This window comes from Danio aesculapii, chromosome 9, assembly GCF_903798145.1.
Source record: "Danio aesculapii chromosome 9, fDanAes4.1, whole genome shotgun sequence".
In the NCBI taxonomy this organism is placed as follows: Eukaryota; Metazoa; Chordata; class Actinopteri; order Cypriniformes; family Danionidae; genus Danio; species Danio aesculapii.
In genome coordinates this window covers 42,348,442-42,420,530 of record NC_079443.1, presented here as the reverse complement: position 1 = coordinate 42,420,530, position 72,089 = coordinate 42,348,442, and the positions used below count along the sequence as shown (strand labels likewise).

At 35.4% G+C, this 72,089-nt stretch overlaps 4 protein-coding genes across 9 annotated transcripts in view; 1 reads left to right on the top strand and 3 right to left on the bottom strand.

The window, feature by feature from the left end:
* The window catches only part of glsb (glutaminase b), an 86,035-nt gene extending 72,267 nt beyond the window's left edge, over window positions 1-13,768 (top strand). For both annotated transcript variants that reach the window (XM_056465760.1, XM_056465759.1), the window contains exons 15-18: window positions 5,722-5,783; window positions 7,243-7,319; window positions 8,410-8,473; window positions 11,799-13,768. In XM_056465760.1, coding sequence (XP_056321735.1) covers window positions 5,722-5,783; window positions 7,243-7,319; window positions 8,410-8,473; window positions 11,799-11,955 — 360 coding nt within the window. In that variant the 3' untranslated portion in view covers window positions 11,956-13,768. The remainder of the gene's footprint in view (window positions 1-5,721; window positions 5,784-7,242; window positions 7,320-8,409; window positions 8,474-11,798) is intronic.
* A 682-nt stretch (window positions 13,769-14,450) lies between these two features.
* LOC130235485 (signal transducer and activator of transcription 1-like) lies at window positions 14,451-26,197 on the bottom strand. The gene is made up of 15 exons (XM_056466075.1): window positions 26,188-26,197; window positions 25,842-25,933; window positions 24,145-24,296; window positions 22,893-23,051; window positions 22,634-22,726; window positions 22,428-22,487; window positions 22,266-22,295; window positions 19,799-19,916; window positions 19,593-19,694; window positions 19,365-19,500; window positions 19,202-19,257; window positions 18,826-18,917; window positions 17,876-18,015; window positions 17,620-17,802; window positions 14,451-16,121 (listed from the first exon to the last, which is right to left on the bottom strand). Exons 1-15 carry the CDS (start codon window positions 26,195-26,197, stop codon window positions 16,057-16,059), a joined length of 1,488 nt encoding a protein of 495 aa, XP_056322050.1. The 3' UTR covers window positions 14,451-16,056.
* A 4,732-nt stretch (window positions 26,198-30,929) lies between these two features.
* On the bottom strand, window positions 30,930-54,838 carry stat1b (signal transducer and activator of transcription 1b). 3 transcript variants are annotated; one of them, XM_056465756.1, is made up of 23 exons: window positions 54,752-54,838; window positions 53,487-53,614; window positions 52,548-52,692; window positions 52,364-52,459; window positions 52,193-52,282; window positions 52,019-52,097; window positions 51,777-51,880; window positions 51,006-51,157; window positions 48,907-49,065; window positions 48,651-48,743; window positions 48,446-48,505; window positions 48,257-48,286; window positions 47,799-47,889; window positions 47,654-47,689; window positions 45,090-45,173; window positions 44,902-45,000; window positions 44,674-44,809; window positions 42,385-42,440; window positions 39,258-39,352; window positions 37,398-37,537; window positions 37,047-37,235; window positions 34,459-34,534; window positions 30,930-31,884 (listed from the first exon to the last, which is right to left on the bottom strand). In XM_056465756.1, the coding sequence occupies exons 2-23, from the start codon at window positions 53,612-53,614 to the stop codon at window positions 31,866-31,868; spliced, it is 2,157 nt and encodes a 718-aa protein (XP_056321731.1). In that variant the 5' UTR covers window positions 54,752-54,838; the 3' UTR covers window positions 30,930-31,865. The 3 variants fall into 3 exon arrangements, with proteins under 3 accessions (XP_056321731.1, XP_056321732.1, XP_056321733.1); XM_056465757.1 differs by having other exon boundaries at window positions 34,459-34,531; XM_056465758.1 differs by lacking the exon at window positions 34,459-34,534.
* Window positions 54,839-66,856: 12,018 nt separating this feature from the next.
* The window catches only part of stat4 (signal transducer and activator of transcription 4), a 42,802-nt gene continuing 37,569 nt past the window's right edge, over window positions 66,857-72,089 (bottom strand). For 2 of the 3 annotated variants that reach the window (XM_056465745.1, XM_056465746.1), the window contains exons 21-24: window positions 70,381-70,572; window positions 69,069-69,111; window positions 68,845-68,947; window positions 66,857-67,260 (exon numbers count right to left, since the gene is read on the bottom strand). In XM_056465745.1, coding sequence (XP_056321720.1) covers window positions 67,246-67,260; window positions 68,845-68,947; window positions 69,069-69,111; window positions 70,381-70,572 — 353 coding nt within the window. In that variant the 3' untranslated portion in view covers window positions 66,857-67,245. The remainder of the gene's footprint in view (window positions 67,261-68,844; window positions 68,948-69,068; window positions 69,112-70,380; window positions 70,573-72,089) is intronic. The other variant, XM_056465747.1, reaches the window with a different exon arrangement.

The window sequence follows — 72,089 nt, the reverse complement described above, 5'->3', positions numbered from 1 at the left end:
TTGTTGCCATTTTGTGGTTTGGGAAATGATGAAAGCGCATGTTTCTTCATCATTTCATTTGTTTGTCCTTTTATTTTTGTATTCAGGATACAAAAATATCCTGGAAAAATATTCAGGAGTGGCATTCCTTTACTTAAAGGGATATTCATTCATTTTCTTTTCGGCTTAGTCTTTTTATCGATCTGGGGTCGCCACAGCGGAATGAACCACCAACTTATCCAGCACATGCCCTTCCAGCTGCAAACATCCATACACACTCATTCACACGCATACACTACAGACAATTTAGCCTTCCTAATTTACCTATACTGCATGTTTTTGGGCTGTGAGGGAAACCGGAGCACCCGGAGGAAACCCACACGAACACGGGGAGAACATACAAACTCCACACAGAAATGCCAACTGACCCAGCCGGGGCTCGAACCAGCGACCTTCTTGCTGTGAGGCGATTGTGCTACCCACTGCTGCCCACTTAAAGGGATAGTTCACCCAAAAATTAAACTAGTGGTGCTAAACTTTTCTTTCTTCTGTTGAACACAATATATTATCATTTGGAGAAAGTGGTGTAAACTAGCAGCCATAGACATACATCATATGGAAGTCAGTAGCTGTTTTTTTCTAAACATTCTTCAAAATATCTTCTGTGTTCACCAGAAGAAAGAAACTCAAACAGGTTTGCAACAATTGGAGGATAAGTAAATGACAGAATTTCCAATTTTTGGTGAACTGTCGCTTTAAGAAAGGCTGCTTTATTGTTTGACTCACGGGCATGATAAACACTTCTGATCACAAAAGCTGTAATAGCAAATATTGCTATTTAAAAAAAAGAAAATCACCTATTCACAGAATAAGGGGATATATTCATGTTTTTAAATAATATTTTATGATATTCAAGGATTTTTTTTTGAATATATTTTTATATCAAAAAATATTATTTTAAAATGATTTTTAACATTTTACAATTTTATATTTTTATTATAAATATTTGGTTTTATAAAAAATATTTATAATTTTTCATTATTAATTTTTATATTTGAAATTAATGAAATAAATTTTTTAAATATGTTATGATATTCAATTATTTTCTAATTCATTATAAAATATATATTTAAATTATTTTTAAAAATTTTACATTTTTTTATATTTTATTGTAAATAAATATTTTGTTTTATGATAATATTTAATAATTAAAATATAAATTTAAATATTTTAAATTGATGAAATGTTATTTATTTAAAAATTTTCTGTAGCACTTTATTAAAAAGTCTGTTAGGTAACACCACTTTTGTATGAGCAAATACTTATTTATAGCTGCAAAAGTCAGTCCAAGGCACTCGAAGAATGTGGAAAAAATATAAAAAAGCCTTTATTGATATGCCTATTCCTTAAAACTGCTCCTACTGTATGCGTTTCGGCAAACACTTGCCTTCATCAGACTTTTGAATATTTTTTCCACATTTTTCGAGTGCCTTGGACTGACTTTTGCTGTTTATTTTGATGAATTACCCAAAGAGCACCGACGCATTATTCAAGCTATCCCTGAGCACTTTTTGTCCTATTTTGCATATTTATAGCATTTGCAGCATTTAATAATGTTAGTTAATAAACACACAGCAGTTTGTAGCTAAATAATATTTGTTAATGCATTATTCCTTCCAACATTTTTGGACTTTCTTCTCTCTGAGTCTATATTAATAAAAATGTAATTATTTATTATTACTATTATTTATTCATGGTTGTTCTTTGTTAGAAATTAAATCGAAATAAGTGTTGATGAAATAGATTCATTCTGAAAGCCTGAAAGAGAGAGAAATGAAATCACTGAACATAATTTTAATAACTGTACTATTAGTGTTTACTTTGACATAAAACTGTATTTCATTTCTTTTCTCTATCCAGCTTCTCTGTATGAACATATACTTGTATTGCTTGTTCATTCAATTTTCAACAGAGCCATGGTGATTATAACCTTCAAAATGACCTTCGAGCTGTTTTAAATCTTCCGGTTTGCCTCCAGAAATTAACAAGTGCATTTCTGGAGACTGATAATTATACATTAGCATACACAAATAGTGCTCTGTGATCCTATTTGGGATACTACATGTAATTAGACTGATAGAGATTATATAATGACATATAATCTATGACATTTTCTCCCACTGTGTGACAAATGCAGTGTTTGTGGGAGGAGAAAACACTCAATATTTTCTTTAATATATGTGTCCACCTTATTTTTAGGTCAACATAAGTCATTAGTTTCCATAAATATAAATTGCGGGAAAGTTGTTACAGGGAAATACAGAGAAGAAATTAAAGTTTAACATAAGGTACTGTAAAACTCTTTATATGGGTTTATAATTAGGTGCAGTAAAAGATTGTGGTAAGAAATAACTAGTTTGCAGCTAAAAATAACTGAAACATTGTTCAATTCAATTCAACTTTATTTGTATAGCGCTTATACAATGTAGATTGTGTCAAAGCAGCTTCACATAAAAGGTCATAGTAGTATAGTATATTTACAAAAGCTGTGTCTGCTCATAATTTTCACATAACTGTTTCTAAAGACATTAAATGCCTGGTAAAGTTATTTTTAGCTTTAAATCGTATTTATTGTTATATAAGAACAGACCCGTAGCCAGGGGAGGTATGGATGGTTCGAAAGACCCACCCCAACCCACACCGACAAAGTCCAGAATTTGACCCCTATATGAGCTCATTTGTCCCCTTTTTACCAGTATACCATCATAAATTGTGATAATAACTGGCTTTAAAGAAGGCTTTAGGACTAATTTAATTTTCAGTTATACAAATAGACAAATTCTGACTGAAAAAAATGAGCTGGCCGGTTTATTTGTCTATAGGCTACAGATTTTATTTTATTTGGACAGAACTGTGTGCAGTTATAGTGTGTCCGCAGTCATATTGGGGTGATATAAACACATCAAGTCTCTTTTTTATTTTTTGATGTTAAAATAGGATTCAAATCCCTCCCATTTTGAGGCCCACCACAACGTGAGGTAGGAATGCAGTTTTCCCACCCACTGAATTGATTGACAGCCACGTATTAACATGTCTCTGTAGTAACACGTATCATCATATCAGCAAAAGATAAAAAAAGATTAAAAGATCTGTTCAGCTCTCTGTGATCATCAGTCATTTAATGTGATCAAGAGTGAGTTTTACAAGTTTAAAACATTTTTAAAACAGTGCATGTTTTTAATGGATAAAAACAGCGATTTCACCATCTTTACCAAATCACCACAGCAGCATGTCAGTACAGTTACAAAAGACGCTTTGATCTCAGTGTGTAAACGTTAACTAAGGTTTATTTTGTACATTAAGATAATGGACACCCATACAGCAATGGATATTAACATGTATCCTGTCACATTTGCTGTGCAACAACAGTGCAAAGTTAAACGCGCGCTGTGTGTGTGTCTGTGAACTTTGTAACGACATTGTGTGTGACTCATCGTTGCAGAAAGGCTTGAATTAACTCCACAACAAATACATGAAATAATTATTATTGGGAAAGTTCTTACTCTAGTATTTCTCACAAACATTATGTGAGATCTGCTTTCTTCATGTCTGGAGAACTATAATTAAAGGCAGAGGCAACAAAAACAGCAACATAGTGTTCAGAGCAGAAATTTCCAATATTCTGAAAGGTATAATAAATACTCTGATGGGTGTTTTGAGCTGAAACTTTACAGACATGTTCTAGAGACACAAAAATCTTCTCTTAACTCTTGAAAATGGGTAAAATAGGTGCCCTTTAAACAAATTCCCGGTTGGGGAATTGATGGATGATAATAGATTTGTATTTTAAAAATAAGTTTGTTTTCTTCAAATTTCTTGATTCCAAATTTTTCATAACATTATTTACAGTGTTATTAATAACTTGCAGCTTAAATACACATTTGTAAATACATTTTTTGTGGTCAAATATTATGGTAAGCACAAAATTGTAGGAATTATTTTTCAAAGAATCAAAAAACGTGGTTATGAGCACCATCCGAGCTAATCCAGCGAAGATTAGTGCTTAAAGTCACTAAAATGCAGTATTTGAACCTCATCATTTATTAGAAAAAGAGGTGAATAACTACAAAAAGGTCCACTTTATTTAAGATAAAAGAGCCACCCATTTTAATAGACCGGCTACAGGCCTGAAGAAGTTAGATAAAAAGAAAACAATGAGCCACTAAAGGTTATTCATGCAAGTTTAGCATAAGGAATGACTGAAAAATCATTGAAATAGAAATGAATGAAAGACTTGATATTTTCATTGTTTAACGTTTGCATTTTCCTGACTGAAAAAGGCACAGCATCATTGTCATTTTTATAATTGACTTTTTTTGTCAATTGTTTTATGTGTTTTAAAATGTATGTATTAATATGTGTCATATTTTTATTTGACCAACTGAAAGTCAATTTTGACTGAAGATTTTTTTTATAAAAACTGTGTTCACAAAGAAGAGTTGCTCTGCTGACTGATTGAGGGCTCAGTTTGGAAGTCTGCTGTTGCCCTCTAGTGGAGTCTCACACATGAACTTGCTTTCACACAGTTTTTAAATTAAGCCTATTGCATGTTTGTTTTTTTGCATGGCTTGCTTGGTTTATTTATATAATCAGATGCTGATTCAAATGAAATTCATCCTGCTTTTAAAGACAATTAAACCTTTTATTTTGATTGAGTCTTAAAGGGTGTAAATGAGCTCTGGTAGTTGATATAATGTGTTATTATTACATATGATTTTATTAATAAAAACACAATATCAAGTTAACTTCCTAGGTTCAAAAGTAGCCTATTTAAAAAAATTAAATAAAATCATCTCAACGTTTCATGTTCTTCTCACATTTAAAAAAAATTATTGGTTTTGTATTGTAAGAATTTAACACTGTTTAACCCATCACAGAAAACCTATTAATTATTATTATTATAGTAAAACCCGCACACAAAAAAGTTTTAATAAATAGTCAAATATAGGGTTTAAAAGAACTCGGTTGAAGATTATGGTGAGGATATTGATGATTTTTATTAGAAATTTGTATTATTATTTTTATTTTATTATTAATTATTATTCAAATATGTTCAAATTGTTCAGAATTTTAAAAAATTCTAATACACAATCATTTTATATAACTTCTAACAAATAATTTCATATCGTCAGTAGAAATGCAGTATCCTAAATGGAATTATTTTACAATCTTTTACATTACTATTAAAAAAAAATTTAAATTAATGCTGATTATTTAAGTTTCTGTTCATCTAAATATCATGGACAAACATCTTTACAAATTTAACAAACATTTTAACATAATAATAATATAAAACAATAAAAAACTATTAAAATAGTAACGGGGAAGTAAGTTTGCATATTAAAATATTAACATCATTTTACATAATCAAAATAATATAAAACTTTAAAATACGAATAATAAAATAGTAAATGAGAAGTAAGTTTGCATATTAAAATATTAACATCATTTTACATAATCAAAATAATATAAAACTATAAAATACAAATAATAGAATAGTAAATGAGAAGTAAGTCTGCATATTAGATATATTTCTCGATTCAGTGTTTCCTCTTTACCTCATACGTTTCAGTGAAGGAGCTGACGGAGACTCTGGAGATGGTGGTTTCTGCCGACCTTCTGTCCAGTAATAATATTAATAACTTGTTTCTGTTCCACAAAGGCTCTTTTGTATGATTACAGGTGAAGTCTGTCATCAACCTGCTGTTTGCTGCTTACACTGGCGATGTTTCTGCTCTGAGGAGGTATGAACACTTTAGTTGAGCTAAATTCACACATTCTGACTTGCTCCTTATTAATATTTTCAGAAAAGTTTTGTTTGCAAATTCCAAATAGGGAAATCATATTATCAGCCAAAGACTATTAAAACATAACACTGCTCGCAGTCAACTGAAAAGAGTGCTAATGTTGTTTTGAAGTCAAACTTATGTGCTATTTCTGGCACAATATTCAAAGTAGCATGGTAAACAATATACATCGTGTCACAATTTGTCACTGAATGTGGAATTTTATATAGTAGCAGTGCGATATGGCTGTATACCGACACTGGTGGGAGCCGTGCGTTGGATCAAGGCTGCAGGCCGAGTGTCTCAGTGCTCCCCACCAGTGTTGATACACAGCCATATGGCACTGGAGTGTATAGAGTGTGATATTGCATTTATACAACAGTTCGACAGCACAATCGTGTATATAAAAAAGAAAATTAAACACGGAGAGTCTAAAAACCCTTTTGTAAGAGGAACTACTTTCTTCCGCCATTCATTCACATCTGCAGCTGACGTCAGAACAGTTGAAGCCATTACTAATTCACCAATGTCACTTTAGAGCTAGTATTTGAATGATTCTCTAGCGTAATGTCTAAAGTGATGACAAAAGAGATGATTTTGCTGACATTTTAAGATTATAAGGCTGAACAGCATGAAATGCCATCAGTCTACAGAGATTTCCCAGTATTTCTCTGAGATTTCCCAGTATTTCTCTGTAGTGATCAGGATATCACAATAATTAACCCCTGAAAAGCCACAGCAAAGCAAACTCTAGCCGTTTCTGCGGTATAAATACAGCACTACAAAATACAAAAGAGAGAGATCGACTCCGAAAGACACTTACTTGATTTATAATGATTTGTTCTGCTGTACTTTGAAACTTGCGCTAAGAAAATGCTGTTTTTCCTCCCCTAAGTACTTATTATGCGGTCTCTGTCGCCATCTTGTGGTGTAACGTTAACCATCACTTTCTTAGGTCTGCTCAGACAGGTTGATGGCAGCCGATGCACTGAATCCGATGCTCCGAAAATATAAATATTTTAAAATAGGCACTCTAAATAATAGGCACTAAAATAAAAATAATAGGCACTAAATAAACTGCATAGTTGCAATCTAAACTACATTCTCGACTAAATAAAACCTCATAGATACATGATGTTGTTCAATAGCAGTAATATTTGTCAAACTGTAGAGTGTCCTCCGCTTCTCGCTGTATGTGGGTGGAGTAATACACCAGGGTGAAAGGGTAAGAGGCTGGACGAGTGCTGTTATTTACAGAATATCGCACGGCTATCAGCCAATCAGATTCAAGAACCAAACAGAACTGTTGTAAAAATGTAATTATAAAACCAACTTTACCTCAATAACACATCGCCGTCGTCAGCTCTACTTCTTCCACTTCTACATCTTTCTAAACAGTGTGTGTTTGTGTGTGCAGGTTTGCTCTGTCCTCAGTGGATATGGAGCAGCGCGATTATGACTCCAGGACGGCGCTGCACGTCGCGGCCGCTGAGGGTACAAACACTCACTTACACGCTCACTTCCACACTTATTAGGGACCGAAAATCTGTTAATGTCTGTGCTTTTTGGTAGTTTGATAGTCGAAAGGAGGTTTGCGTCAACATTTTGACACCTAGCAGCGCCACTTAGTGGTCAGAGGCAGTACAAATCCTGTATGTTAGCAATTAGCAGCAGGGTTATTAGCTATTTATGTATAGCCCTTGTGTACTGTTCAGATTTACTGCTCTTTTGTTATGTTGTGGCTGTTTTTGCCTCATTGGCTTTTTTTTTTTTTGTGATTGCACAGCCATGACACCATATAATCGTGCATTCTTGATTGTTGGGGGGTAAAATTCTTACTGTTTGATCATCAGTTGGCACCATTAACCCTTTAGATAGGCCTGTGCAAAAAAAGGTTTTGGCTTTTATATGCAGTTCTATGGAGTAAAACAGCAGATTAAAGTGTGTGCATAAATCATTTACTATGTTTACTATGTTCTGACAGCTGAGCTGCTTATTTAGATTTTTTCAGACATATCAAGATAAGGTGCAATGGTCTCTCTCACACTCACACACTATTCTCCATATAGAAGGCAGAAACTAAGCTTTTTTGCACCACAACTGATGATCAACAGTGAAAATACAAATTTTACAAGTACAAATTTTGCCTCTTCCCAACAGGGAAACAATCAAGAATGCATGATGTCGTGGCTCTGCAATCAAAATATGTCATTATAATGGAACATAATGAAAGGGTAGTCAATTTGAGAGTGTATTGTTGAGTTTTTGAAAAAATTCATAGATTTTTCCCAAAATATGTGTCAAAATAATTTTTGTCATTAAAAATCAATCCATTTGCTGAAACACAGAGAAAGTTGTGGCCAAGTTAAGACTCTAAATCCCCCAGAGTGGATAAAAACTTCCCCAAAAGCACACAAGGGTTAAACATTAATGCATAAATATATTTTTGCTACTCAAAATAAATTGAACATTAATTGAAATGAAAGTTTTAGTTTGTCCAAAGACTAATTTCTAAATATTTTAAACACTTGTAAAATGTCAAAAACACAACAAAATGCCTCTAATTGATTTGATTTGATTTCAGGACATATCGAGGTTGTGCGTTTTCTGCTCGAGGCCTGCAAGGTCAATCCTGCACCCAAAGACAGGTGAACAAACACACATTTTTCAATTTTAGATGCTGAATTCACTATTTTTATTTACAAAGTTATCAATCAGGTAAAACGATCCCCTATTTTAGCATATTTGTTTATGCATATGCAATAAATGCATATTTTATGTGTTTGTTTATTTGTAAATCTATATTTAAAAATATCTTTTAATTATAATATGCATAATAAAATTGTTCATATGTTCAATGTACATGTGTGATGACAATAAATTGAATCTAATCTAATCTAATCTAATATGTTGTATACTTCTCACAACATAACATTTAACATGGCAAATAGATGTAAAAAGGGTAAAATAATCATGTAATTATTTTAAAACCGTACACTTTTATCAAACTAGTCATATATTTCCATTTGTGTTACTAATAATCGTGACTTACATAATTGAAAGTTATAATAGTAAAATGTATTGATATAGGGCTTATTTTGAGTAATACATCTATTTTATACTTCTCATAACATAAATCTCTGAAACTATAAAAGGTAATATATTTTTAATGATTGTATTGTACTATTGTAAGGTAATATATCATTTGTAATTATTTCTATTATATAGAGCAGTACTGTTACAGTAGTAAAATACATTTCTATTTGGTAAAAAAAGATGTAAGTGTAAAATAATCAAATAATTATTTTAAATATTCATTTTGCAGTACAGTTGTGTCAAAAGAGTCATTTATTTCAAGTTGTTTTACTCCTTAATAATTGTGACTTATAAAATGTTATGTATTTTTATATTTAAAATGATACTTTATAATAGTAAAGGCTAATTCATTCATTCATTTTCCTCTGGCTTTGGGGTAATTTACGTAGAATTTTATTTGGGCAGAGTGAGAGCGTGAGAGAGCTGAAAAGCTCGAAATTATATTCAACTTCAAAAATCTAGGAGCACCAACCAAAAATGAATGAGCAAATTGTATAACAATGGATTTATTGTATTTGAAAACAACATTAATGAGGACTAACAAAAATCAGATACAACTAACTAATGCTGAGATGACTTATACTGATATTTGCGCAATAATTCCAAAATGAATGTCTAATAATTAAAAAATATTAATGATCCATTTTGTTTTTATACACGTCAATTTAATAAACAAATAATATATAAACGTACGATCATAATAAATTATTCAATTCAATGCTGAAAGCTGCAGAGCAGTCATCATAACTAAATAGAAAAATAATATGTATGTCAAGAATGGGCAAAGGAAAGGAAGAAAAGTCTCCTTTCTACCACTCGGTTTCTGTTTGTGTCATTTTAAATGCAGGGTCTCGTCATACGCTGATTTATATTTTTCTGTGTTTGTGGAAAAAAAGCAGGCGAGTCAGCCGACCTAATATATGAGCAGGCAGAGATTCTCACGATGACCGCCCGCGCAATACCGTTCTTACTCATCATGAGTCGCAGTTTCAGTTTAAACTTAAAGGCAAGCTTCTTTGGCGATTATAGATATATATACACTAGATATCGCATACGGACCCTGAGCATGCGTCAATAGCGCCGCCATATTTGTACAGTGCTCCCAGGACAAGTGTCATTCAACAGCACTAGTCAAGACAGTGTTACTACGTGAAGATGCTGGTATTTAGCGCTGTGTACAGGTATAGTAACGAGCAAACAAAAAAACAAAGCACAAAGGCAGATCATTTCATAGGTAAGACCTTGTTTTTTTACGTTTTTTTATGTTATGAACTTTTGTGCTAAACAGGTAACATTATTGATGATAATACAGTCACTTACTGCATTCACCACAAGGCAAAGTAGCACCAGCTCGCATTAAACACTCGGCTTATGCTAGTTTTGTTGAATAAAATCAGCAAAAAAAGGTAAAGGAATATGACAACGAGATGCTGCGGTGCCTGAAACTTGTATTATTGTCAGCTAGTGAAGGAGTCGTTCATAACGGAGATTCATTCACAAACGAATCGCTCCCTTCGTCAGTATGAGAAGTGAAAGCAGGAGAGGAGGTGTGTTTCACTGTTAAAGATCAGATTTAACAGGGAGGGTGTATAGTACATTTCCATACACACAAACACAAGCTTTTTGTCAGGAATGCCTGAGTGATCACTCATCCATCAATGTAGAAAAGTGATGTAAAATTATAAGTTTCATCATTTAAATAAAAAAATTGCACACTGACTTCCGGGAAAACTCCCGATCATAGATATATATGTGTATATGTGTATTTCTCTGGCTCTGGATGGCCACAGTCCTCCACCGCAGCTTGGTCCTGCATTTGTTTCAAAGGAGTGCTACCCTGTACTAAAATGGCGGCTCTACTGACACATTCCTTCCAATAGACAACAACAGGGTAGGCGACATCTAATGTATATATCTATGTTTGGCGATGATGAAACACACCCGGTTGATCTCGGCTGGCGGATCAACATTCATCACATGATCGCTCTCATCAGCGCCATTATTTGTAACTTTGGGTGGGTTTGCAAACCTGTGTACTTTTCATTGGGTCTTCCTCAAACTTCAGCCGTTTGCATTTCTTGCGGTCACAAAAGCTCCGTTATCTGACAGCGTAAAGCCTTGAGTGATTGACAGCTAATAGGAACCAATATAGTGGCAAGGAAGAGCGATTCAGCACGCCTATAGAAAAAAATCTAAACAGGTCGCACTACAACCATAATATGCAGTCACACATATGCTCCCAAATATATTATGAGGTCGCATAGATTAAGCCAAAATGTTCGCAAGTTCGACCCTGCATGCCGTTGTGTAAAGATATTACATACGGCTATTTAACTTATGTACGGGGAAAGGCGTTGGGAGGGTGGGTAGCCCCCTGATATAATGGTAGGGGAAACACTGCACCTATAGCACGTCTTTGGCCTGTGGGGGAAACCGGAGAACCTGGAGGAAACCTATGCAAACACGGGGAGAACATGCAAACAGTTAAAAACTGCCAGCTGACCCAGCCGAGACACTGAGCTACCGTGTTGCCCTTAGTAAAGGCTAATAATACAGTGATTATTTTTGAGTAATACATATATTTTAAACTTCTCATACCATAAATCTGTAAAACTATCAAAAGAATTGTAACCATTTCTTTTGTAACGTACTATTGTAAGGTAAAATAAATATATTGTTTTTAATTATTTTTATTTTTTTAGTGTAGCACTATTACAGTAGTAAAATACATTTCCATTAAATGTTATATTTACTATGTATTATAATAATTAAATATTCACATTTTTATTAGCTTCTTTAATCAGTAATCAAATGGCTGGAAGAATCAAGGGAAAATTATGAAAATCATGTAAATAAAACAGTATTTTTGTCCTCCAGGTGGGGCAACACACCAATGGATGAGGCGAAACATTTCGGTCATCAGGAGGTGCAGGCGCTCCTGCAGGAGTTCAGCAGTAAGTACAACCCTCCCCTTAATCCCGTGGCAGATAAAGAGACCACTGAGAAAAACCTGGACGGGATGCTGGAGACGTAACCATTTCCACCAGCAGAGGGCGCTCTTCTGTTCCCCAGTAGACCTTTACAACATCAGCGTACTTTTTTTTTCTTCATTTGACGTTGTTTCCGGTAGTTTTATATGCTTTTGTGAGCTTTTTCCTCATCTGCAAAGAAAGTGTGCGAGTAAAGGTGTTGTTTATGCTGTAAATGTATTTCAAACACTTGATTTAGGTGTGGGAGTGAATGACGTGTTCATAATACCTGTGTTTTCCTAAGGGCGGACGGTAAACTCATTTATGGAGTGTAGAATGACACCAGACAAGCTCCATGAAATACTTTTCATTTGAGTAAAACCCAGGATAAAAGGGTGACCATCAGCACTTGTTTATTATTATATTTCAATGTTTTGAATAGTGAAGAACATGATGCGATGCTTTCCCCAACAATGACAACATACAAAGACTCACAAACATGTATATATACAGCTATGGGGGGAAATTATGTCACCACTTGAAAATTGGTCCCTTTGTTTAGATTTATTTGGTATAGGTTTGAGTAATGTGTTAATATAGGCTTTATTCTATATCCTGATAACATTTCTTCTATCTATCTATCTATCTATCTGTCTGTCTGTCTATCTATCTATCTATCTATCTATCTATCTATCTATCTATCTATCTATCTATCTATCTATCTATCTATCTATCTATTTGTCCGTCCGTCCGTCCGTCTTATCTGTCTGATAATAACCGAATTGTTTTCATTAGTTGTGATTTCACCAAATATGAATTTCTTAACTCTTCTAAAGGAGAAAATGGTATTGTGTTGTCTGAAATTTAATGTAAACATATCTGAAAAAGCCATCTTTATTGTTGCTATTTAGAACATTAGTCAAAACTGCTCCAAATCAGTGGTCCCCAACCCCCGGGCCTTGCTACCGGGCCGCACAAGACATCATTAATTGTTTCTGTTATATTATCGGAGTCTGAATGAGCTTTTATTTTGAAAAATGACCGTATTCTCGGTCATTTGAGCACCGGAATGTAACCCACAATCTAGCAAAATGAGTAAGAAACAGGCGTTTTTGGAATGTTTCTTTGCGAAGGGGAAAAGGCCCAGTGAAGGACCCACAAACTGCCAAGGAATGGATCCACAACCCATTTGCCATCAATTCAGGTGAATCTAACATGTCTGTGCAAGAAAAAGAATAACTGCTGGAGATTGCTCACATTTCGCGTCTTTGTGCTTGTATGCACATATTGGGAGTGACGCACCCAAACACCCAGGGCTTTATAATTTTCCCATGAATAAAACTTGCATCAGAGTTGCAGCAATGTTTTGTAAGCTCTGAGAAAACAGTTGATGGTTGCCTAGCACTCTACGTACACGAACGCTAATCCACCCCCGTCCTCTTCCCTGGGCCGTGGTAAAATTATCAAGCGTTGACTTGTCCGCGGTGATAAAAAGGTTGGGAACCACTGCTCTAAATGACAACAATTTTATTTTACATACGGAAGAAATATCATTAGTAGTTTAAAGAAAATTAAACTAATTTACATGCGTAAAAATACACTATAAAATGCATAACTATAAATTATAAATGCAGAGAAACAGAATTTGTAAAGTGTTTTTTCCTCTTCATAGCTGTATATATCAGTTCACTGAAAGCTTAAGTTGCAATATGTGACCCAGGACCACAAAACCCAGTCTTAAGTTGCACATTTGTGGAAATAGCTAAATATACATTGTATGGGTCAAAATTATCAGGGTTTTTTTTTTTTTCATATTTTTTGTCATTCATTTTAGGATTATTAAGTAAAGACCATGTTCCATGAAGATATTTTGTAAATTACTTACTGAAAAAAAATAATTATATATATATATATATATATATATATATATATATATATATATATATATATATATATATATATACACATACATATATATATATATATATATATATATATATATATATATATATATATATATATATATATATATATATATATATATATATACACATACATATATATATATATATATATATATATATATATATATATATATATATATATATATATATATATATATACATACATATATATATATATATATATATATATACATATAGTTAAAATTATTAATTAGAATTATTAGCCCCCCTGAACTATTACCCCCCCTGTTTATTTATTTCCCCAATTTCTGTTTAACGGAGAAAAGACTTTCCTAAATATATTAGTTTTAATAACTCATTTCTAATAACTGATTTATTATATCTTCGTCATGATGACAGTAAAGACACTTCTATACAGCTTAAAGTGACATTTAAAGGCTTAATTAGGTTAACTAGGCAGCTTAGGGTTATTAGGCAAGTTATTGTATAACGATGGTTTGTTCTGTTGACTATTGAAAAAATATATAGCTTAAAGGGGCTAATAATTTTGACATTAAAATGTTTTTTAGAAAATTAAAAACTGCTTTTATTCTAGCCAAAATAAAACAAATAAGACTTTCTCCTGAAGAAAAAATATTATCAGACACACTGAAAATTTCCATAATTTGGGAAATATTCAATTAATTTTCAAAAATTCAAAGAGGGGCTAATAATTCTGACTTCAACTGTATATATAAAAAAAAGATTAGTAAAATGCATTGCTAAACATTTCATTTAGACAGCTTTAAAGGAGATTTTCTCATTATCAAACATTTTACAACCCTCACATTTTCAAATATCGAATTTGTCGAATTTCAATCAAATATTGTCCTATACTAACTAGCTTATACAGCTTATGTAATCATGCATAATTCTTATCTCACACTTATGATTGGTTTTGTTGTCCAGGGTCACATATTATCATTGCTATTTTCCGAAATACAATCAATAAATGTGTTTATTTTTGTAATACTGAGCAGCATCAGTGACATTATATCTTGTTTACATGCAAAATCATGAAGTATTCGATTTCTACATATATGATGATTTTATATGATTTTTATCCTAAACCTTTGACTAAGAGAAAAGAGACCACTGCATTTCCAATAACAAATAATCTGTCATGTGTTGCCATGAGCATTGTTAGAAGGCTGAATGGCAACAACCGAACAATCAGAATCAAGTATTCTACAGAACTGTGTTAAATACAGCAGGAAGAATGCAAGAACATGTCCTGTGTAAAAGTGGTATTTACTGATTTTAATAATACAACTAAACATCAGTTTGCATGCACTTTTTTTTTACATATCGCTTTTTATTTTCTTATGCCAACCTTATTTGAACATTATAACCACTGCCAAAGACATTGTGTTATTTCTGTTAGTGGTACAGCCTATTAGATTTCTATGTGTTTATCAGTGTATGCACTTTTCTTTCATGCAGTATTTACATGCAGGGCTCCCAAAATGACCATTTGAGAAAGTACACACATATTGCTTTAGGAGAAGAACAAGTGATCCAAACTAAAACATTAGAGTTTACTCAGATGATAGGAACCTGTACAACGTTATTAAAATAATATTCTGAACGATATTTAAATCGTTTGCACCAGCTTAATCACTATCAGATAAAAACTCCTTTATTAATCAAACAACTGTAGTCTTTAGTTATATTTGATAAGTGTTAAATGAATATATTGTAGTTTCTAAAGTCAATTGTAATTGTGGTAGCAGTGATAAAAAGATGTCAAACCTGTTCACTTGGACCAAACCCTTGAATAAAAGTAAATGTAAAGTATTTTAAAGACATTTTAGCAGTATTTGCCTCTATACAAACCAACTGAAGCAGATATTTTTCTGATTCTATGAGTCTGTATGTGGTTGACTGAAGTCAGTGTGTATACATGTGCAATTAAAGCAATGCTATATAAAAGATTTAGCCTTTATGTGCAATAATGAATAAAAAAAACTGTGTTAGTAAATAAAAGGTGTAGTTTTCTTCATCCCATTTACTGTTTTCTATGTATATACAGTATTTACATTTTAAAAAAGCACAACAAACTCAATTATTCATATATATTTCTAAAGAAGGGCAAGATGTTAGGTAGAGTTATGCACCACAAGGTAGAAACCATAACCTCATGCTCTGCTATTTCAAAGCTTAAATCCTTTAGGTCAGAAGAGTCAAGTAGAGCACATATGTTCAACCTGTGGGCTTCACTGAGATCAGGCTATACTGACTTGGATATTTATTCATTCCTTCCAGATCTAAGAAGAAAAAAACAGACTTGTATTCCAAATGTCCTAATGGGTTGTAAATACTAGAGATGCAGAGATACTTAATTACACAGACAGGCAGACAGAGAAATAGACATAGATCACATAGGTCACAATAAATGAATTTTTTTTCCTGTGACTTCAAATTATAACAAAACATTTTTGACGAATAGGTCAAATTTAGTAGTTTGAAGAATTTTGCAAATGAAAACAAAGATTTAAAAATACTGTTGAATACGGTTTGGGACCTATAAATCAAAAATGTATATTCAGAATCCATGTCATATTGAATATCATGTCAATATGGACCAAAATCTCTGAGGAATATGACAGACAGACAGACAGACAGACAGACCGGGTGGATGGATGGATGGATGGATGGACGGATGGATAGACAGACAGACAGACAGACAAATAGATAGACAGACAGACAAACAAATAGATAGTCAGACAGACAAACAAATAGATAGACAGACAGACAGACAAATAGATAGACAGACAGACAGACAAACAAATAGATAGACAGACAGACAGATGCACAAATAGACGGACCGGATGGATGGATAGAAAGACAGACAGACAGACAGACAAATAGATAGACAGACAGACAGATAAACAAATAGATAGACAGACAGATACACAAATAGATAGACAGACAGACGGACTGGATGGATGGATGGATAGATAGACAGACAGACAGACAGACAGACAGACAAATAGATAGACAGACAGACAGAAAAACAAATAGATAGACAGACAGATACACAAATAGATAGACAGACAGACAGATGCACAAATAGACGGACCGGATGGATGGATAGAAAGACAGACAGACAGACAGACAAATAGATAGACAGACAGACAGATAAACAAATAGATAGACAGACAGATACACAAATAGATAGACAGACAGACGGACTGGATGGATGGATGGATAGATAGACAGACAGACAGACAGACAGACAGACAGACAGACAGACAAATAGATAGACAGACAGACAGAAAAACAAATAGATAGACAGACAGATACACAAATAGATAGACAGACGGACCGGATGGATGGATGGATGGATAGACAGACAGACAGACAGACAAATAGATAGACAGACAGACAAATAGACAGACAGACAGATAAACAAATAGATAGACAGACAGATACACAAATAGATAGACAGACAGACAGATGGACCGGATAGATAGATAGACAGATAGACAGACAGACAGACAGACAGACAGACAGACAGACAGACAGACAGACAGACAGATAGATAGATAGATAGATAGATAGATAGATAGATAGATAGATAGACAGACAGACAGACAGACAGACAGACAGATACACAAATAGATAGACAGATCAACAGACAGACAAGAGAGTTTTTTCACTCTATTTTTTCATCATTTTTCTCATGTCCTCTACTTGTTTTCTGGTCAGTAAAAGCTCATTACAAAATTCTCAAGTGCATTAATTTGAATGTAAAATCACTACCTTCAGATTCGCTGGTATAGTAGCGGCCAAAGGCGAGATCTCTTGGGATGTCTGGGTAAAGGTAGATAAGGGGATTCACAGGATCTTTCTCTCCAGTGGTGAAGTCACGGATGATTTTGGGCAAGCAGATTGGGTATATTTTTGTTTTGTTGTAGGGCTCTGTCGAATGTACCACACGTTCACCTGCGCAGACAGGATAGTCACGTAAGACAAATTGCAGGTCACTTCAAGGTTTTTGTCATAAAGTGAAACGCACCATCCTGCCGCGACTCCACCCATGTGATGATGATTCCTCCATCTCGACAGCTTTCACTGAAGCGCAGAAGGAAAGTGCCTGGAGCTTTGTCTATCAGCAGAGCCTCTGCTCTTTCCTGACTCAGAAACCCCATGATATATCTGCACAGAATGAAAGCTGACAATATTTACCTGATAGAAATATAGTTGGTGTGACTGATGCCTTACACCACAGGTATCAAAGCCAGTTCCTGGAGGGCCGCAGCTCTGCACAGTTTAGTTCCAACCTTGCTTCAACACACTTACCTGTAGGTTTCAAACAAGCCTGAAGGACTCAATTAGATGGATCAGGTGTGTTTAATTAGAGTTGGAACTAAACTGTGCAGAGCTCCAGAGTTTGACACATGTGCCTTACACTATATCTCAACATGTCTTCTAATTTTGTGTGAAGAAATTGAAGCTCTCAAATCTTGAAGTCAATGTTCATTCGCCACTTCAGGATGCGTTGAGCCAGTTTTGACAGTAATGGGGTCAGCCGTAGCCTAATGCAGAAAGTTGGACTTGTGATCAGAAGTTCCCAGCACTGGGAGGGATTGTAGGTGGTCAATAACCGGCACTCTCACCACCCTTAATACTATAGCTGAGGTGAATCCTTTGAGTAAGGCACTGATTTTTTTAATATATTTTTTTCTTTTATTTGCACAAGTATGCAAATATTGGAGTAAACTGAGAAGAATAAGCCATAATCTTCAGGAAGAGGCAAAAAGCTTAAGCCTCTACCTAAATTATAATAATAATCATTTTTAAAAATGATAACAAAATAATTGTATTACAGCAAATGCTAACCCCCCGCTCTTCCCAGACAAATTCCAAGTATAGGTCACCATACTTGGCCATGTCACGACTTTCACTTTTCACTAATGATGTCAAATGGCATTATCAAAAACAATGTTTGCTATTTGAATTTCTCACCCATCATTCCAGATGTTGAGCACAAGGTTTTTAACAAGTTCCAGATGTTCATACATCCAATTCCAGAGTGAACCATCTTGCTCAACAGCTGCCTAGATAAAAAAAGCACACACAACATTTATACCTTGCAGTGCATTGTGATATAATAGAAAACTCTTTCTTTACATAGCCATTTATATAGTTAATGCACCATGACATGCAAACATTACAAACAATTGAAAAGTATTTCCTTCATGTCTGCATTGTCGTGTTATTATAAATTTTGTTTTAGCAGTAAATCATGAGGTGACAGCAGGAGAACAAACAAAAAAAGTGTGGTTGGTCAAAGAAAGCAAAAGCCATTTCCTCTTTGTTTCAGTTGTTTTCATAAACTCACCTTACAAAATGTACTGTGCTGGACAAGTTCCTCAGGGTCACCTTGGGCTTTGTGACCTGAAAACAGACAAACAACAGCTAAACAAGAAAAATAGGCTCCTATCCATGTAACATGTAAGCATTTATACATAATAAGTGGTGAATAAAACAAAGAATCATCTCACCTAGAAGTTTGTCAGCCAGTGTTCTCAGCTGATCTGAGGTCAGCGCTCGTTTGGTGACAGAAGAAAACTGCCAGCTTATGACTTTTGAAAGCTGATGCCATTTCACTGGTGGCGGATTCAAGAAGAACGTCAGATTCTGAGACAGAGAGCGAGATCAAGAGCATGAGTCAGAATAAAGACGTTAGCGGAGGAGGAAAATGTGGATGATGGTACAGTAAATGACCATACGTGTGGTTCACTGCTGAGCATGTTGTACCATAAGACTGAGCCCCAGGCATAGGAAATACTCCGGGAAAAAGGGGTCATAATTGACACCGGAAGACTTGTGATCTGTTTGAACATATGATGTGATGTTGCATTTACATGGGTTTCATATTGTACCTGTAATCTTATATATCAAAGCTTTGGTTGTTGTAAAAACCAAATCACTTTACTGATAAGTCAATGCATAGGTCAGGCAGAACCAGCTGTGTGTGAAAGCAGATCAAGTGCAGCTCATCACAGAGAGGGAAAGGCGGCTGGGGAAAAAAGAAAGGCACTTTAAAAGCAATAGTTCATCTAGCTCATTGGAAATATGTGCCCAGTGCTAATTTTTTGAGAGCGGACAAATATGTACCCTGTATTGTCTTCTTGAAGTTTTTACTTTCACAAATCCCCTAGAGGGCGCTGTGTACATGTTTTGACTATTTCAAATATGTTACTGGGGCAGGCTTTCTTATGTGCCATTTCACATAAATCCACCTGGACATTTCTGGAAATGTCAACGTGTCCGCGAGAGAAGACAGTCTGCTTGTAGTGCAAAGTATATCAGCTTGATATTGACTGACCCAAACACCCCCTTCCCTAAACCCAACCGATGAGTAGTATCTGTCTATGGACTGCAAGACAGGGGCATAACTTGTAGTAGAGAGGCGTGACTTGACATTGTCAAAGCTATGTTGCCAGCAAGATGGCGCTGTACCCATCAGTTAATAACATCTACACCTACTCCACACCTAAACCCAATCATCACAGTTATTAACATCTACACCTACCCTAACCCTAAACCCAACCATCATAGTTATTAACGTCTACACCTACCACAACCCTAAACCCAACCATCATAGTTATTAACGTCTACACCTACCACAACCCAAACCCAACTATCACAATTATTAACATCTACACCTATCACAACCCTAAACCCAACCATCATAGTTATTAACGTCTACACCTACCACAACCCTAAACCCAACCATCACAGTTCTTAACGTCTACACCTACCACAACCCTAAACTCAACCATCACAGTTATTAACATCTACATCTACCACAACCCAAAGCCAACCATCACAGTTATTAACATCTACACCTATCACAACCCTAAACTCAACCATCATAGTTATTAACGTCTACACCTACCACAACCGTAAACTCAACCATCAGTTAATAACGTCTACACCTACCACAACCCAAACCCAACCATCAGTTAATAACGTCTACAACTACCACAACCCAAACCCAACCATCACAGTTATTAACGTCTACACCTACCACAACCCTAAACCCAACCATCACAGTTCTTAACGTCTACACCTACCACAACCCTAAACTCAACCATCACAGTTATTAACATCTACATCTACCACAACCCAAAGCCAACCATCACAGTTATTAACATCTACACTTATCACAACCCTAAACTCAACCATCATAGTTATTAACGTCTACACCTACCACAACCGTAAACTCAACCATCAGTTATTAACGTCTACACCTACCACAACCCAAACCCAACCATCAGTTAATAACGTCTACAACTACCACAACCCAAACCCAACCATCACAGTTATTAACGTCTACACCTACCACAACTCTTAACCCAACCATCACAGTTATTAACATCTACACCTATCACAACCCTAAACTCAACCATCACGGTTATTAATGTCTACACCTATCACAACCCTAAACTCAACCATCATAGTTATTAACATCTACACCTATCACAACCCTAAACTCAACAATCACAGTTATTAACGTCTACACCTACCACAACCCTAAACTCAACAATCACAGTTATTATGTACAGCTGCAAGTTGTGGAGGCTTTCATACTTGATGCGCTCACCATAGTACTGTTATTTGGAACCACAGGGGGTGACGCTGAGTAGGCTAACTGTCATGACAAAACGATTGAAGAAGTCAGTGAATGGATTTGCTAAATGAATCAATATAATAATATATCAAATGAATAGCTTGTGAATACATTTGGAGAAAACATTTGCTGAAAATGTTCTCTGGTAAGTATTTCTGCCATCTTGCCAACAAGATCACACTGGAAAAGCCGTCCATACGAAGGTAAGCTGTAAGGTAAGGTACACCCTGTAGCATTAGTTTTTCATATGAAATGCAGATATATGTACCAGCGTGCACATAATTTGCGGTTCTCAAAAGTGTGGCTCTGGGCACATTTTCCCAATGAGTTGAAGAATTTACTTCAGGTGAATTCTACATTGTTTCTCCTACCGGATATTGTCTGTTGACAGGTCTCTTCTCCCGTAAGGTCTGTGTTAATTAAATGTCAGTACTTAACTGTAACGTTTATTACAAAATGATCATAACCTTACTGTCTTCTTTGAGTGTTTATCGTCATACCAAATGGGAAAAATAAGCTGCTAGGCATCCACTAGATTCATCCAAGGTCATACATTTACGATCAATCGATATTATGAAGAATTGTCTAAATCTAAAACATAAGAAAATCGTTATTGGTTATAAAAGGAAATTACTAAATGCAAAACACAACCAAGCACTGAATTAGTTGATCACCAAAAAAATGTTGTTGCATTTTTGTCATATATTTTATTATATATGAATACAGTAATATATAAACTGTGTTTTTGGTGTAGCTAACCACATACCCTTTCACTGTATCCAGCTCAGAAAAACCTCTGAAAGACAAAAATGTAAATACACAAAAATGGGTTGGAAATACTCAACACACAATGGCTTGAAGGAAGGATAGATGGATGTATGGATGGATGGATGGATGGATAGACAGATCGACAGATATAAATAATTACTTGTCAACAGAAACGTTTGCTTTGGGTTGACAGTTCAGTTCTGGGAGTTTGACTAGCAATCTGGAAAGTAATAAACAGAAAAATAATAGCATATAATAGTCATATTAGACTGGTAATTGACTTTGAATTAGCATCACTGAAATGTAAAGCTTTTTTCAGTACCATAAATTAAAAGCCTTTATAATGGTAACATGAAAGAAACCCACCTGATCTTGACGGTGAACTGAACTAATGTTTTTATTAGCAAGGGTCTCTGAGGATACCATGGCATACAGGGCTGCCTCTCCACCACAAGAGAGCTGAAAGACACAAGATGACAACGGCTAATGGCTAATTAACTGCTAATTAACACTCAAAACTTACACACACCATAATATATAATCACATTCCTCTTGGTTTTCCTCTTTTACTACAGCTTGTGTGCTACACATAAAGTCATCTTCAGGGTGAGCTGTGGTGTCTCACTTTAATATGAGGTTTTTGAAGAGTGAAATGGCCTGTTCATCCAGCCGGCCCCAGCCTAGATTTAGGGGGTCGTTGCAGTAGGTGAATTTCTGGACCAGTTCCTGAACTTTCTTCAGCTGCTGACGGATCTGCTGGAGACACTCTGCCACCACTGTAAACCTGGAGAACAAGTCACGCTTCAGAGAATGAAGGTAGAGTGGAGACTCTGTAGTGAAATTATATATTTATATAATGTTTGTATTATTCCCCATAATCTGTATCACTTGCTATATCTGGTATTCTCACTGCCAGAGTGGGAAAATGAGTGATTTTTTTTTCACATAAGGTAAACTTAAATGTAGGGTATACGATTTCAGAGAGGCTAGTAGTTGCTAAAGCTAATGTTCCAGCCTGGTCTGGATAATATATGATAATATATGACATTCTGACTGTAATTTTAAGTGGACAAAGGTTGTTTGGCCCTACACCTTCCACAGACAATATAAATACATTTAGATCACTTAAAGGGATAGTTCACACAAAATAAATATTCTGTCATCATATCCTCACCCTTCTCTTGATTCAAACCTTTATGAGTTTCTTTCTTCTGTTCAACACAAAAGAGAACATTTTAAAGAAAGCTGGAAACCTGTAACCATTGACTTCCATAGCATCTGTTTTTCCTACTAGGCAGTCAGTGATTAGAGGATTTCAGCTGTCTTCAGCATATCTTCTTTTGTGTTCAACAGAAGAAAGAAACACAATGTTTTGAAACCACTTGAGGGAGAGTAAATTTAATTTTTGGGTGAACTATTACTTAGTGAATGTGCTTGAGATGAGGAAGATATACTGAAAGAAAGATATACTGATGAATGCTGGAAAAAGCAGCCAATGAATTTCATAGTATTTTTATTCCTACTATGGATGTCAGTGGCAGCTTTTCCCCAACATTCTTCAGAATTTATATATTTTTGTGTTCAATGAAATAAATAAATTACTAACCACTTATCCCTTAATGACTATAATGCTTTGATTAGATTAGATTAGATTCAACTTTATTGTCATTACACATGTACATGTACAAGGCAACGAAATGCAGTTTCGGTCTAACCAGCAGTGCAATAGCAGCAAGTGCAGGATACAGGTATAGTGCAGGATACAGGTATAATGTTGATGTTAATGTTAATGGTATGATGTTGAGCAGTTCCTGTGCAGGACGGGCACTAAAAATGATTTTGTGTGTGTGTAATCTATGTAAGCAATACCCACTCACCAGTTCTGAAGCTGATCCAGACAAGTGTTATGTGGACCACCAATACAAGCCATCTGCTGTCTCTTCTTCCACTCGGGTAACTCCTCTGTTATCAGTGTGAACTGGATCTGCTCTGCTAATGTCAGTGCATTAGCAATATCTTTCATTACCACCTACACACACACAAAGAGGTTTTTCACATTTGAAATAGTCTACCTTAATTTTACCCAGGTAAACTGAAGGCTGCATCATCTTGATTCATGTTTTACATTGTGTTAACAATTATTCCTGGTGTTTTAAAATGTACTTTCCTAATCCCTTTTTATAGTAGATGTGGAATTTCTGTTTAAAACAAAAGCATATGTGATTTTAAAACAATACTGTGTATTCTTTCTTGATTATTACATCAGAGGCAATTATAATTAAAATTGTAACTAGATTATATTTATGAAAAAAGTATAAATTCATTCATTCATCTTCTTTTCGGCTTAGTCCCTTTATTAATCCGGGGTTGCCACAGCGGAATGAACCGCCAACTTATCCAGCACATGTTTTAGCAGCGGATACCTTTCCAGCTGCAACCCATCTCTGGGAAACATCCATACACACTCATACGCTACGGACAATTTAGCCTACCCAATTCACCTGTACCGCATGTCTTTGGACTGTGGGGGATACCGGAGCACCAGGAGGAAACTCACGCGAACGCAGGGAGAACATGCAAACTCCACACAGAAACTCCAACTGACCCAGCCAAGGCTCGAACTAGCGACCTTCTTGTTGTGAGGCGGCAGCACTACCTACTGCACCACCGTGTCGCGTATATATAAGGGATACATCTTATTTTTTCAACATTGAAGTAAGCTGACATCTGGTTTAAGCTGGACAAAGATGCCTTTAATAGTTGGCTTTGGTTTGGCTGGACAAGCTGGTTTAGTTGCCTGACTATAATGGTTGTTTTACTCACATCACTCTCAAGAAAATCGTTAGAAAAGCTCACAGTAACAGTCTAGTGATTTCTTGCTAATTTGCTAGATAATAGATTTGCTGACAAACTATTTGTGATCACCTTTCAAAATTAGGATGTTGTGTTATCTGGATAACAAATAAAATATTGTTTTAATTTATGAAAAAAGATCAAATACCACTCATCATAGGTTTGTGAAAACTTTAATATAAGTTAGTATACGGCTAATTTTTGTGTTTTGTGTATTAGCCTTTATGGATGACACTATAATGTCAAAGAAATTAAATACACTGAGACGGCAATCTAATGTCTTACATATATAGCATTAATATTTTTATCTTAAAAATATAGTTAGTTAGTTAGTTAGTTAGTTAGTTAGTTAGTTGCTTTAATGGGCGCGTGTCCTGTTTATAGAGTCGGATAGCATTGCGCATGCCCATATTACATTCCCACCTGACCACGTTTTTCTGAATGAATTTGTCGGGACTTGAAGGTAAGAGTTTAAGGGTCTTTACTTCATTCACATTTCCAGTCAAGCGCTGAAACGCTTCCGTTTCGTGACCAGAGCACGAGGCACAACCGGTTGCTGTACAATTATACATTCTTTTCAACACAGAAGTAAGCTAGTTTGTTAAGATGCTATCCTAAAGCTGCGATAGGCTTAAATCTTAACCACGTTTCTACAAATATTATTCACGAAAACAACATTTTAGATAATAAAGACACCATGTGTACGTGTATTCAGTCTTACCTCTCTTTTTATATTTAGTCCTCCTGTAAACATTTGTTCAGCTTCCTCAAGTTTCATCTCTTTTGGTCTCTGACATTTTGTTTCAGACTCCGCTAAAAATATAAAGAATTAGACAGAAATAATCTTTATATGACATTTTCTTAATATGATCAAAATAAAAGTTGTACAGTCTCCAAAGTTGTAATAATAATAAAGAAATAATAAATTGTTACGTTTTATATATATATATATATATATATATATATATATATATATATATATATATATATATATATATATATATATATATATATATATATAGTAGCTACTGCTGTTTTTTACATTAAGTCGTTTAGTGTATTTTTACAGTCCTTCATATTTACTTAAGGTAATTTACAGATTGTGCTCTTGTGAACTTGGGTAAACTGTACATGATTGCATCATGCATTGGCATTCGTTGTTTTCTTTTAGAGCAGAAGTACTAAATCTTCTAATTTTACCTTGACTCTCCAACGTCTTTCTTTTATTGTCATAATCATATTGCATATCTTCTAAAACCTGAATGTCGTGTTCTGTTGACTGAAGAAAAGAAAGGGCAGCTGCTGTGATCATATATTTAAACATGGTTCATTTGAAATGAAAAGTCTGTTGCTTGCTTCATGTTTTAAACGATGAATGAAGCTGTCAGTAAATTGGCATTGCAGTTTTAACAACATGCTTTACCTGTACACTTTTCTTCAGCTTGGTGACTTTGTGATCCAACACTTTTTGTTGTTCCATTATGCTAGGATGAGTCAGTTTTACTGTAAACACAAGATCAGACATTGAACGATTACTGTAAATTATAAAAATGACTTGATCATATATAAAGTCGATATACAGAAGAGAAGTATTTCTTAATTTATTGTGCAACATGCTGTACAATATAATTAATAAACACTTAAAGAGACGTTGGTTACCTGTAGGTTTCTTAGTTTTGCTTTGTAATGCTGTACCAGGAAGTTTTAGTGTTTAAGTATGTTGTTTCAGTGTCATGGTATTTTTTTTAAAAAATGCTACCACACTGCTTCTGTAAGCTAAAAGGGACTTCAGAAATAATTAAAATAAAAAATGTTTGCAGACCTGTCCCCAAATACAAATGATAAAATAAACTTAGGGTAATTTCAAGATACTGAATGTAGTTTTGATTAATTACTCTGTTTAAATTAAAATGAGTTTTGTACTACACAACAGTTCTGTCTGGTTCTTTCATCTGATTGGCTGATAGACGTGCGATATTCTGCCAGTAACAGCACTCTTACCGCCTCTTCACCCTTCTCCGTTGTGTATTACTCTGCCCACAGCAACAAGCAGAGGACACTCTACAGTTTGACAAATATTGCTGCTGTTGGGCAACATCATGTACTTTTCAGGCTTTTTTTGGTCAAGAATGTAGTTGTTTAGATTGCAACTATGCAGTTTATTTATAAGGAAAGTGCCTATTTTAAAATATTTATAATTTCTGAGAGACAGCACGTCAGCGGGCATATATCCTTTTCCCGTGTATTTACAGTTCCGGTTTACCTTTGAATGAATGGGAGACTTCTCTGGAAAATTTACAAATACAAATATTAACATTGCACTATCTGATTTAAGACTATTATTGGTATTGGGCATGTGTCCAAATGTTTCCGTTTCAATACTGAGCTGCTTTCTGAGTTTAAATGATTATTTAAGTTATTAAGAATAGGAATAAACTATTGTTTATCAATAAAAGCAACCTTTTCTCTTATTGATTGTTTATTTTCTCAATAATTGATTTGTTTTAACTTTAATGCTGCTCTAAATATACATTTATATTATCTATTTTATGTAAATGTTCCAGCATGAGTACAATGCCATAACCTAATAATACTGAATTAAAATGCAGTCTTCAAGATGTTATTTTTGCAATTGTAAATTTTTATAATGATTTTGTTTGATTATTAAGAGTCACATACAACATTGTTATTCTATTTCATTTAATTTGAATATTAAATAGACATATGTTTTATGTTCATGAATAAAATACCTACATAGAAAAAAATGTCAGAGAACTGAGCAGTAGAATGTGAATGATATGAATGTGTTTGTGAATTAGCTGTATACAACCACAGTAAAACACCCAGTTTTATTTATTTTTATTCTTCAGGACACAAAAAAAATACAAATAATTGTGACATAAAAAATGTTCAGCACCCGTGTAAACATCTGAAATCTTTATTTGACAAATGCTGACAAGTACATACCAACTTAGTCTGCAGTAAAGACACAAAGCAATAGACTCTGTTTAAAGTCCCATTTTCTTGGTTCAAGCAAAAATCTGGATGATCTGTCAGTTTTTTTAGAAGTCAGATGTCTCACCTTGAATGCAGACAACAGAAAACAGTATTAGTCACAGTCTAAGCGTTTCTGTAGTAAATATACAGCTGACTGGGTAAGTTCTCTATGGGGATTTCTAGGGATGTGACATTGTGAGCCGAGGCTTCGAAGCATGTATAAAAAAACGATACATCTCGCAGTGTATCGGAGCTTGATTCGTTTTGCCATTATCACATGATCAGTGACATCCGAAGCTTCATTTTCGCCTATACCCACGTGACTGCTTCGAATTTTGATTCAAAGGTTTAAACACCCCCATGGGTTAGTAAAGTGTATAGCTAGAGATTAGGCGTCGATTACATACATTTCTACTGTTTCAAAACACTGCACCAGTCCCACACACCAGTAATTAAACTAAAATACAGCAGTAATTTATAGTAAAAAAGTTTTGAACCATACTAAAGTGAATTACCTTTAAAGAAAATCACTGCATATCGTAGTATAGTGGTTAACGCAGACCTGCTGGCGAATGCAGCTTGAATGCCTCACTCGCATAGCCTCCTCCTTAGAGCATTCGCCTCCCATGCAGGAATCGCTGGTTCGATCCCCGCTTGGAACGAGTGGGTGGGTGAAGGACTAGTTGGAATACGATAAATGTTAATACTTTTGAATACCTTGGATTTTACTACAGTCATCGGTGGTGTAATGTAAAATACCTTATGTGTAAAACTACAGTAATTGAGTAATTTGTTTATATTACTGTTGTATTACTACATGAATGAGTTGGTCAGTTGTCAACATTTGACATTATTGCAACACAGTGCTTTCCCACACTTTAACCAGATGAGGTCCTCATCAAGCTCATATTTAGAAAGCTTCGAGTAATGAACCTTTTTCCAATACAATTGAGTCGAGCGCTTCACTGGTTCAGAAAGCTTCATTTCACCATCACTAGGGATTTCTGTGTAAGCAGAAGTAACAATAAACTGTGTGGAGTGAAACCGGAAACCGCCATCATACTAGTCTATTAGCCTGTCATAGGGTATATGCCGAGCTAGTGTTGTTCCTACTGATAAGCTTCCGGTGACCGGTTATTGTGACTTTTTTTTCCATTTTATACGATTCCTTTTACAGCATTGCTGTTGTAATGTAATTAAAATACATTCAGTTAAATAGACTTTGGCATTCTTTCAGTGGCTCAAGCGTAAAACGAGACAAAAAGCCGTTTACTCGCACACGCCTGTCAGAATCGGCAGGCAAGCGCAGAGGCTCCATTGAATATACTGAGGTAAAATAAATGCTCATATAATAAAGATGTGGCGATAAAAATGTAATTTCATGCAGTGCTTCTTGTACAATCTGAGACCCACTTTATATCAGATATCACTCAGCCAGTGGAGATCGCTGATTTTTAAAGGAAACAGACCTTAAACGCGCAAACAGTTCACCGGAAGCTTAACCCAGATTACTGGCAAATTAAAAGTCCCATTAGCATGCTTCGGCATGCGGATCAAAAACTGTTGACGTTGTCCATCCACAAGATGGCGACAGAGACCGCATAATAAGCCCTTAGAAGAGGAAAAATACAGCGTAGTTTTGAACTACATCTGATCAAATCATTATTAAACTGGTAGGTGACTTTCTAAGGCGATCTCTCTCTTTTGTATGTTGTAGTGCTGTATTTATACCATAGTAATTGTGTGAGATGGGACTCATCTTAAAGTCTTAAAACCGGAGATGGCCATCTGTTTCTAACGAGTCTCCTGTTTTTGCTACAGCAGACTAGTTCAGTAAAAATAAAGAAATAAGAAGAGTTTTCCTTCACAAACACAACAGTAATCTAGTAGTGATTGTGTTGCTTTGGATTTTTCAGGGTTATTTATTGTGATCTCCCAATTGCAACAGAGAAATACTGTAGACTAGACTGATGGCCTTATAAGCCTTATAATCTTCAAATGTGAGCAAAATCACCTGTTTTGTCATCACTTTAGGCATTACACTAGAAAATCATTCAAATACTAGCTTTAAAGTGGCGTTGGTGAAGTAGCAACAGTTCCTGCTGTTCTGACATCAGCTGCAGATGTGAATGAATGGTGGAAGAAAGTAGTTACATTAACAAAAGGGTTTTTAGACTCTCCGTGTTTGATTTTCTTTTTTATATACACGATTATGCGTCGAACTGTTGTATAAATACAATACCACACTCGTAGCAGTGCGTTGTGGCTGTATATCGTCACTGTGGCCTCATGCCAACGCACGCCTCCCACCAGTGCCGATATACATCCATATCGCACTGCTACTCGTGTGATATTACTCTTTTTTTTTTTTGCATTACTTAAACTAATTTTCACGTTTACAACATAGCTTTTAAAGGGTTGAGTTATATATATTTTTTAAATAATCATCCAATATATGTCATTGAAATTTCACCATAGCCTTTTCTAGTTTACTAATCCAATGTTTCCTATAAGCCACTTTTGATACCAAATGATCAATTAGAAGTCAAGTTATATGATATGTTGTTCCTGAAAATTGGATAGGCGACAAGACTTTTGTCAGGAAGTGTACATCGAGTTGCTAAGCCTGTCTGGTTTTTATTTCATTGACCCCTAGATATGAAATGCTTACTGTATTTGTTCAGGTTAATCTTGCTTTGAAAGATGGACTTCTAATGTACTCCCACAACATATAAATTCAGACAACGAGTGTGGCAGTGTACCTTTAATTTTTGTTAACATATGCAAAAAAACGGAAGTGGCAAAAAAAGTGTAAGTATAAAATGGCAGAAATCTTTATTAGTACATCACATTATGTAACACTGTCTTATGTTAAATGATATATTTTTTAACATGGTTTGGGAGGAGCATTATGATATAATCAGCCAATCTGGCACAGGTGAAACTTGTTTATGTAATCTTCCAAACTTGATACTCTGATACATATCCAGCCAACTTCGCTCTATGGTTTCGCTCTATATCATGAGCTTGGGGTTTTCCCTCTGGACAGCACATCAAATACACTTACTGTTTGCTCAATCTGATTATATTTGAGAGCAAAAATAGCAATAGAAACAAAATGATGCTAGCTTGAATAGCAAAAGTGTCCAGTTTCTTTGACTGCAGAAGGTAGGATGTTGTTCGTTTCTGTTAGACTGAAGCATGTTGGTTTGTACATGTGCAATTAAGGCAATGGTATATAAAGATTTTGTGATGTGCAAAAATAAAGTGCTTCACTCCATGGAGAAAAATGTCCTTTTCACAAACAAATGTCTTCACAAAAAAGGATTTTCAGAGTATTTGAAAATATCCATGCCGGCAATATGTGGCTGACAGGTCCACAAACTCACCAAATGTTGTTATTAAAATTCCTAGCAACAACATGAGAGTTACATTCACATTTAAATGTGTGTGTGTATGTGTGTGTATATAACAACAACAGGATACACACTATTTTAGCTATAAAAGACAGAAGGAAATGTCTCCTTTTTCATATCAGTTTTAAATAAATGCAGCAGATCACTAATTTAGTACAGAGAAGACCAGTGCAAAGATATTTATGTTGTCTATTATTGTTTTCTGGTAAATTCTGTACTCCTATGAATGGTATTACAGTATTTTCCTCTTCCAAAGAAAATATAAGTTTGGGCTTCTGTAGATGGGTCAGTGGAGTAGTAGACTTTGTCACAGTGATGTCCTCTTAAAACCTTTAGAATCTTGCAACAGGTCTGAAAATGAGAATAATTAAAAGGGTTTTCAGAAACAGTAATAAGTTTACACAAAAGGAAAAATGTTAAAGGTGCCATAGAATGAAAATGTTATTAAATAGATATTAGGCATGGGACGATAACCGTATTCAAGGTATACCGCGATTTGGGAAAGTCAAGGTTTTAAAACCGCAAAAAAATTATGTAATACCGTTCCTAAGGTATGTGTACGATTTTTTATTTACGTTTTTTTAGGACAACAGTTTCGCCAGCAGAAAAGAAATCCAAAGATGCCATTTTAAATTGTGAAGAAATCTGTGTTTTTGAAACTAATGAAGACAGCAGAAGTCTTCATTTGAATTATTTAGTTTGACATGTTTACTGCTACAAAACATTTTAATTGTTTCTCAAAATAAAATATATTGTGTTCAAAGGGGAATAAAGTTGTTGGTTTTTACCCAGACATTTAAAAAGAATATATTTTAAAGCAGTAATTGCATTTCTGTGAAACCGTGATATTTTTATCCAAGGTTATCATACTGTCAGAATCTTATACTGGCCCATGCCTAATAGATATAATAATAATAGTAATAATGAATGAAGAGTTCAGTGTAAAGAAGTGACATACAAGGAGCCGCCATTGTTTTCTCATTCTCATGGAAGACCCATGAGTGTAAAATCCCAGTAAAACAATCAAGCCAATTGTAATAAAACACCGTCTGTGACATTCCACGTGGAATTAATATATTACAACAATTACGTGTTTTTTCTGATTCCTGAAGGTTAACACAGTTTATAATATTTCCTATGTATGTGGGACTCTTATTTTGGAAACTAAACAGGCTTTAATAAACAATAGGATGCAAGGAGGCAACCATGAATGGCTTTGCAAAATGCAGAATTATAACACTGATTATAAGTTTATTTAGTGCCCTGAAGAGGCATAAGGTCTGTTAAACAGTATATTTTGTTAGTTTAACGTATATATTGTGAAATTTGCTGTGTATGTTTGTAATGATGCAACAACTGTCACAATCACAAGCGATCTAATTCTGGCAAATAGCTGGTAAACACGCAGATCGATTATAGAACTACAAATCCGCCGGTATATGGACTACAAGTTCAGTCATGCACCGCTCACTCACACCTGTTCCGGATTTGGCTGATTAAGCACACACACACACACACACACACACACACACACACACACACACACACACACACACACACACACACACACACACACACACACACACACACACACACACACACACAGCCGGAGGATTGCCAAGGACTGATTACATTAGTTATGGGAGGATAATCGTTTTCAATGTATACCGCAGTTTTGAAACCGCCAATTTTTTCTGTTATAGCGTTTGGTATATGTAAGAATATTTTAATGTTTTTTTTTTTTTTTTTGGACAACAGTATCTCCAGTAGAAACGATGCCATTTTAAATTGTACAAAAAATCTGTGATATTGAAACTAATGAAGACCACAGAAGTCAAAGATTCATTTGAATTAGCCTGACATGTTTACTGCTCCAAAATATTTAAAATGTTTCCCAAATTAAAATATATTGTGTTCAAATGGGAAAAAGTTTTAGTTTTTTACCCAGACATTTAAAAAGAATAAGTTTTAGAGCAGTTATCACAATACCAAAAAACCATGATATTTTTAACCAAGCTTATCATACCGTCAGAATCATATACCGGCCCATGCCTAAATTACATGGACTTTAAAAACAGCACACACACACACACACACACACACACACACACACACACACACGCATCAGGGCTGAGTCTTGTTTAACTGTACTGTGACATTACGACATGTTTCCCTTCCCTTGCCCTCCCTTCCATGTTTGAACCCTGCTTTGTTTTGATTGTTTTTTCCTGTCTGTCTTAACCAGAATTTGGATCCGCACTTGTTTGTTAGCATCCCCTTCACATTACAAAATGCATGTAAATTACTGAAGATAAGCGTTTAATGTACATTTATGCATGATGCCATATTACTCAGCTCTTACTGTGATTTTTGTAGAGTGAAAGGACAACAATAAACTTCAAAAACGTATCTGTTTATGCAGGTTTTATTAATTCCTTGTTTTCATATATATTAAAAAAACACAAATTACAACTCTGAATATATCTCTGTCAGTCCATTTTTTCTGGTATAATTATAATCTAACCTACTTTGTATCAACAACAACAACAACTCAAAAGCAGTTGTAAACCGATCCTAACATGAACCTCTTCTCCACTTCAGATGAAGTGATTATCAGTTCACTATTTGTTTTGCCAACTGAAATATGATTATTTTTCATATGTGTATTTCAGAGTACATCACGCTGTGTGAGCATCAGAGGCATAAGCTGAGAGCAGGATGAGAATGGAGATCATTAATAATCACAACCTTTCCAAATAAGGTAAAAACTGAGCTTTTATTCTGCGGCCAATTTCTTGGGACATAAATAAATGGGCTTTTCTGGATAACATATGAACTTAAGCCACAAACATTTTATGTAGATAACAGAGAAACATAATGCATCAATGCATTCTATGGCACCTTTAATGAAAAAGGATTGCTTACACAGACACCGACATCAAACGTCTGTCTTTGTATGGATTTGCGTGTGAGTTGTTGGGTTTATCTGTCTCCATCTCTTCTGAATCCGAGGGAGAAGAGAATATTATTGGTTTTAACAACACAAATATACAATAGCCCAAATAATTTTGGAGCAGTTCCACTAACATTTTCATAAAGCACATTTTAAAACAGCCACAAGACTGACCAATTTGTTGTACATAAGACAGAGTAAAATATAGAGACAATTATAAAAACATAGAGGTAAAATGTAGAGAAAAAATATAATACATGTAAAAATGAAGCAATCGACAAAACTATTATAATATACTAATATTAAAAAGCCAAACTGAACAGGTACGTAAAGAGTGATTTAAAAACTGATAGTGATGGTACCATTCTTATTATGGGAGGATAATCGTTTTCAATGTATACCGCAGTTTTGAAACCGCCAATTTTTTCTGTTATAGCGTTTGGTATATGTAAGAATATTTTAATGTTTTTTTTTTTTTTTTGGACAACAGTATCTCCAGTAGAAACGATGCCATTTTAAATTGTACAAAAAATCTGTGATATTGAAACTAATGAAGACCACAGAAGTCAAAGATTCATTTGAATTAGCCTGACATGTTTACTGCTCCAAAATATTTAAAATGTTTCCCAAATTAAAATATATTGTGTTCAAATGGGAAAAAGTTTTAGTTTTTTACCCAGACATTTAAAAAGAATAAGTTTTAGAGCAGTTATCACAATACCAAAAAACCATGATATTTTTAACCAAGCTTATCATACCGTCAGAATCTGACCAATTTGTTGTACATAAGACAGAGTAAAATATAGAGACAATTATAAAAACATAGAGGTAAAATGTAGAGAAAAAATATAATACATGTAAAAATGAAGCAATCGACAAAACTATTATAATATACTAATATTAAAAAGCCAAACTGAACAGGTACGTAAAGAGTGATTTAAAAACTGATAGTGATGGTACCATTCTAATCTCAAGGGGCAACGTGTTCCACAACCGCAGACCCGCCACAAAGAAAGCTCTGTCCCCTCAATGTTTCAGTCTGTACTAAGATGAGATTTTGTTCACTCGATCTTAAAGATCTTACGGGAGCATTAAAATGGAACAGCTCTGAAAGATAATTTGGGGCTAGATTATGTAGGGGTTTATACACCAGTGAAACCACTTTAAAACCGATTCTAAATTGGATGGGCAGCCAATGGAGGCCCCTCAGAATGGGGGTAATGCGGTCATGTTTCCTGCTATTACGAATGAATCTAGCAGTGGCATTTTGGACTAATTGTAGACGAGAGATTTGCGGTTTAAAGATGCCACAGTAAGGTGCGTTGCAGAAGCCTAACTGTGAAGTGATAAAAGTGTGGACAGCCATCTCTAATGTAGTGGAATTGAAAACGTGTTTGACTTTAGACAGCAAGCGGAGCTGATAAAAGCTGGAACCAATAACAGAACTGATTATTGATTACATTTTATAACAAATTATCCAAATAAGTTGTGTTTGTTTAGTTTTTTCAAACCTAATTGTTTTTTCATTCATTTTGCATGGGAGAAAAGGGCCAACATTTTCTTTTGTCGAAAGAAATTTCTTAGTTCACTTTAGCATTTGTTCTTTAATGTTGATGCTATAGGGTTGCACAAAACTGGGAAAATGGGCTATATGTTAATTTAGTTGTTATATATTGCTCTAATGATAATGGTTCCCTAGAGCAATGCTGAGAAGTGAAATATTAAAATAGCAAGGCCCCATCTGCTTGGTCAAATTTGGATAAACAACCTAAGCATCACACCCATGCCATCTAGCAAAATTGCTATTGGTATGACATTCAACCATGCTATTAATGACATTTATACATTTTGAAGTGTGACTTTAAGTGTGATTTATTTATTTATAATCAGAGTAAGGTCTTCAATGGCTAAATCAATGGCTAAATCATAAATTGATTGATCTTGAGAAGATCTTTTGACCTTTACGTCAATTTAAGCGCAGAATTAAACACATTCAGACAGTGCAAACATTTTGAAGCAAGCAGGAGAAAATATAAAACAAACTCTTATGCCAAATAATTATAAATACACGTTTTCATCTTTGAAACACTGAATTTCAAAAGTGCTACAGTCAAAATGCTGTATCTTGAAAGCATGGTTTAACATGATAGCTGACATTAATTTAATACATAAAGATAAGCAAATGATTGTATTGTAAAGTCACTATAACTAAATAAACAAAATTTTACTTCTTTTAATATGTTTTCTTTTATTGATATGTGTTTTTACCTGTTTTCTGGTTTTCTCTTATAGTAAAGCACTTTGTTACTTAATGTCTTTGAAAGGTGCTATATAAATAAACCTTTACTTATGTACTTACTTATTTAAACTACTTTTCATGATTAAAATATTGTAAAAACGTTTTATGTGAATTTCCAGGTTATTGGTTTGCATGTAAACTATGACAACACACGACAGGTTATTTCAGTAAACAGATTTTTTTAAATTAGCATAGTTATTAGCATGTTGCTATGCATACAAATGTGCTCGGTGAATGAACCATCTAGTAAAGAGTATCTACCTTCAGATTCGCTGGTATAGTAGCGACCAAAAGCTTCATCTTTTGGGATGTCTGGGTAAAGGTAGATGAGGGGATACACTGGAACCTTCATTGGAGCAGCAAGGATGTAGTCACGGATGATGTTCGGCATGGAGATAGTTGCCAGATCCGCTTTAGTGTAGGGCTTCACCGAATGCATCTTAGGTTCACCTGTATTTTTTGCACAGTTAATGTTTTTGAAATGTGCTATATAAATAAACTTTTACTTACGTACTTACTTAAGTACTCATTTATTCACTTAACACTCATTCAAGACTGCCAGACAGTTAGATATAATGCTGAAAATATAGTTACATTTAATCCAGCACATACCATCCTCTGATTTCTCCACCCATGTGATGGTGATTCCTCCGTCCCGACAGCTTTCACTGAAGCGCAGAAGGAAAGTGCCTGGAGCTTTGTCTCTCAGCATAGCCTTCTCTTGCTTTTTACTCAGAAACCCTATAATATACCTGTGTGGATGAGAAATGAAAAAAAAAAATCAATAAATAAAGGGGTTTGGTATCAGATAAATCTGTCTAATTTCTGAGTGGACCTGGCAGTATAATACTATAATGCTTTAGATGTGCAAAAGAGAAAAAATTGCAAATTGATTTGATTGAAAAAAAATGTATAAAGTAGGTATAAAGCAGAATGAAAAGTAGTTTTCTTTTGGAATAATGCAAATTTACTAGAAAAAATGTGTCTAGAGAATAGCCAGACATACACTTGAAACTGTTTTAAAGTTGAAGGAAATTTATGAGCTTAAACTAAAGCAGTTTTACATTTAACACATTTTTAAAAGCTCAAACTCTAAAGGTTTTAAAGGGTTTTCTGAGAGATTGCTATGAGATTGTTAGGGTGTTCTGTGTGGCTACAATGGCAGTATACCAGGCATTTACTGAGTTGTATCTAAATTGTTGATGTGTGGTTGTAAATGTGTTTCGGCTATTTGCTAGGCATTTGATAAGGTATTCTGTGTAGTTGCTAGGGTGTTTATATGTGGTTACTAGGGTGTTCTGTGTGGTTGCTAAGCTTTGCTAGGAAATTTGCATCAGGCATCCTAGTGTCTAAAAGCAAGTTTAACATTAAAAGAATAGAGACAACTTATCATAATCTGGAGGCCCCACCCACTGGATTGGGAAACAGTTAATTGACTTTTGTATTGTGGGAAGTGGCTGCTTTAAAATTTCTGATGAATAACAAAACAATGTCTAAAAAAATGTGATAATTATTATGAAAAATGTGATATTATGATGTTGCAAACCAGTAGCTTGTAAGTTAAGAGCTACCAGTTTCTAACATTCCTCTAAATATGTTCTTTTTATCCCAAGAGAAGAAAACTCAAATGCAGGGGTCTCAAATTTAAATTGGCGGGGGGCCATATCAGGGACTGGCAGTTCATAGGTGGGCCGCTTTAACTTTCAAGCACAAGAAAAGAGTGGAAACCTATGGAAACCTGCATATCTTGATGTGCATATGAAAAAAAATCTATTAAATGAGGCCATTTGAATCGAATATTAGCAAAATGATCATATTTACACCACCATCATAACGTGTAAGCCATGAAGAAGTGTTTGTACAACACAATACAGGTGGTATAAAACTAATTATAATCAAATGACCCCTCAATATTTACAAAAATAGAGCTTTAGTATAAAATCGAGCACTTCCGGACATATATTTCAACATTTAAATCAGCCCCTGTAATAATCTGCATGTGCGTTACTTTTGACCGCAGGCTGAGAGAAACCCAAAGTAGCCTGAACATATAGTACATTAAATGTCCAATAGGTGGGGGGGGTCAAAACCACAAGTGGCTATATGCAACCGCACAACAATGATAGTGATTCAAAAATATATGTTTTGGGGGCTCGAATCTCATTATATTTTTGACATCAGTTGCGGGCCCCCGAGGAGGGGGGCGCAAATGGCCCACGGGCCGGCAGTTTGAGACCCCTGCTCAAATAGAACAAATGGAAAACGAGTAAATAGTGACAAAAAAAAAAAACATTTTGGGGTGAATTTACCCCAACAGTCTAATAATCTAAGTGAATGTGTAAATGGGAACATAATATTACAGTTTTTAAAAGAATCTAATATGGAACAGATTCGAATAAGTAGCAGACAGATTGTTCCAGTTCCCTGTTAGTGCAGTATTTATTTCTGCATTCGTAACGATGACGCTCTTACCCATCATTCCAGATGTTGAGCAGGTGTCTTTTAATAAGGTCCAGAATTCCATCTATCCACAACCAAAACGGTATACCTCTCTCATTAGGAGACATCTAGGCAAAAACACACTTTGATTAGCTAAAACCAGTTGTTATGACATTGCCCTGTCAAAGCCTATGTTTAGTGGATCTCAGATTAATAAAAGTAATAGTAAGGGCCAGATTAACAAACAAAGCAAACTAATATAAGAGTAAAATCCTGTAAAAGCCAATATGAGTGGAAAGTTTAGTCATCTGATGGCAATGCATGTATTGGATATTACAAAGAAGACAATGATTCATTTGCTTTATCACCAACACAGTAGTTGTGTCTCAGATGACACGCTGTAAAGTAGTCAACATTTGAAGTGAATCAAATACACAGTTTAACAACACCCATTTTTGGCTTAAGACAATTTTACATTAAGTCATTTAGCAGACACTTTTGTCCAAAGCGACTTACGATTGAATTTTGAAAAACTTTTTATTATTAAATTAATCATTAATTTCCAAATAGTACCTGACATGAGTACAGATGCATTCATGGTCGGGAAGTGGTGTAATCAACCTTAGTGTTGATAGTTCCTCCACTTCCGCTACTTGACAGTTGAGTGCATGTAGTGTTCAACATTTCCCTTTTTTTAATTAATTGAGTAAGTGCGGGGAACCATGGTGGCTTAGTGATTAGCACTTGCGCCTCACAGCAAAAAGGTCACTGGATCGAGTCCCAGCTGGGTCAGTTAGCATGTCTGTGTGGAGTTTGCATATTCTCTCAGTGTTCGCATGGGTTTTCTCTGGGTACTCCGATTTCCCCCACAGTCCAAAGACATGTGCTATAGGTGAATTGAATAAACTAAATTGGCCGTGGTGTATGTGTGTGCATGTGTGAGTGTATGTTTCCCAGTACTGGGTTGCAGCTGGAAGGGCATCCGTTGTGTAAAACATATGCTGGATAAGTTGGTGGTTCATTCCACTGTGGCAACCCCTAATGAATAAAGTGACTAAGCAGAAAGGAAAATGAATGAATGAATAAATAGTGTAGAATAGTGCTTAAGTGTGCAGTTTGGGACGCACCCAGTGTATAAACTAGTGCAAATGATGTTGCAAACAAGCCAGTGATGATAATGTGCATCTAATATACTATCAACAAATTAACAAAATGCTATTTAGGCATTACATAATGGAACAAGTGTGTGTAAGCTGACTAAAGCAAAAAGTAAAAATAATAAGTCATAATATTTGTGCAGATTATGGGCAGAGATGTGCAATATAAGTCAAACTAGAGTGTTTACATGACATATAGAACCAAAGAGTATAGAGATAAGATTTTTCCAGATTTTTATTTGTCAGTGCAAGGGAAAGGGTTTTAAATGTTAGTAAAACTGTAAAATATTTAGGGCATGTCATTACTAAGAATATGTGTGATGATAATGATATGTAGAGGGAATGTTGAAAGTTATATGCTCAAGCAAATATGCTGGTGAGATTTATTTGTGTACGGAGCAGGTTAAGGTAAACCTCTTTAGAACTTATTGCAGGCTTTTATACACAGCTCCTGGTTGGTGTAATTTTAAAAAAGAGAGTCTCCATGAGTTGCAGGTTACATGCAATGATTGTATGAGGATTCTTCTTAAAAAACATAGATGGTGTAGTGCTTTATTCTGGAAGGTAGGAGTTCGATCAATTTCTTGCTTTGATGAGAAACGTGATCTGTAAGTTCATCTGTCGATTGAATAATTCTCAGAATAGCATTTTACAGTTTTTCTCAGTGGCTTTGGTGCATTTCTCACAACACTATTTACATTTGCACAACAGTTGATGCATTTCTCAAAACCATTATTACAAACTGCAAAACCTAGATGATAACCTGCAAAAGCGTGTCACTTGCTCAAAATGGATAGCTCATTCCTCAAAAGCAAGTATTGACGTCAATGAAAGTGTCATAAAGATGAAAAGTCCAGACACCATTGTTTATGAACAAGATAGTCAAATGTCTTTGTCATGTTTTCATTATGACAGTTTACTCTGTACATTTATTCCAATACAAAAAAGTCAGATATTGGTGACACGTCCTGAAAATCCTCAAGACAGCACTGTATACTATTTGCACAGCCACTTGAAAACTACAGTAAAGTTAGACATCACTGCATTTAGTGAGGTATCTGAGAACAAGACACTGGATATGTATGTTTCACATTTTGACTGCATTTGCTCTTCACAATTCTAATATATTCACAGCATTGTGCAAAAGAATAAATACACCCTTATTGACAAACATAAACTCCCTTTGGGGAGAGCTGTGCACAACTGTGAACAATATTGCAGTACATATTGGAACTAAACCTACAACATACATACTGTAGGCCTGTAAATCATTCATGAAGTTGTTTAATTTAGAAGACATTTTCAGGAAAAAAAAAAAAAAGATTTAAAGATTTTTATTAAATTTTCTTGACAGATTTTGACATCTCGTTCAACATTTGTGTGTGTAATGACTCAAGTAATGAAATGAGGACTATTAGTTTTATATGGAATGACTATTCAGCATTCACAAGTTTAGTTAACTGACATGACATAAGCAAATGATAATGTTATAAACAGCAGAGAGTTGTCTGAAAGCAATTGAGGCATGTCCAAAAGCATTCGCAATTTGCTGGAGGGAATGAGAAACTGCTACTCTGATGTGCACAAATGACTAATGGTTTTGAGAAATGCATTAACTGTTGTGCAAATGTAAATAGTGTTGTGAGAAATGCACCAAAGCCACTGAGAAAAACTGTAATGATGTTGATAAACCCTAGATTTACTGAGGTGCATTATCAGTCACCTTTGATGAAATATTGGCATAACTGTCTTTTTTATGTATATTGTGTGGTTTGTATTGTTTTGTCTGTCTTTTGTACTATTGGACCTAGTGTCTAGAATAAAGAGAGTATATTTATTCGCTGCATGCCTTCGGATGTTCTTTAGGCTCCTCTGCAGTCTCGCTAAGTTTTGTTTTAGCAGTAAATCATGTGATGACAGTGACAGCAGAGGCACAAACAAAAGTGTGGTTGGTCAAAGAAAGCGAAAGCAACATTCTCGTCTTTGCTTCAATATAATCCCACCTTACAAAATGCACTCCACTGGATGAGTCCCTCAGGGTCACCTTGGGCTTTGTGACCTGAAAACAGATAAAGTACAGTAGATAAAAGCTGCTATGCATGAAGATATGGAGCTGCGCACCGGTGGAGTTACACTGATCTGAATGAACTGAACTGAACTAAACTTAAAGAGGTAGTCCAGAGTGTTTTTTTTTCTTTCAATTTTTTTTTTATCTTTATGTTGTCATTTATTTTATGTCCTTCAAAAAAAGTAATTTACATTTTTTTTTCGTTACAACAAGTAGAACAAGTTTTGTTACATTATTACAAATGCATACAAATGCTTCACAGCAAAGACAAAAATAAAAGAAGATTATAAAACAAATTTAGAAAGACATAGTCATTAAGTATTCTCACAAAAAATCCAGAAGGAGGACCAAATGCACCAGAACACCTCAGATCCTTGATGTAGATCATAAGTCAATTTTTCCAGTGGTAGGAGTCTGATTGCCTGACTCAGCCACATATTGACTGAAGGTATCTGTGCACTTGACCGTAATAATAATATAAATTTTTTGGACAAGTATATACAAAAATTCAATACACATTCCTTGTCATGATCGAGACAAAGTTCCGATGTACAATTCATAAGGTATACTTTTGGAGACAAAGTAAAAGTCTTTCCAATTATTTTTTGAATCTTTTTGTGAATCTCTATCCAGTACATTTTGATTTTGTCACAGTCCTGAAATACATGCATCACTGTGCCAATGTCTAACTTACATTTGCAACATAGCTGGGAACAATTGGGAAATATTCTATGGAGGTGAACTGGTTTAGATAAATCCTGTGAATACATTTATAATTTTGCTCATGAACTGAAATTGAAGTACTTTTGGGATAGATGTTTGAGCAGGCAGATAGCCACTCCTCATCACTAAAAATAGACCTCAAATCCTTTTCACATATTACCCTTAAATAATTAAAGTTTGAAGGACCAGTATTAGAGAGCAATGTATATAATTGAGAGATCTTTTTTTAAGCTTACATGAAGAAAGAAAAAAGCTGTTTTTCTATTTCATTAAAACCTTACCTTCTTTTAACTGTAACTCTAAAAAGTGTTGAATTTGCAGGAATTTATAAAAATCTTTACTGGGAAGACTAAATTCCTGTTTTAACTTCTCAAATGATTTTATTTGGCCATCATCGAAAAAGTGACCCAATTCCGACACTCCTCTTGATCTCCATGTCAAAAGGCTTACCTGTATTGTAGTGGGAAAATCAGGATTAAGCGTAATAGGTGACTTTGAACACAACTTATTTAGGATGGATAAATATTTCTAAACATCCTGCTACACCAAAAGCATTTTTGTTGTCCAGATTGTATTTTAAGGTGTGGTTGTGTTTATAAGATGCAAAGCAATGTGTGCTCATGCTTCATTTGTAAAAAAAAAAAATCACAATATTTTCAAATTTATCTTACTTTAATTATATACTGCTACTCGGCTAACATGAAAACGACTGTCATATTTCCTAGTTCCTCCAAAGGCCTGCCCTAAAGAGGCACTGATTGGTCAGCTAACACAATGTGCTGTGATCCGTGGATCGGATCTACATCAGTCAGTTTTCAGCTGAATTCAGCACTGAACTGGAGAGATCCTTTAAGCTGTTCTTTGTCAAATGCTAGAGCTACATCTTTTTATATATATATATATAATTCTCTGGAACCTAATTAAAATTAAATTGTAAGCACTTCTCTCTTTGTGCCGTGTCCTTTAGACGCTCAAATACAAAAACAGAACACTCTTTGTGAAAATAGCAGTGTTTGGATAACATTTTAGCTTTCTCTGCTATAACATTGCAGTGCATCTGGCCACGCACCTTTGCTGCGCGAGCTGTATGCGCATAACCTGAAGGTTTTATGACCTCATTAACCAGGATGTGTTTTTTGTAGTCCCCAAGTTCATTCGCTGTAGGCTTTGCTAAGCTAACTTTGTGAAAGCCAATGTCTCCCTTTGCATTGAACTTTGAGCGTATTACATTCAGAGATGTTTTTTATGTTCACACCTCTACATTACACATTAACTAAAGTTTATGATATTGTAGTGGACCACCCCTTTAAACTAAACTGAAACGAATCAATTTTAATTTAAATAGAACTACACCAGCAGTCAGCACCACTCTCATCACTGCCTTACTTTATTCTTTAATCTTCATGGACATTAAGCTGCATTGACACAATCTACATGGTAAAAAAGCGCTACAGAATTAAAGATGACTTGAATTGAGTGATTATTCATTGAATCATCTCACCTAGAAGTTTGTCAGCCAGTGTTCTCAGCTGATCTGAGGTCAGCGCTCGTTTGGTGACTGAAGAAAACTGCCAGCTTATGACTTTTGAAAGCTGATGCCATTTCACTGGTGGTGGATTCAAGAAGAACGTCAGATTCTGAGACAGAGCGAGATCAAGAGGGTGAGTCAGAATAAAGACGTTAGCGGAGGAGGAAAATGTTGATGATGGTACCGTAAATGGGTCCGTACGTGTGGTTCACTGCTGAGCATGTTGTACCACAAGATTGAGCCCCAGGCACTGGGTAACTGGTTGACATGTGAGATCACCACAATAGGAAGTGATATGATCTGTTTAAATTAAAGCAAACCGGTTTGGTTAGAATTACTGGACTTATCAAGTGTTTGTACTAGAGTAGCAAGTTTTCACAGCACTTTACCGATAAATCAACACTCAGCTCTGGCTGAATAAGTTGAGTTTCAAAGCTAAGTAGGTGCATCTCCTCTGTAACGATGAGAGGCGTCTGAAATAAATATATATAAAAAACATTTGTTAATGCTTTTATTACTTTATTTGACATTATTGCACACAGTTAAAAATTGTTACATTTTTGTTATTCACAAGTGTTTGCCATTTATTTACGGTCGTGAATTGCATTATGGGATGCTGATCTCTGCTCTGTTAACTTTTGATGTTGAAAATCCAACTCTACAGTTTAATAAAGCAACTTTTATTAACATTTTAGTAGTTTGAAATAATATAATGTATAAGAAATAATATAAGTCTGACAAATAAGTCTGTAAAATAGCGGAAAAATTAGTTTTTGCAGTAATATACAACACCAACCCAGACATTATATCACTTTAAATTATTGAAGTGTTAATAAAAGTAACCTTTTTTTTTACTTTTCAAGGTTAAAAGTTGCTGGAAGAAAGATCAAGGTCCCATAATGCAATTTAAACGCATAAATAACAAAAAAAAATAAAAACATGAATCACAATATGCTAGGGCTGCACCATATATATTTTCATTAAATGTCGCCTACGCTATTGTTGTCTATTGGAAGGAATGCATCAATAGAGCCACCATCTTTGTACAGGGAGGGTAGCGCTCCTTTGAATGTGGGAATGTGGGACCAAGATGCAGTGGAGGACTGTCCATCCAGAGCCAGAGATATGTACACATATATGCACATCTATAATCTATAACCCAGTGGTCAGTATGCTAATATTTTTTTAAATTACGAAACTTATAATTTTACATCACTTTTCTACATCAATGGATAAGTGACTGCACGGTTATTGCCGACAAAGAGCATGTGTTTGTGTGCATGGAAATGTATTATCTTCCCTCCCTGTTAAATTTGGTTTAATCCATGTCCTGAAATTCTAATGGAGGGAGCGATTCGTTTGTGAATGAATATCCGTCATGAACGACTCATTTACTTATCCGACAATAATACCAGTTTCTGATTTTATTCAACAAAACTAGCTAGGCCTAGTATTTAGTTTGAGTTGGTGCTACTTTGCCTTATGGTCAGTGCACTGTATTATCATCAATACTAGTTTTAGCACAACGTTTTGTAACATACAAAAACGTAAAAAACGAAATCTTACCAATGAAATGTTCTGCCTTTGTGCTTTGTTTTCTTTGTTTGCTCGTTACTACACCTGTACACAGTGCTAAAGTCTAGCATCTTCACATTGGCTTTAATCTTGACTAGTGCGGTTGAATGACATTTGTCCTGGGAGCACTGTACAAATGTGGTGGCACTATTGATTCATGCTCTGGGTCCGTATGCGATATCTAGTGTATATATCTATCTATGTTGTGTTTGGATTATTAAAGTTGATCAGCATCACAATTCAGAATACATGAGATTTGTGTAGTCACAAAACAGAGTGAAATGTTATCCTTTGCATTTTTTTTAAATGCATTTCAAGGGTTTACGCTTAGCTGATGATTGATCATAAAGTTTGTTTGGCATGCTGTTCCGGGAGAGAGCCCTGAGCTCATAAGATCCTCGAGCGCGGGGCTCCCTCCCGTTTGCAAGGCAAGAGGGGAGTTTGAGCCCAGGTAGATCTCAAGAACTCCCCTGCTGTGGTAACTAATGAACAGATAGTGACTGATCTTAAGATATAACTACTTACTAGGAGCATGTCTATGGTGCCGAATTGGATTAGTCAATTAACTTGCATGCTTTTTGGACGATGGGAAGAAACCGGGAAGCCGTGGGAAACCCACCTGAGCACAGGGAGAACGTGTAAACCCTGCACAGAAACATTGGCTGGCTTGGTAAGGACTAGAACCAGTTACGTTCTTGCTGTGAGGCAACAGTACTAACCACTGGGCCACCGTGCCACCCATCTAGGAAAGGAGGAGGAGTAGGGGTGGAAGGGGGATTCTTCAAAACGAAGATGGCTGTTATATGGAACTTAGGGTATTTATAGTGGTTTAGGAATCGTCTGATTGGTGAATCATAAACTGAATAATGCGGGACCGGCTGCAAGCAATCATAAGCATGTGATCCTGTCGAAATTAGTTTAGAAATAAACTTCACTTCAAAAGAGTTTAAAGCCAAAACTGACATTTGTAACTTTCAACTGAATTAATAATATAAGGAAGTTTATGCAGTGCTATTTTACAATTTATATTACATTTGATTATTCAATTTATGTACCTAAATACTGTTTAACTCTCTGGAAAATCATAGAGTTCTTTGTTTTTCATTGCTCTATTGCATTTATTTTTGCTTGCAATTTGTTTATTATTTTTCATCCATGATTCACATCCTTCCAAAATCACCACAGTCAGTCTAAATTTAAGATTTCAATCAAAAATAGCACTATTACACCATCTGGTGAACATTTTATTCATATCGCAATATATACACTGAAAAACAAAATGTTGCAATGTCAATTTTTTTTCAATATCGTGCAGCCCTACAATTTAGGGAAACTGTTAATTTACAGATATTCTAAAGTGCATGTTTTTTTGACCTACCTCATTGGTTCTGCTAGTTTTCATTTCTTTTAATTGCTGAAGTAAACAGTGAAAAAGAAAAAGGAACAATTAAGTTTTGGATTTGACATGATCATGTGTGTATGAATCAGCTGTGTATTATTCTGTGGTTTTTTTAACATCATACCAAATGACGAAATTCAGCCGCTAGACATTCACTGGATTCTTCTAAGTTCATAACTTTAGTATTCGTCCCTAATATGTTGAATTTTCGACCTCTGGAACATTAGAATATAAGACAATGTTGTTATTTCAGCTGGTGGCATACTGTACGTAAAATGACAATTGTGTTATACAAAAGATAAATTGTTAAAACATATATTCAAGCAAAACAATCTGAATAATTTAACAGTTGTAATTAAGCGGTTGTCTTATCACATTGATAAATGTTGTCTATAGTTAAGTAATATAGCGGTCTTGTTCAATTGTGGGTTGCAGAGGATTTTGTGGTTGATGTCTGGGCCACAAGATATTACATTGGAATCCTTGCTATATATCTAAATGCTTTGTCACAGTCAAGATATAATTTCATAGTATTAATAAACCATATTTGTTCTCTGAAATTCTGTGTAATATGTTACTTACCCTTTTATTGTGTCCCTCTCTGTTAAATTTCTACAGGAGGAAAACAATAAAAACCATAAGATAGATAGATAGATAGATAGATAGATAGATAGATAGATAGATAGATAGATAGATAGATAGATAGATAGATAGATAGATAGATAGATAGATAGATAGATAGATAGATAGATAGATAGATAGATAGCTTACTTGTCAATAGAAACTTTCAATTTCAGTTGACAATTCAGTTCAGAGAGTTTGACTAGTGACCTACAAAATAATATAATATAAAATGGCATATCGGACTGAATATTGACATTGAATCAGCATCACTGGAATTAAAAGCTTTTCTTCAGAACCATCAATTAAAATGAGTCAAAGCAGCATTAATGATGGTAAGATGAAAGAAACCCACCTGATCTTGACGGTGAACTGAACTCCTGTTTTTATTACCAAGGGTCTCTGAGGATGTGTTGGCATACAGGGCTGCCTCTCCACAACAAGAGAACTGGAATACACACAAAGAAAGATCACAACCCCCTTCAGCCTGTTCAACACTTAAATCTGACACACGCCATAATATATAATCACATTCTTCTTGCTTTTCCTCTTTTACTACAGCTTGTGTGCTACACATAAAGTCATCTTCAGGGTGAGCTGTGGTGTCTCACTTTAATATGAGGTTTTTGAAGAGTGAAATGGCCTGTTCATCCAGCTGGCCCCTTCCTACATTTAGCGGGTCGTTGCTGTAGGTGAATTTCTGGACCAGTTCCTGAACTTTCTTCAGCTGCTGACGGATCTGCTGGAGACACTCTGCCACCACTGTAAACCTGGAGAACAAGTCACGCTTTAGCTAGTTATAAAATACTTGTACACTGCATATATTTACATTTAGTCATTTAGCAGACGCTTTTATCCAAAGCGACCTACAAATGAGGACAAGGAAGCAATTTACACATCTTTAAGAGCAACAGTGAATAAGTGCTATAGGCAAGTTTCAGGTGTGTAAAGTCTAAGAAGCAAAGCATTAGTAATGTAAGTTTTTTTGGTTTGTTTTTTTGAGAGAGAGTACAGTTAGTGGTATAGCCAGAGAGGCAGTTGCAGGTTAGGAAGGAAAGTGGAGACTAAATAGTTGAGTTTTTAGTCGTTTCTTGAAGACAGCAAGTGACTCGGCTGTTCTGATGTAGTTAGGGAGTTCATTCCACCAACTGGGCAGATTGAATGCGAGAGTTCGGGAAAGTGATTTCTTCCCTCTTCGGGATGGAACAACGAGGCGATGTTCATTCACAGAACGCAAGTTTCTGGAGGGCACATAAATCTGCAGAAGTGAGAGCAGATAAGAAGGAGCAAAGCCAGAGGTTGCTTTGTAAGCAAACATCAGAGCTTTGAATTTGATGCGAGCAGCAGCTGGCAGCCAGTGCAAACGGGTGAGTAGCGGAGTGACGTGCTCTTTTGGGTTCATCAAAGACCACTCATGCTGCTGCATTCTGAAGCAGCTGAAGAGGTTTGATATACTGTATACAGTAGCACAGATAGCAGCAATACAACCAAAAGGAGCTCCTTCCTAAGACCATATCCAATTTGTAAATTTATTATAAATGCCTCTCTGCAAGAGTTATCAGATAAAAATTGCTATTTTTGTAATTAGTTACAAATTAAAACCTCAATTTTAGACAAATCAAACATAGGAACAAGAGTTACAAGGTACAAAACTGACACTATTCGATTAAAGGGATATTTGACACAAAAACTAAAATTTGCTCACTTCAATAGAAGCAAAAACAAAGTCTATGGAGGTCAGTGGTTACAGATTTCCAGCTTTCTTTAAAGTATCTTCTTAAGTGTTCAACAGATAGAAAAAAAGTCAAATATGTTTAAAACAAGTCAAGTGTGAGTAGATGATGAAAACTAAAAGATGGAAAATTAAACTTGTTGGTTGTATCTTTTGAAACAACAGGCGCTCATTCAAGCTCAACTGGTTGCAACTTGTTAATCGACTTTTGTCCTGGAAATGGTGTTTGAGACCCATTTTCTATTGTTTGGTGGGTGTGCTCTAAATGTTAACCACAGCTCGCAAGGGCAGTGACTTACATTGAGCATATGTTGCAGCATTAAACATGTATTTATGCCAATATCCACACCACCGTTTCCCTTTTAAAAAAACTATTAGCAATGTTTTGTTGAAGAACAACCCAGATATTAATTAACTATTTTGAAAGTGACTCATGTAATCTCTGCGGTGCATCGCTGGAGTGGGTGGAGGAAGTTTTTTTTTTTTGACATTGAAGGCACTGTTATTTTCCCTGGCATGCAGATGGCCCTCCCATCACGCAAATCTGCATCTATTGTGAAGTGAGTTTGATGAGCGAATAAAGAGAGTAAACTCAAGCCGTGTCTAGTGTGAAAGCCCCAATACGGTTCTTCCAGTTGTGATTGTGTGGAGAAGCAGCACTGTTTATTTAGGGTTTTAGGGCTGGCTCTGTGCACAACATTTATCATCTTTGGTGCTTAGATTTTCTAGATCTAGTGAACGGAAAACCAAGGGTGTGTGACGTCATTAGCATGGCGACACAGGACACGGTCAATAGTGTCACTAGTTAAAATTGCTGATTTCTCTGGATTTTAACATTGTTCGAAACATTTGGTATAATGTAAAAACGGAAATCAGCAATCATATAACACCGTTCTTGTGGTTTTTGGAAAAATCGTGCATATTGTGCCTTTAATGAAGGATTATTATTAGAGGTAAAAGTGCCCTCTAGGTTCTCACCAGTTCTGCAGTTGATCTAGACATGCATTAGGTGGTCCTCCGATACAAGCCATCTGCTGTCTCTTCTTCCACTCGGGTAACTCTTCTGTTATCAGTGTGAACTGGATCTGCTCTGCTAACGTCAGTACATTAGAGATTTCTTTCATCACCACCTGCACACACACATTCACATACAGTACAGTGCTCAGCATATATAAGTACACCCCTCACAAATCTCTCATTTAAATATTTTCTATTGGAAGCTTTACAATATTATATATGTGCATATATATATTAGATTAGTCAGTACCGTAGTCAAATCTGGAGCTAATCTAACAAAATAATTTGTGATAACGATCCAAAATGAGTACACCCAAATGTATATGTTAGGGAAAATGTAAAATATTAAAAGAGCAAAATTCAAGAGAGACAAAAAATGTATAAAATTTTGTAGTTTGTAATTTATTTATCCAATATTTTGCATGAATTTCAATGTATTATCTTTCAATTTATAAAGATGAAAATATTATTTTAATAAATATATCTGTTTAATAAATCTGTTTTGTTCAAATGCATCATCAAATATATTACCTATATTCACTGACAAATGGATAAAAATGTTCATTTTCAAAATGGGGTGTACTCATTTATGCTGAGCACTGTATAATATTAACACAGTCATATATTTATAAATTTATGCACTTAAAATCAAGAAAATGATACTGAAGGAATCCGCAATATTCCAATTTCGTAGTCTAATTCATAATATTGCAATATAATCTTGATCTATACCTCTCTTTTCATGCCTAGCACAATAAACATTTGCCAATTTGCCATCTCCTCCTCCTGGATCTCTTTTGATATCGGGCCATTCATTTGCACACCTTCAGCTTCAACTGAAAATATAAAATGGATAAACCACACACCATTTGTGTTCATTCAAAAGCTGTCAAATGTAGCTCTGGTCTCATACAGATTAAAGAAAAAAATGGTGTAACGCCACGATGAAATACTAAAAATGTAGCGTATGTTACTTCGACTCTGTAAGCTCTTCCTCTTGAAGTCGTAATCATCTTGCATATTCTCCAGAGCCTGAACGTCCTTTTCCATCTCCTAGAAGCAAATTAAAATAGCTGGATTAAAATAAATTATATCTAAAAAATAATATGTCAGCTACACAGCCTTTTTATTATTGGCAGATGATTCACCTGCACGCTCATCTTCAAATTGTTGACTTTATTGACCAGCTCATTTTGATGTTCCATCATGATGTTCCCCTGCAATGAGTCACTCTTACCCTAAAAATAAATGACCAACATCAATGATTACTCAAGTGCAGCTTCGAAACGCTGTCTTTGATGCAAGACTAAAAGCCTTACTTGAGAACTAAGCGCAACTTGCAGTATCTTTCTCTCTTTGTTCAGAGTGCTGGATATGATCATAGCCATGTGAACAGGATCCTCTTGGAAGTGCTCCTAATTGGAGATATGTCCATTATCTGTCAGATATCTTTTTAGGATAGTGAATGCAATCTTGTTAGAAATCAATATAATAATTTTTTACCTGTAGGTTGCGCTTGATTTTGCGAATATTATGCTGTAAGAGGAAGTTGTTTCCCAGATTGAGACGGCTGTAGTGCTCATCCAGTTGGTTCAGGAGCTCATGGAAGCGAACGATAGCCAGAGATTCATTACTTGCAATGGATTCCCTGCAAACAACACTGACTACGTTTACATGGACATCAGTGATTGAATTATTTGCCCTAATCTGAATAAGACAATAATATGTTTAAGGTGTTTACATGAGTTGCTTTTTGAATGTTATGTTATGTTATGTAATTCGATTAACGTCATTGTGTCACCACGCTATTCACGTTTCCTCCAGAGTATCATGTAATTTCGGGTGTTTCGTTTTTAATTTTTCGACTTTAACTACAGTTTGGCACTTTCACTTTCATTCAGGAACATTTCATGTATGCCCCAGTGACAATTGAGATATTAGATGCGAGTATGAACTGCTGGAAGTCTGGAAGTTTGCTTTTAATAAAATTTGATATAGCACGCCATATGGCAAAAAAAAACTCAGCATTTCGCTGTGTATGTGTCTGTGGTCCTTCACTGACTTGGTAGGTGCAGAGAATAGTGTCAAACAGCCGTTTGTGTATAGATTATCCTGTCACGAAATGCGGCAAATATCCTACATGATGGCAATATTATTATTGCGGTGTTTACATTTCTGTACTGAACCTCAATAATGGCACTAAAATCGGCATACTCCACATGTCTTAATTCTATTTCTGTTTAGTTCAATTATGATCTTAATCTGATTAAATTAATCAAAAATCACTGTTTAAATGGTAGACTCTTAATCAGAGTATTGTCTTAATCGAGTTAAAATCAGATTATTGATGTCCATGTAAGCATACTTATTATCTCAAAATTATGATGTTTGGCAGCAATTTATCATGGAAAAAAGTGTCAATTATTATTTTGATAATCTCACCAGTCATGACTCTCAATCCAGTGACATAGATATTGTCGGATCTCCATTGGGAAAGCCTCATCGTAAAGCTGATCCACTTGCTCTAAATACATGGAGTCCAGCAGCTGCAGCTGGTTCCAGAGCGTCATCTGCAAACAAAAAAAATGCAACCCGTTATGAAATACTGTAAGAGCGTTTACATAAAACATCCTCTCAGTGTTGACATATCTCACCAAGCATCTTGTTTTATGTGCAATTGTGTTCACTTTAGAAGCCAGTGTAATAGAGCAAATTTGTTGTTACATTCACTACTGGTCAAAAGTTTGGGGTCAGTTTTTGCTTTTAATGTTTTTTTTTTTAAGAAAATTATTCTGTTCATCAAAGCGGCATTTATTAATTGTAAAAACAAATTCAATTGTGTAATATTTATTAAGATTTTAAATAACTTCTTATTGTATGTAGTTTCAAATGAAACTATTACTCCAGTCATTATTGCTTTTATTACTGTTTCCTTTAATAATAATAATGTTAATAATAATAATAATTAATATTAGATTGATTTCTGAAGGATCGTGTGACTGAAGACTGGAGTAATGAAGCTGAAAATTCATCTTTAAAATCACTGGAATAAATATTTAAATTAGATGATAATCTACTTTTGAACAGTTATTTTATAGTGCAATAACATTTCACTATTTTACAATTTGTACTGTATTTTTAATTAAATAAATGCAGCCTTGGTGAGCAGGAAAAGCTTATTGTAAAACATTTAAAAATCCTACTGACCCCAAACGTTTGACCGGTAGTGTATATTTATATATTTATGTTACATAATAAATTTGACTTTCTTAAATTATTAGTCATTTTAATTAATAATTTAATTAAAAGTAGTTATAATGTTACAATTATTTTAAAATGTTAATTTATTTTAACTCATTGTGAATTGTAAAAAGTTTGATAACCATCAAATCCATGCATACAAGATATTTTGCATAAAAATCATGCAGATATGATCATATGAGAAAAATGAAATAGCCAACTATAGCAGAAAATTATTTTAAGGGATCTATTAAGAACTTCTAATCTGTGCAATTAATTGGCTTATTTAACACGTTTTCATTTTGTAAAATGTATTAAATTAAATGGCAAATTACATGATATGACATATACTAATATTTTATTACATTATAAACAAAAACGCGAGCTCCTTTGCGTGGCATTTCATTATCACCAGCTTTCCCATATCATTTCGCATGAACAAACGCTAAAAAAATAACATATATTACCTTTCAACATGGACGTTTAGTCAAGCCACTAAAGGAGTGCTTCTCAGGATAAGCAGATAAAACACGCGTAGACTAAACTGTCTGCTTCAGCCTTTTATTCTCCTCAGTGACTTCGTAATTATAAAATGCTCACACAGGTACAGCCCATATTAAGATTTCAGACCAATCGTACCGCTTCAATTACCATATTTAAATACACCAGCGATGACAACCAATCACGTTCTGATGCGTACAGTAAAACCACACCTCCTAACCAATGGCTGTTCCAGGGAAGCGCAGCCCTCCCTTTACTCTCACGCTCACAACAGAATAGGAACTGATAAGAGAACAGAAACTCTGCGAAACACAAGGATATTGTTATTTCGTTTGATGGACGAATACTAATACTTCATAATAAGATGATAACATTTCATTGTTTTTTTCTTAAAATACAAAAGAATAGCTTTATGATCAATAAAACGCATACGGAACAGCCTTTCATGCTGAGACGCCTGTTGTCAGGGGGAGGTTACGAAACTCATCGCACAGCCACTAGCCATCGGGTAAGCACACGTTTTCTGAGAAAACGAGAGTTAAAATCAATGCTGGAAAGAAATAGAAACGAAACTTGGATTTGTGTCCGTTCCATATTATTTTTCTGCACGACACTGGGTGAAGGAGACCTAATAAATACCACACTATACATTTAATAACAGTATTTCCCTTAAATTCTCATTTTATACTCAATATGACGAAACGCTAAACCATTTATTTTGGGAGTGTACTTACTGTAAAGTGTTTTGAGTTGACTTTTTTCAATTTCATTAACTTCTTATTTCTAAACTTTTGTATATCCCCTAAAATTGTATTCTTTGGTTACTCTCTGAACTTAGATCCATCTCATTGTAAATGTATTATTAATTTATTGCTTTTTCTGGCTACATTTTACATCCATAAATGTAAATCTTCAAAGAAACACCCTTTTTTATTTTCAGAAAGGATTTTGATTTATATATGAACTTCTTAATAGACTCTAATAATTATATTGCATGTAAAACTCTTTTCTTGGTATAAGACATTTAAACATGTTGAATTTGCTGGAACTGTATTAATGTAACCCTTCTTGTATTTATGTAACCATCTTTGTAAATGTTCTTTCTTGCATTAAAAAAAAAATGAAGGAGACCACTGGGCATTGCGTACCATTTATATTAAGAAGCAGCACAGATTCTCACAATTCTGGTGAAATTTAGCTTTTAGCGTGAAACAAAGTACCAAGACAGAACTGCAACTCAAAGATAAAGATATTTTATTATGAAGACTCAATCTCAATATTTTGTATATTGTCATTATTTATAATTCATTATTCATAAGTGTAAATAGGCAATAAACAACCTAGTTTTAATAATTAATCACAACCTTTGCACATAAAAAACAAGAAATAGAAAAGTTAAAAAAAGGTTTAAACTTATCTTACATAATTTGTTACTATTTGCACCAAAATTAGAAAATTGATGTCATGTTGTTAATTGTTTTTATTACTTTTTACTTTTCTATTTTTTCCTTACATTTTATTATTGTAGGCTACTCTTTTTGTGCTATTGCCCTTGTACACTACCTGACAAAAGTTGTGAGAGCAACAAATAATAACCTGACTTCTAGTTGATCATTTGGAAAAGTGGCAGAAGGTAAAATTTTTTCAATGAATCATCTGTTGAACTGCATCACAATCATCAGACATACTGCAGAAGACCTAATGGAGCGCACATGGACCCAAGATTCTCATAGAAGTTCGTCAAGTTCAGTGAAGTTAAAGTCATGGTTTGGGGTAACATTCAGTATGGGGGAGTGCGAGAGATCTGCAGAGTGGATGGCAACATCAACAGCCTGAGGTATCAAGACATTTGTGCTGCCCATTACTTTACAAACCACAGGAGAGGGCAAATTCTTCAGCAGGATAGCGCTCCTTCTCATACTTCAGCCTCCACATCAAAGTTCCTGAAACAAAGAAGCTCAAGGTGCTCTAGGATTGACCAGCCCAATCACCAGACATGAACATTATTAAGCATGTCTGGGGTAAGATGGAGGAGGAAGAGGCACTGAAGATGAATCCAAAGATTCTTGATGAACTCTGGGAGTCCTGCAAGAACGCTTTCTTTGCCATTCCAGATGACTTTATTAATAGGTTATTTGAGTCATTGCAGAGATGTGTGGATGCAGTCCTCCAAGCTTATGGGAGTCATACACAATATTAATTCGTTTTCCACTGCACCATGACTTTATATTCTATACTGCACATTATTTCTGTTCAGTGACAAGACTTTTGTCTAAGCAGAGTCAGACCTTACTGTCCTAATTATAATTATATTTTATTTTGGTAAAATAAGCGTAATCTAGATGCCTTTGCCTTTAATATAAGCCACTTCTGATACCAAATGATGAACTAGAGGTCAAGTTATTATTTGTTGTTTCTAAAACTTGGAAAGGCAACAAGACTATTGTCAGGCAGTGTATGTTCATTGTTATGCAAATTGTAATTAAAAATTTAAGAAGCACAAAGGGAGAGCCACATGATGCTTGTTTCACTTAAAGGGATAGTTCATGCAAAGATGTAAATTCTGTCATCTTTTACTTTTCCTTTAATTGTTTTAAACCTTTATGGGTTTCTGTCAAACAGAAAGAAGATATTTTGACATAAGCTAAAACCTGTATTCGTTGCCTGTATGTAAATAGTGAGTAAATTTTCATATTTGCGTGAGCTATCCTTTTCATGAGAGATGATGGTCAGCCATGTGGTTATCTATTTAAATTTTTAATGAATGAACGTTTGTACTGTAATATAAGAAAATAGTTTTATGTGTCGCACGTTTCCTATCATTTTTATAAAACAGCTTTTCCAAGTAAACGAAACTAACAAAATCACTAAATCCTTTGCTAATATTTACTGATGTTTGCAGTGTTGTTTACCCACCATTAAGATGTCCTGGAGGTTGATGATATCGAGAAGGAACTGGAACAGGTCAAAAAAGTACTGAGAAATCTGAACGATGGAACATCCATTTAGTCATTAAATTTTGGACTAAATTTGGATTAACTGTTCAGGATTGATTATTACATCTTAGAGCTGCCATTACTTTTTTTATACTAACAGATGTTTGGGGGTTAAGACGAAGGGGTTAGGTTTTGCTGACTGGTGTGAAACAAACGGTCTTAAATTAAATACTAATAAGACCAAAGAAATGATTGTTGATTTTAGCAGACATCCACAACAAGCGGTGCCAGTGCTCATACATGAGTCAGTAATTGAGATTGTTTCATTATATAAGTACTCTGGTGTATATCTAAATAACAAGCTCCTATAGTCTGAAAATACAATTCAGGTGTACAGGAAGGGTCAGAGTCGCATTCATTTATTAAGACGACTGGGGTCCTTTGGTTTGTGTCAGACAATGTTAAAGACTTTTTATGATTCTGTGGGGTCTTCTGTGATCCTGTATGCTGTATCCTGCTGGAGAGGGGGACTGCTGGAGAAGGAGAAAAACAATTTACATAAGCTTTTAAAAAGGGCAGGTTCTGTTGTAGGGTGTGTACTACCCACTATAGAAGAGATTGCACATGATCGAGTGATGAACCACGATAGTCATCCCCTTTTTGATACGGTCCAAGCATGAGCAAGCTCTTTTAGCTCAAGATGAATTCAGCCCCGGTGTTACAGGGAACAATACAGGAAGTCATTTTTACCAACAGTGCACCAACCAAAGTCATACTAGATGAATTATGCTGAATTGTAATAGCATTAATACTGTAGATATGGACTAGTGTCTACTCGTTGTTTGAAACTAAGGTGTGCAGTATGAATGTAATTGTATTAATATTATTGTCGTTTTATATATGTAATTTATTTTATTTATCTTATAGTATGGAGAGCTCTGCTGTGACGTGAATTTCCCTTTGGGATTAATAGAAGTCTAAACAAACAAGAAAAGAACGCAGGTTTTGCTTTATTAGTAATTTTATGCAAATATCACACTATTATTTATGCTGATAAATAATATCAGCAATGACAGATTGTTGAAAAGCTTTGGGCCTTTATTGATGTAAAGACACTTTGTAACTTAACTTATCTATTTTGCTGACTTATATACTTACATTAACCCAAATGTTTCAAATAATGCTCAAATCCAGAGAAATAAGCCATTTTAATGAATGGCATGGACCGTGTTTATGTGGCCATTCTAATACCGTCGGACACCCTCAATTTCTGGTTTAGTTTTAGATAATTGGACTAAATCATAACAGAACCCTAAAATGTATTCAGTATAATAAAACTGCGTCTTCCCCACATGATCCTGACAGGATGAAATAGAAACCGTGAGTTGTGGCATAATAAAAGCTATGCTGCTTTAGTGTCGTGTCACACTTTTTCATCAGCAATTTTTTCATTGCTCTTGTTTCAGTTTGACAGCTTTCAGCCTTACTCTGCTTCATACTACAATGATAATAAGCTCCTTTATGAACATGATTTCTGCAGGAGTTCCGATGCAATAATGCATCGATGCAGACTTGAGCGCAAAACTCTCTCGAGAAGTCATTGCGGCTGAATAAAGGAGGTGGGAAGCGCAGCATTCTACACCTGTTTATTATTAAAGTTTAGAGAGATATAACTTATCTCAGTTATCTATCCCAAAATGAGACGGTGAAAGTAAACATTAACATTGAAAATCTTAATTAAGGGCATTTATTTGCTGAAATTCATATTAAAATCTGTTTTATTTGTATTGTGCAAAGTATATTTGTAAGGTTTCCGTGCATGTTATATATATTGAAAGGGGGAAAAACAATAAATCGTTGTATTAATGCTGTATTGTTTAAATAATATTCCTTAAAATGAATGTGTGAAGGTCATGTGACCATCAGGAAGAAGCAGCATCTCACTTCTCAGAGAAATGAGTCCTCTGTTCTCGCAGCCTTCTGAGGAAACCAGTCTTCACAAGAACGCAAGTCTGTTCTCAGCGTTCTTGGAATTGAGAAACAGCCTTAGTCTTAGTGTCATCAAACTATGCCTTTGTTTGTTGTGAATAAGTGCCCTCTAGTGGTGGAAGTTACATACGGATCTTTTAAGGATTTACGTGTTTCAGAATTAATTAACTTTAAATTGCATTACCTCACTCACAAGCCATCTGATTAGATACACCTGTTCAACTGCTCTTTAATGCAAATAGCTAAACGGCATCAAATTGATGCAACTCAGTGCAACAAATAAACAAGCATCAGAATGTGGGAAAATGATGATTTAATGAAAATTCTGTCATGATTTACTCATCCGCCACTCAACCTGTTTGATTTTGCTTCTTCTGATAAACACAAAAGAAGATATTAGGATGTTGGAAAGCACCATTGACTTCCATAGTGTTTTTTTCCTACTAAAAATGTTAATTGTTTTTGGTTTTCAACATTTTCAAAATGCCCAGTGGAGTATTTCAAAAACTGCTGTTCAGCTGGGATTTTACCTCACAACCTTCTCTATAAGGTTTGCAGAGAATGGCCTGAAAAAGAGAAAATATGCTGTGAGTAGCAGTTATGTGAGTGTACATGTATTTTGAAACTGATAATAAAGCATAATACAAATAAACACTGAATGCACAACAAGTCAAACATTGAGTCAGATGAGCTACAGCAGCAGAAGAGCAAATGGTGTCACTCATGTCAGCTGAAAACAGGAAAATGAGGCTCCAATTTGCAAAGATACACAAAACCTGAACTGATGAGTCACGTTGTCTTTTGATTTCTGTTGTAACTTATGATTAGTAGGCTCAGCATTTGGCCTAAACAGCAAGACAGCATGGGTTTGATAATGATGCTGATGGAGTAATTTAGGAAATTATACTGGAACACTCTTTACCCATTTTACACCAACTTCACATCATTTCATTGGCATGGGTTTTTTACTGAACACATCAATTGTTTTTTTTTTGACAACAGCATAATATCTTGTGATGGCGTCTTCCAGAAGGATAATGAGTCATGTTACAAAGCTCAAATCATATGCTTTCTTGAAAATTCCAACAAGTTCACTAAGTGAAGTTTATTTATAAACTAATTTCGAAAGGATCACGTGCTTATGACTGCTTGCAGCCGGTCCTGCGTTATTCAATCTGTCATTCACCAATCAGACGATTCCTAAGCCACTGTAAATACCCTAAATTCCATATAACAGCCATCTTCATTTTGAAGAATCCCCCCTTCCACCCCTACTCCTCCTCCTTTCCTAGATGGGTGGCACGGTGGCCCAGTGGTTAGCACTGTTGCCTCACAGCAAGAACGTCACTGGTTCTAGTCCTTACCAAGCCAGCCAACGTTTCTGTGCAGGGTTTACACGTTCTCCTCGTGTTTACGTGTGTTTACCCTGGGTTCTCCGGTTTCCTCCCACCATCCAAAAACATGCTACCTAAGTTAATTGACTAATCCAATTCGGCACCATAGACATGCTCCTAGTAAGTAGTTATATCTAAGAGCAATCACTATCTGTTCATTAGCTTCCACAGCAGGGGAGTTCTCGAGATCTACCTGGGCTCAAACTCCCTGCTTGCCTTGCACAGCATGGCAAACAAGCTTTATGATCAATCATCAGCTAAGTGTGAACTCTTGAAACTCAAATAATCATCACACTCAAGAGATCCAACATAGGCTCATTCTGAAAACGTAGCCCTATTTACATTTCTGGAGGTCATGAATTATGTAGCCAGAAGTTTTTATAGCTACATTTTGTCTTTAAAATGAACACTACAGTGCAGTATGATGCCGATCATTTTTGCGCTTACCAGCTGACCGTTTACCTCTATATGGATGGCTTTTCTGCTGTTACCAGTTTGTCCGGTAGCTCGACATGTACATCAGCGGACTTAAGATGCAGTGCGGAGTTGACTGCAACGACGAGGTTTGAGTCCGATGAAGAACGGTTTCAGAAAGTGGGTAATACAAAATCAGAAGCCAAAAAATAAAATAAACAAGTAAATAACAGGGTGAGAATGTGGTAAAATCTGAAAACGTGGTAAAAATCAGGTGAGGGCTTTTCTTTTTCTGGTTTGCTTTTTAAAACTGTTGGTTTGGTTTAGGGAAGGAAGTGGGCGGGTCAACTGGTGCTTTTTAAAACAATGTTGGTTGGGTTTAGGGAAAGGGGTGGGTGGGGGGATTGGTCAGTTGGTAAGTTAGTAAGACAGTCAGTCAAAAGCGGCCTTTGGTGGATTTACGCGAGAACAGCTGGACAGCAGACCGGACAGGCAGGAATGGTACTCACAAGAAAAATTTGAGGTCTAAAAAAAAGCGCACACAACGGCCTCTGGTGGATTCACAAAAATAGCAAAAAAAACTAACTTTCTGGGATGTATTGGGCGTTCTCCAGAAATGTATATTGGGGTACCTAATCAGAATGAGCCTGGATTGAATAGATTTCAAAGCAATAGACTGTCCTTCCTGAATTTTGCATGTGCAAAGTTGTTTTTTTTTTGTTGTTGTTTATTTTCAGTAAATTACAAGAATTTAAGCAAATAATGCCGTACGTTTTGAGAAAAACCATCACAAAATCAGTCATTTTAGGCTGCAAATAAAAAAAAAATCGTCCTGCAAAATTCTGGAGGGACTTAAAACATTCATTTATTTATTGTCCTTCGGCTTAGTCCCTTATTTATCTGGGGTCACCACAACGGAATAAACCAGCAACTATTCCGACATATGCTTTATGAAGTGGATGCTCTTCCAGCTGCAACCGAGTACTGGCAAAATCCCATACACTCACATTCACACAGACTCATAGATTATGGACAATTTTGTTTACCCAATTCACCTATAGCGCATGTCTTTGGACTGTGGGGGAAACCTATGCGAACACGGGGAGAACATGCTAACTCCACACAGAAATGCCAACTGGCACAGTCAAGACTCGAACCAGCGACCTTCTTGTTGTGAGGCGACATTGCTAACCACTGAGCCATCGTGCCGCACTAATATTTTACAAATCAGTTGAATCAGTTAAACAGTCAATTTTTTACCATTTCTTTATCCACTCAGCCAATTTCAGGGTCTGGCGAGAGCACTTTTAGCTTAGCTTAGCATAAATTGTTGAATCAGATTAGACCATTAGCATCTCTATTGTATAAAATAGGCTTTTGATGATTTTCCCATTTAAAGCTTGACTCTTCTGTAGTTACATGGTGTACTAAGACAAATGGAAAATGAACATTGCTATAAATTAACAGTTTAACTCTAGGAGCCTGTTTACCAAAAAAGTGGAGTGTTCCTATAATAGATCACCTTTGGAATTTGGTGAAATCTCCCAGATTTGCTTTACTAATATGCAGCCATAAAATCTGCAAAACTATATAAATATCTAAATGTCAATATAGACTAAATCTCTGAGGAACATTTCAAACATTCCATCTTTTGTGAGCTCAATATTTATTCCAAAACATTACGACAGTACGACAAGGATATGAAAGTTACTCCATAGTAGCGTCTGTATTGTTCGAGAAACGAAACTCATAATTCCAACGTATTGTTCATTGACTCATTTTGTTTTTGGATGACATTTCACTTCTGATAAACATCTGTAGATCTCGTCACCCCAGCATGTTTAGGCCACGAGAATGAAGCAAATGTCATATTTAGTTGCAGAGATACAATGGATAAAAATTTTATTTGCATCAAATTAAAATAAAAGCATTTGAAACCGATTGTCTAAACAAAATGGATGTTTAGCATTTAGTGATGTACTTGTTGTATAAAATAGAATTTGTTTTTGTTTATGAGAAAAAAGGCAAACATGATTAGACTACTTCTACTTCTAATTCTCTGGATTGTACTGTGCGAACGCTTGACATATGCTAACAGGAAGAATGTGGGTGAATATTTTTCCCATGTTTCTTGGAACACACACACAGTCCTGCCCACTCAGCAACATTCTCAACCTCATGATGTCAACAACTACAATTCCCCAATGCACTAGGAAATGTGCATTGTAATTTAAGGCCCTGTTTACACCTGGTATTTATTGGCACCTACAGTACACTCACCAGCTACTGTATTAGGTACAGTAGCTAACTGTATTGGGCTCCTTAACATGGTCAAGACGATCTGCTGCGGTTCAAACTAAGCATCAGAATGGGGAGAAAGGTGATTAAAGGGACTTTGAACGTGGCATGGTTGTTGGTGCCAGATGGACTGGTCTGAGTATTTCAGAAACTTCTGATCTACTGGGATTTTCACGCACAACCATCGCTAAGGTTTAGAGAGAATGGTCCGAAAAAGAGAAAATATCCAGTTAGAGGCAGTTCTGTGGGCGCAAATGCCTCGTTGATGTCAGACGAGAATGGCCAGACTAGTTTGAGCTCATAGAAAGGCAACAGTAATTAAAATAACCACTCGTAACAACCAAGGTATGCAGAAGAGCATCTCTGAATGCACAACACGTCCCACCTTGAGGCGGATGGGCTACAGCAGCAGAAGACCATATTGGGTGCCGCTCCTGTCAACTAAGAACAGGAAACAGGCTACAATTCACACAGGCTCGACAGTTGGCAAATTGGAAAGTAGAACTTTGGAAAAACGTTGTCGTCTGCTGCGACATTCAGATTGGAGGGTCAGAATTTGGCGTCAACACCATGAAAGCATGGATTCAAACTGCATTGTATCAAAGGTTCAGGCTGGTGGTGGTGGTGTATTGATGTGGGGGATATTTTCTTGGCACACTTTGGGCCTATTAGTACCAATTGAGCATCGTGTCAATGCCACAGCCTACCTGAGTATTGTTGCTGACCATGTCCATTCCTTTATGACGACAGTGTTCTGATGGCTACTTCCAGCAGGATAACACGTCATGTCATAAAGCACAAATCATCTCAGACTGGTTTCTTGAACTTGACAATGAGTTCACTGCACTCAAATGGCCTCCACAGTCACCATAACTCAATCCAATAGAGCACCTTTGGGATGTGGTGGAATGAGAGATTCACATTATGGATGTGCAGCCGACAAATCTGCAGCACCTTATGCCAATATGGACCAAAATCTCTGAGGAATATTTCCAGTATCTTGTTGAATCTATGCCATGAATGATGAAGGCAGCTCTGAAGGCAAAAGGGAGTCCAACTCGGTACTAGTAACGTGTACCTAATAAAGTGGGCAGTGAGTGTATGATGCAAAATCAACTTTTGGAAGCTGTTTGGACAGGACTGTGTGTAGGTATAGTGTTTCCACAGTCATATTAGAGATATATAAATACAAGTGTCTTTTTTTTTATTTCCTGGTGTTAAAATATCCAAATCCCAGTGATTTTGAGGCCCGTCACAACATGATGTAGTTTCCTGGGGTTTTCCTTGACAGGAGCACGCTAACATTTCTTAGTAGTAACTTGTAAATTAAGTCCACAGTACAAGATTTGCAAAGAAACTTAAGTATTACAACAAAAACAGCTACAATATCCAACACAATGTCCTCTAACACCAAAGTTCTCATATTTAGGAGGATATAAAAACTTTTCTGATGGGTGTTTTGAGCAGAAACCTTCTAGACACATTCTGAAGAGACACTGAAGACCTAATTTACATCTTGTAAAAGGAGTAAAATAGGAGCCCTTTAAGACATGTCTGTCAATCAGATCACCAAATGAAGCTAAATGCAGAGGTCTGAAACATTTACAGCTTGTCAACGTTTGAGGACTTTCAGAAGTATCCTGCATTCAAAAACATGTTTGATCATATTGATTTTGTACTGTAAATGCTAGTGTGGACTGATGTATTCAACCAGACCAAACGCTGACCTACTGACCTGATTTTTAGGGACGTGTTGTTGAACCGCCCTAGCCAGATGAAATTGAATCTTTGCCATCTCAAATCATAAGTTTTGTTTTAAGTCCAAAAAAAGCTAAATGTTTTATCTTCAGGCCTGATTCTCACATAACCCCATAGCATTTGTTGTCATTTTGCAATAAAAGAAGCTTCTTATCGTTCATTTGTACATTTTGATATTTCACAATATCAGAAAAGTTCATTTGCACTCAAAGAAAGAAGGAATGTGGATGAAATAGACTGATTAAAACACAGGAATGTGTCTGTCTCATCTAATTGTAATACAAGTGTATTCCAGAAAACAGGTTTAACTTATCTTTCACATTAATCCTGAGTTAAGATCAACCCTAAATCTGCTTGTAAGGTATGTCAGTTCCAAAAGCTTTTAGTATGGCTATAAATGTCACACAAGTTTGTACTTAATTGTAATTGGCTCAGTGGTTAGCACTGTTGCCTCACAGGAAGAAGGATGCTGGTTCAAGTCCCAGCTGGGCCAGTTGGCATTTCCGTGTGGAGTTGTTCTCCCCGGGTTGGCGTGGGTTTCCTCTGGGTGTATGTGTGTGTGTGAATGATTTTTTCTTAGTACTGGGTTGTGGCTGTGAAGGGCATCCGGTGCATAAAACAAATGCTGGAATAGTTGGTGGTTCATTCCGCTGTGGTGACCCCTAATAAATAAGGGACTAAGCTGAAGGAAAATGAATGAACATCAGTACTTTTTTCATGTGGTCGGTCACATAACATGAAAACTGCTGGTTTGAAGTAAAATATTTTGAGAAAATCTAATGCATTAATTCTTTTGAAGGGTGTTCGTTTTTACTTGAAGGCAGGTTAACCATATTTTTTTACTTAATTCAATCTTAAAATGAACTTTAAATGTACATTTTTTCGCAATGTGTCTTGTTTTGAATGTAGGTTTAACTTTTTTCAGTATATAACGCTTAGCAGGGAACTAAACATGAAACATAACCTGCTCCAGATCAGGTTATGTTCAGAACATTACCTTACTGAAGTTACCTCAGTTTTTAGAACTGAAAGCTGAGGTTATGCACTTTCATATCCTGATTTATCCCAGTATGTCACATAACCTGCTTCCTGGAATAGCCACGAGTATAATACCAACATATTTGATACTTACTAAACTCCATTTCTATGCTGGATAAGTTGGCGGTTCATTCCACTGTGGCGACCCCAGATTAATAAAGGGACTAAGCTGAAAAGAAAATGAATGAATGAATGAATGAATAAACTCCATTTCTACTACGGTTTCAACTAACAACACCAGAGAGAAACCTTAAAATTCTTTATTTAAAAAAATACAACAGAAACAACAAGCGTGTCATAATATATACATAAACAGTTAAATTTAGTATAATCTTAAACCAGATTAATGTTTGAATAAATCTAAATTTACAGAACTCCTCAGCCTATACAGACAATGGTTTATCACCAACCAAATTTGGATCAGGATTTGATCTAGAATGACGACACATGTATAACATACATATATAACAGTTATTGTGTTGAATATACACTCTCTTTTAGAACAATTATGCATTACAGTGATGTATAAAAAAAGTAAAAAATGGCAAAGAGAACCATGCAGAATAAAGAGATGGAAGGAATTAAACCACATCAAAATTCTTGGATCCAACTGAATTGCGGTCTTTGCCTTTTTTATGGTGAACTCATCTGCAACGTAAACAAGAACACACTGTCAGGTCATGTCCTCTATCTGCTTAATTAATAAAACTTGATCAAAGGGATGGTTCACCCAAAAATGAAAATTTCCTCCACTTGTTCCAAATCAGTTTAAGTTTCTGTCGTCAGAATCACAAGAGAGATATTTTGAAGAATGTTGAACAGCCATTCACTTCCATAGTATTTTTTGTTCTTACTATAGATGTCAATGGATTTTGCATTCTTCAGTATATCTTGTTTTGTATCAACAGAATTAAAAATAAGTTCTATCATCTGAGTGTGAATGAATGTTCACTTTTAAGTGCACCGTCACTTGGTCTCCAATTGCTATTCGTCAAAGATGAAGCTTTTCTGAGCCAGTATTAAATAAATGACTATTGTTTTCACCATGATTTGCAGAAGACACCCACTAAAATGTCATTCAGTCTAACGTTTTATGTGCAGAAATACACAGGGGGAAATAAGTATTAAAGACGTCATGTTTTTTTCCTGGGATTAATATTTCTAAAGAAGATGCTGACATGGAATTGAACCAGATTTTGGTAAAAATCCAAACAATACACATATAAAAATAAAACAAAAACCAAAACAAATATGAAAAATCAGTTATGTGTAATAACAATGAAATGACACAAGGAGAAAGTACTGAACTACTGAAATGTATTGAATACTTTAAATTTTAGGCTTTTTTGTTGAAGGCAGCTTAAATACGCCTCTCATATGGAGAATGAAGTCACATGAATTGCTCAGGTGTGAGCTTTTCACAGACTTCAACAGAGTGTACAAATCTTGATGGTTCTGTCGGTCTCGTCTATCAAATCTGATCTTTATTTTGTATTTTATATTAGATTCAGCTCAGGTGATTGGCTGGGCCATTCTACAGCTTGATTTTCTTTCTCTGAAAGCATTTGAGAGTTTCCTTGGCTGTGTTTTGGATCATTGTCTTGCTGAAATGTCCACTCTGGTTTCATCTTCATCATCTGCTAATGTAGACGTTGGACTGCAGCAGATGATATTCATTTACACAGAGGAAGGGAAGCAGTTGCTGAAGCACGTCTAAGGGATTTCAGCTACTGTCTGGGCTTTCACTGCCTTTCTACAGCTCCCTTTCTTCATGTGTTCAATACTTTCTCCTGGGGTCATTTCCGTTTATTACACATAACTTCATTTGTCAACTAATTCGATTAGTTTTCTTTGCTTATATGGATTTCTTTGGTTGTTACCAACATCTAGTGAAAATTTCAACTCAACGGCACATTTAAAAATATGTTTTCTGAGAAAAATGGTGACGTTCTCAATAGTTATTTCTCCCACTGTACATCTTGTAAGGAAAATTTAGAAAAAGAATCATCTGAAGAATAATCTGTTACAATAAATTGCGCAGGAAGCTTATTTCACTCATATTTTGACATTTAATTTTCACAAAAGTTATTTAGACATTAAAGTAAGTAGACCCCTTTACTACATATAAAATCAGTTTTATAAATTTGATTAAACTGGATATTTTGACTCACAAATCATCATCATCATCATCATCATAGAAAGCTGTGAAATATGTTAAAAAATATTATTTACAGCGCTCTCAAACTCGAAGGGACTGAGGTGCTGGGTAATGATTTCAAACATTCCAGGAGACATTGGAGGCTCAGGAGAGGAACACAAATGTTGTGCTGGAACACTGAGATTGAGAAAATCCCCCCCCAAAAAATCATCAGAATCATTTCATGCAAACATGCAACACTTGTATCAACAAATCATAACACTGCATATTAATTTGAAAGGAATGAAGATGCTCATACCGATGGGAAATTGGAACTAAATGTGTCGGAATGTAAGGACAAACTGTAAAAGAACAACAAAGCAGAGAAATGGTTTAATGTCAGCCTTAGAATGGTCAATCAAATATAAAATGAGATGATTAAAATGAATGTTTTTTAACTTTTCCGTCTAAATACAGTAAAAATATGTAACTTTGTATTACTAAATATAGTACGTTACAGTGGCTGAGAGAGCTTAATGTGCTGCAATTTAAGAAAACACCAGCAAATTACAAAAAACTCCAGCAGATTAAGAAAAGATCTTCATTGGTTTGACAGCAAGCGTAATGCAAATTCTCACAGTGCAAACCAATTACACCTGCAGGGTGTCTCCACGATGGACGCCCAGCGTTCTCCTGCCTCCAGCACCTAGACTGCAGCTCTCCACAAAAAGTTTGACCAGACGAAAAATGTTCATGCCTAACTGAGCCTGGTTTCTCTCAAGGTTTTTTCCTTCACTTTCGCCAATTGGAGAAGTTTTGTTCCTCACCGCTGTCGGCCGCTGAAGTAAACTAAACTTCTGAAAACTGGACTGACACAGTTTCAATTTACTAGAACTTCTATGTTAAGCTGCTTTGACACAATCTACATTGTAAAAGCGCTATAGAAATAAAGGTGAATTGAATTGAATTGAAATTAAGGAAACGCTCTGCAAATTCTCACAACACATGCAAATAGCACAGAACGCAATGCAACGGGACCCAAAAACGTGACGGAACTGGCTGGGATTTGCTTATTGAGCTGTGATCTTTAACGCCCAATTCACACGAGGCTTCAGCGTCAACACTTGATGGAGGGTGTGTCTGAAGTTCTGGCTGATGCGATCGTCATAGCAGTGTCAGCCAATGAAATTAATCCGCAATCGGCTACTGTCTAAGCTGGGGTATTTGCATAAAGCGATCTGATTGGCTGGTTGGTGCTTGTAGTTGAAAAACTCCCAAATTTTGCAGCGAGGAAAGCTTGACGTCACCCATTTGAAGTGAATGGGAAGCATTGATGCTGAAGCCCTGTGAGAATGGGGAATGGTGAGGTTTTTTGTTTATGATTACACAATTCCCTTGTCTTTTGTATATTATTAGCCTAAATAAGCATAATCTAAATAGCCGGGTTCATCACATTTTTGCTGTCAAAGTGATGAAGATCTGTATTTGCTGGTATTTTATTTAATTGCATGTATTTTCTTAAATTGCATCATGTTAAGCTCTCTTGGCCACTGTAGTAAGTCATTGAATGAGATTTCTCACAATATATGGGAGAAATATTATATTCCAGATAGAGTTTACGGACGTCTAACCTTTGTTCTGCTGGCTATTGTAATGTTTCCCAAAAGCCTCGTCCTTCGGGATGTCTGGATAAAGGAAGTTTAGGGGATTCTCTGGAACGACACCGTCTGCAATGACCTTATAGTCACGGATTATGTCAGCGATGGGCAAAGCGTTGAGGCGGTTTTTCGTGTATGGCTCGACAGAGATGAACTTTGGATCTCCTGTAGGCATAAAACAGGCTTATTTAAATGAGTACAAGTATTTTGAAAATGAATATTTGTATCTATTTCTCAGTGAATATAGACTTTATATTTTGGTGCATTTAAACAAAACATTTTATCGAACCATTATATTCATTAAAATATGAGTGTGGTCACCTAACATCTTTAGGAATAGAAACATAATGCATTCAGGGGTTCTGCAGTCAAGACTAAATGAAAGGGTTTTCTCGACTGTTCTGGTTTTGTTTTGTTTCCGGTTGTTTGTTTCCTAGTGGAAAAGATTTGTACTTGCCCCTTAAAAAAATAATAATGATTTATTTTTTAGCCACATATTTTAAACCATGTGCCAAAACAAGCAACCCCTAATTGTATGCGTATGTGTTTTTGAAAAGCTTTAAAAACTATAATAAACTAAATGTATGTACAGCAGTCTGTCCAGGTCAGTGTGCTCACCAAATATGATCAATGTTCCATATATTGAGAACGTTTAAACAAATGTCATTGCAAGGAAAATAACTAAACAATATTGGTAAATAGAGTCATAAATAGAAATTTGTTAAAAGTTTTACTGAGATGGTTTGTTGGTGACTATATGGGTGTCAGCCCGATTGGTTAGCTTTACAATAATATTCTTTAAAGGTGCAGTATGTAAGTTTGACACCCAGTGGTTGAACTAGGTATCGCACTCCTCATTAAAAAACACACGCAGGCACAGGTTGCCAGATTGACGACACCAACAGAAGTGTGCCTGACTATCAAGGCTAAACGGTGATTTAAGGCTGATTTAAGTCGTGTTCTAAATAAAAGCAATAGCACGCAAAAGAAGGAATATTTTGCATATAGTTTTGTCCTAACCAACACCTATTTTAGATACAGCTTCGCTTTCTTGCATTTGACAATGTTAACCTCAGGTACACCTCATGTGGTTTATTCAGTGTTAATGGTTAACAATGTTTGAATGCCATTTTACATGACATTTATTGCCATACTACTGAAAGCAGCAGCAGATAGTTTACCTCAGATCTTGAAAATAAAATAAACGTTTGAAATTTAACTTTAGAACTGTGACTAAAACCAACTGTGCAAACCAACACATATCAGTAATTCACCATGTACATTTAATAATGTTAAAGAGGTTTATTATATATTAATTAGATTATAAACCTTACCATTTCGTTGGTATGCAGTAAGTGCACTATTCTGTGCTTCTGAATGGCTGTAATTAAATTTCTGTCGTGTTTCGTCTGGTGCAAACAGCCAAATTACTTATCAATACAAATCTTGGGTTAGGGTTATGGGTGCTGACATAGAATTGGCTGAACTGGCAGTGGGGGGTTTAAAGGGACCAAAACAAAGATGCCGTTCCAGCATGTATTGCATATTTTCAAAGCAGAATATCTGACTTCACTTAAACAAGAATCTTCACTTGTTTCTTAAATATCTGCAAACATATTAAGGTATTTTTATGTTTAAGAAGAGTCAAAAACTGACATACAGCACCTTTAAGACATACAATA

Coding starts and splice junctions, on each gene's coding strand:
- LOC130235485 (XM_056466075.1), bottom strand. Junction 22,296..22,427: donor GCAAACGTTTCTGTTGACAA/GTAATTATTTAT, acceptor TTTGTCTTTCAG/AGGTTTTTCTGAGCTGGATA. Junction 16,122..17,619: donor CTATACCAGCGAATCTGAAG/GTAGTGATTTTA, acceptor TTTTCTTCTTAG/ATCTGGAAGGAATGAATAAA.
- stat1b (XM_056465756.1), bottom strand. CDS start 53,614: ATGACGCTCTGGAACCAGCTGCAGCTGCTGGACTCCATGTATTTAGAG. Junction 52,283..52,363: donor AAGTTGCGCTTAGTTCTCAA/GTAAGGCTTTTA, acceptor ATTTATTTTTAG/GGTAAGAGTGACTCATTGCA. Junction 37,236..37,397: donor GGTGGAGAAATCAGAGGATG/GTATGTGCTGGA, acceptor CAAAAAATACAG/GTGAACCTAAGATGCATTCG.